At 42.2% G+C, this 65,618-nt stretch overlaps 1 protein-coding gene across 2 annotated transcripts; it reads left to right on the forward strand.

Moving 5' to 3' along the window:
* Positions 1–24,699: 24,699 nt before the first annotated feature.
* scoca (short coiled-coil protein a) lies at positions 24,700–59,981 on the forward strand. 2 transcript variants are annotated; one of them, XM_062026736.1, is made up of 6 exons: positions 24,840–24,858; positions 40,690–40,828; positions 52,953–53,024; positions 53,097–53,177; positions 53,276–53,419; positions 59,336–59,981. In XM_062026736.1, exons 3-5 carry the CDS (start codon positions 53,006–53,008, stop codon positions 53,416–53,418), a joined length of 243 nt encoding a protein of 80 aa, XP_061882720.1. In that variant the 5' UTR covers positions 24,840–24,858; positions 40,690–40,828; positions 52,953–53,005; the 3' UTR covers position 53,419; positions 59,336–59,981. The 2 variants fall into 2 exon arrangements, with proteins under 2 accessions (XP_061882719.1, XP_061882720.1); XM_062026735.1 differs by lacking the exon at positions 40,690–40,828 and having other exon boundaries at positions 24,700–24,858.
* Positions 59,982–65,618: the final 5,637 nt, after the last annotated feature.

Here is a 65,618-nt window from a genome sequence, read left to right on the forward strand (position 1 = left end):
TCAAACTAATCTATAAAACCACTATCGATGTGCAAAATCGTTATTTTCAAATTAAAATTATTCATTACTTCTTACCCACAGGGAAAATGTTAAAATTATGGAATATGACAGAGTCAGATGATTGCCGATTTTGTTGTCAGGAGCCTGAATCCACCCTACATTTGTTTTGGTATTGTCATATTGTGTCTTTGTTTTGGGTGGAAGTTGAAAAAATGTGTTTAAGGATTGGTTTGTTTATGAAGCTTAATGTGGTTTCTGTTATTTTAGGAGAGTTCATTGACAATCATGATTTAGTCAATTTAATTATAGTACTCTGTAAAATGTTTATTTTTAAGGCCAAAAACAGATATTCACTTAGTATTACTTTCTTTAAAACATTTATTCAGTATTTTCTAACTTTAGAATGTTACATGGTTGAAAACGATAATGATGCCAAAACACATTAAAAAAAAGATGAGAAGTCCTCAAAGGCTTATTTTGAAAGTATAAATATGTTTATAGATTATATGATATCTGTTGTTGTGTTCCCTAATTTGAGTGACCTGGACATAATCTGGACTGTACATAAATGCTTATTTTGAAAATGTAATTTTGTTTTTAAATTATATGCAATCTGTTGTGTTCCCTAATTTTTTTCTGTGTACATGAATGAAGGTGTGTGTTGCTGAGTCCGACTTGGACATTATCTGGACTGGGCCTGGTTTAAAAAACCCTTTAAACAAATCTAATTTCATTGACAACCTGGTCTGTTGAAGATAAGGCCCTTTTTTTTAAAAATAAAATAAAATAAGATAAATAAATAAAAAACATTTTCTTGGATAAAAAAGAAAGTAAAACAATATAAAAATAATTACATAAAAAATAGTAATTAATGAAAATGTTAGTGGACCAGCAGCCTATACAATCATGTGTGCTTCAGGGACTGTGTCCCTTGCAGATGTGTTGTCTATGTTGTGGGCACCAGAATATTGGTAGCAGAAAGAAATAACCCCTTTTGTGGGTGTGGATGAGTGTGCATGGGGGAGGTTGTTTGGGTTGATGCACTGATTGAAAGTGTATCTTGTGTTTTTTCTATGTAGATTTAATTTAAAAAAAAAAAAAATTAATATTTTTTATTTATTTTTATTTTTATTTTTATTTTTTTTTAGAACAGGCCCGCGGGCGACTCATCTGGTCCTTACGGGCGACCTGGTGCCCGCGGGCACCGCGTTGGTGACCCCTGCACTAAAGGGTCTCTCTACCTTACACTATGAAGTGAGGGGAAACTGAGTGAATAATGACAGGTTATATGATTATTCATTTAAACCCATATTCGGGCCACTTTATAATGAATATGTCATGTATTTGTAAAAAAAAAATAACTAAAAAATAAAAAAAATACAATTATTATTATTTTTATTTTTTTTAACACCAAATTATTTAGGGGGGGGGGGCTTAAGAACATTTAAGGGGGGCTTGAGCCCCCCTAAAATAGGCCTAACAACGCCAATGTGGCCCTCAATGAAAACCAGTTCGTCATCCCTGGTGTGGAGTAAAGCTGCTCCAACATAAAGTCTTTGTCGGCAGTACTCCTTATTGAGCGCTAGAGGTCGCCATATCTTTACTAGTCTCTTCTCGTCTTCTCTGCTAGAGAGATGTGTAAGTCGCAATTGGTGCACTTTTGTACCTATACTTAACCCTTTGAGTGCGTAATTTATTGAGTAGTGCGCAAAAATGCAATACATTGTAGGTACCCGGATAATACACTCAACACTCCCCAAAACGTACGTGTGATTGTGATTGATTGATTTTTATTAGAAAACAATATGTTTAAAAAGTGTTAAAATATTTCAAGTGCAAAAAGAGAAAATAGATTTAATGGCTCAGTTCCATTCACAATTAGCAGTTGATGAGAGTTGCATTCAAAATGTGTAACTGTTACAATTGTCCAAAACATATCTGTAACTATTTAATCAGGCATCTGTGCTAGAACGATTGCTCATAAATTGATTAATTACATTTACAAGACTGGAGAGGAGCTGTTGGTTCAGTTGCTTCATTCTGGATCACATGTGTCAAACTCAAGGCCCGGGGGCCAGATGTGACCCACCACTTAATTTTATTTGGCCCTCGGAAGCCTGGAAATAATATGTATCAATAAAGTACTGTAACCTTTCTTACTAAATGTATTATTTCTTTCTATTTTGGGAGAAAAAAAATGCAGTCCATGTAATCGCAAATTATGTTAACTTAAATATTGTCTAATTATGCAAAAATATATTATCAAACATTCAAACCATTTTTTAAATACAAATTGATACTATTAATAAGGATTTCAAAGCAAGTTATTTGTCAAATTGTGCAATGTAAAAGTAGCAATAGATTTCATGGTAAAATTGTGAAATTGACTGTGCTTTTTACAGCATGTTTCTCTCAATGAAAAAAACAGTACCTTTTTTACTGTAATAAACTCTGGTGCAGTTTTGGCATTTACCGAAAAATCTACAGTCGTTGATTTGCTGTAAAAAAACAAAAAACAAACTGGCAGCTCAGGTGCAAAAATTTTACTGTAAAATTGCAGGTATTTTTATTTATAGTAAAAAAACAAATGTAAATTTCACAGTAAAATGTTGGCAACTGAGCTGCCTTTTTTTTTTTTTTTACCATAAAAACATCAGTACTGTTATTCCATTTCCAGTAATATACACTACATTTTGAGGTGAAATTATTGCAACTTGCCATATTTTTTTTACATTTTAGTTAAAAAAAAAAAAAGTACTAATAAAATAATAATAAAACAGTGGTGTAATACTAGTATTCACTGTTAGAAGCGGCCCTCTGAGGCCGAACATAACTGCGATGTAACCCTCAGGGAAAACGACTTTGACACCCCTGTTATGGATGAAGCTGCCATCATTGCAACATCGTGTCCGCCCATCTTCCTAAAAATCTCTCCTTTCCTAGGGCTATAACATGATAAGTATGATCAATATTATCATGATAATATTGATATTTTTCAGTTCTCTTCTGTTTATGTTTTGGAGGGGGTTTTTTGACATTTTTTTTGCCGAAACAATCGAAAAGAGGAAGATTGTTTTTTTTTAATGTATCCTATTTTTAAATTGTTTGATATTGTTGTATTTATATTAAACATAATTGTTCGCAACCAAGTTACTTAATTAAAAGGTAATAATTGTATTTTTTAAATACACAGTATGGAGTTTATTTTGTGTATTTATTACCAAAGCTTATTTTGACACTGAATTTATGTAACTTATGTTCTTTATATCAAATTGTGTCAACAATTTCAGTGTCGCACGTTTGCCAAGTCAGGAACCCGCGGCTCTGGAGCCGCATGTGGCTCTTCTGCCTCTTTGTTGTGGCTCCCTAAGATTTTTTTTTTAACCCCAGAGGGAGAAAATGTTGCATTTGTAAAAAGAGTTCTATAATAGTATATACACAGTAGAGACCAAACGTTTGGACACACCTTCTCATTCAATGAGTTTTTTTTTATTTTCATGACTATTTACATTGTAGATTGTCACTAAAGGCACCAAAACTATGAAAGAACACGTGGAGTTATGTACTTAACAAAAAAAGGTGAAATAACTGAAAACATGTTGTATATTCTAGTTTTTTCAAAATAGCCACCCTTTGCTCTATATACTTTTTTGCACACTCTTGGCATTCTCTCGATGAGCTACCATATCAGGAAGTCACCTGAAATGGTTTTCACTTCACAGGTGTGCTTGAAGCTCATCGAGAGAATGCTGTCAACTATTGGTGGTGACGAACCCCAAGATGCAGAGATGGCAGGCTTGGTGCAGGAAAACATGATCTAATGTCCAAAAAAATTCAAGAAAAACCCAAACCAGGAACCAGGAACAGGCACACTGGAAACAGGGAACAGGAACCAGCAAACAGGAAACGAGGAACAAGAAGACAGCAAGCTGCAAACAGCTACAGGATACAGCAAACAGTCCACAGGTAGTAGCTTACAGCTACAGCGACAATACTCCAGCACTGACTGGAGGGCAAGGCAGGTATAAATAGCAGGTATAAATGGCCAGGTGCCAATCAGCCGCAGCTGAGTAGAAACAGCGCTCGGTGAGACAAACAGGAAACTGAACCAAAATAAGAGCGCTGACAGGAAATAAAACAGAGGAAAAACTAAAACATAACCAAACTGTCAGGGACAAACCTGACAGTAGCCCCCCTTCCGATAACGGGTACCAGACGTTCTAGAAAAAACAATGTCCAAAGTCATGGCAGGGTAAAGGGAGGACAAGGCGGTGGGCCGCTAGGCCAAGTGTCCCCGCAACCAGCAGGGAAGAGTCAGATGGCGACGGAGAGTTGAACGCCGCCGGAATTGGCGAGGCGGTCGCTCATGGAAAGGCCACATTCGTGGCTGACGAGAGGGCCGCATGCCGGCGCCTAATGGCCGCCCATGCGTCAGGCCAGCTGGAGGTCGCGAAGGCGACGATGCTGGAGACGCCGGCGAAGCCGTGTGACAGCCCGCCGGAGACGAGGAAGCTGGCGACGCAGTGGGACGGCCCGCCCGAGACGAGGAAGCTGGCGACGCAGTGGGACGGCCCGCCACAGACGAGGAAGACGGTGACGCAGTGGGACAGCCCGCCAGAGACGAGGAAGACGAGGTCGCCGGCATGGGCGGAGTCAGAAGACCAGGCGGCTCGTCTGCCGGCGTGGGCGGAGTCAGAAGACCGGCGGCTTGTCTGCCGGCCCACCGGAGAGGATGCCGCCGTCTGCCGGCCCACCGGAGAGGATGCCGCCGTCTGCCGGCCCACCGAAGAGGATGTCGCCGTCTGCCGGCCCACCGAAGAGGATGTCGCCGTCTGTTGCAGATCCACTGGGGTGAGAAGTAGCTGTGCCTCCTCAGCTGCACAGCTACTCATAGCCCCCCCCCCCTCAGGGGACGGATCCAAGACGTTCCCAGATAGGCCCACAGACGACAGGGATGGGTGGGAGAGGGCTTGAAATGAGGCCGAACTTTTCCTCAATTTAGCCATCAGCGCCAAAATCCTGTCAAGCCTCTCCGCCATCGAAATCTCTGCGGGGTTCGTATTTGGCTGGAGCATTCTGTCAAGTATTGGTGGTGACGAACCCCAAGATGCAGAGATGGCAGGCTTGGTGCAGGAAAACATGATTTAATGTCCAAAATTCAAGAAAAACACAAACCAGGAACCAGGAACAGGCAAACAGGAAACAGGGAACAGGAACCAGCAAACAGGAACACTTTGTCTTAAATAAAAGTCAATGGAACAATTGTTCTTATTTTAAAAGTAGAATTATGTATACTTTTGTCTTAAATTAAAGTCTCTAAACTTTTAGCTCTAATACTAATGAAACAATTTAAACATAATGTGTATGTGTTAGTCAATTCAATAATAATAATAATAATAATATATTTTACTTGTAAGGTGCCTTTCTCAGCACTCAAGGACACCGTACTAAAACAAAACAATAAAATCAATTGGATAAAAACAACAACAAAGATAGATACAATTTACAGTGAAATAAGCAGTCAGGAATATGTGTTTTGAGTCTTCATTTAAAGAGGGAAATTGAGTCTATATTGCAAAGGTCGGGTGGTAATGAGTTCCAAAGATGAGGGGCTGAGCGGCTGAAGGCTCGGGCACCCATGGTGGACAGTTTAAATAAGGGGGCAGTGAAATGGACGGATGAAGAGGATCTTAGGGAACGTGAAGGCGTGGCAACATGGAGCAGGTCAGAGAGATATGACGGGAAAAGGTTATGGATAGCTTTGAAAGTGAGGATAATTATTTTAAATTGGATACAGTGTTTGATGGGCCAGTGGATTTGTTGCAGAACAGGGCTTCTTACTAAAAGAGTGCGGGTACTAGACTGGCCTGCCTGTAGTCCAGACCTGTCTCTTATTGAAAATGTGTGACGAATATGAAGCGTAAAATCCGAACAACTTAAGCTGTACATCAAGCAAGAATGGGAAAGAATTCCACCTGAAAAGCTTCAAAAATTGGTCTCCTCAGTTCCCAAACGTTTACTGAGTGTTGTTAAAAGGAAAGACCACGTAACACTGTGGTAAAAATGCCCCTGTGCCAACTTTTTTGCAATGTGTTGCTGCCATTAAATTCTAAGTTAATAATAATAATAATAATAATAATAATATCAGTTTCTCAGTTCGAAACATTAAGTATCTTGTCTTTGCAGTCTATTCAATTGTATTTAAGTTAAAAATGATTTACAAATCATTGTATTCTGTTTTTATTTACGAATTACACAACATGCCAACTTCAGTAGTTTTTGGTTTTGTACATGCACAAATACAGTACATACATCCAACACGCACATTCACTGTATAAACATACATTTACACATCATCATCATCGGCAGTCACTTGTAGTCGAGTATGACTGTCCTCAGAATGGATGGATTCCCATTCGGGAGGACGCCTGCGTGTGACGTCTTTTAGCGTGGGGAGACTGATGCGCCTGCAGCCACCACACGGTCCTTGGCAGAGAGGGGCCTTGATCCAGTGGCATGGATCCATGACGACTGGAGACCACTCTCTGTTGCAGCCTTCATCCGCCTTCAGTGCCGTTGTGACATGCAGTGTCATCCTCCGCCACTTCCACCGTTGAGGTCTTTGAAATGCTATTTAACCCATAGCTGGGACCCTGACAGGTACTACCACCCCGGGTCAGAGTGGACATTTACACATACTGTACATACACAAGCACATAACCATACATACACTCATGCATACAATCAGGGTTCATCAAACATATAATAACGTTGTTCCCGCAGGGCAAACTGGGTAAAACACAGCACACTGATAAAGCTTCACCTATTTTTACTATAACAATCTACAAGGTAACATAGTTTGCTTCTCTTTCTTCCCATCCATGTATCTGTTTTCTTTTGTAATTCAAGTTTTCATTACATATATGTATTGTTGCATTTGAAACAATTGTATTGTTGATAATTGAGGTAATTATTATTATTCATTAGCAATAGTGTTATTTCTATTGGTATTTGTATTAAGTTAGGTCACTGAAGAACAACAAGACCCCTGGCCCGGATGGCATCCCTGCAGAGATCCTTAAAAAGGGAGGCTATCTCTGTACCAGAGCAATTTTCCACTACATTGCTGATATATGGAAGGGCGGAGCAGTCCCCCAACAATGGCGGGATGCAAATGTTGTAACCATATATAAAGGGAAGGGTGAGAAGTCTGTCTGTGGCAATAGTAGAGGAATATCTCCCCTGTCTGCTGCTGGCAAGGTTCTTGCCAAAGTGATGCTGTCAAGACTCATACAGAGCATAACAGAACACCTATTGCCTGAGTCTCAATGTGGCTTCAGGAAAAATCGCAGCACTGTGGACATGATTTTCACAACACGCCAGCTACAAGAGAAGTGTAGGGAGAAACATCAAGATCTATACATGGCGTTTGTGGACCTATCAAAGGCCTTTGATACAGTCAACAGAGACTTGCTCTGGGCGGTCTTTTTCAGGGTTGGTTGCCCGCAGAAGTTTGTAAACATCCTGCAAAATTTCCACGAGGGGATGATGGCTCAGGTAACAACAGGAGGACAGGAGTCTAGGCCTTTCAAGATATGCCCAGGTGTCAGGCAGGGCTGTGTACTTGCACCTGTACTATTCAACATCTTCCTCATGAGTGTCACCTGGCTACTGCACTAAGAAGTTTAGGGAAGCAGTGGTGTGCTGGTGGATTACAGGTTGGATGGAAGCTTATTTAACATCAGACGGCTGCAGGCGGATACCAAGGTCAAAACTGTGAACATTGTAGAATTACAGTATGCTGATGACTGTGCCTTTGTGGCACATACATCAGAGGCTCTGCAGGCTAACAGCTGCTGTGAAGGCCTATAGTAGACTGGGTCTCACTGTGAACACTGTGAACACGGAAATACTCTGCCAGTGGAACTCCCCTCCACCATCTCGACCACCATCACCTGTCTTCAACATCGATGACAAGCCCCTAGCAGTAGTCCCAGTCTTCAAATATCTTGGGAGCTCTCCGAAAACTGCAGCATGGACAATGATGTTCAAAACCGAATAAGGTCTGCCTCAGCCTCCTTTGGTAGACTGCATAAGAGGGTGTATGTGAACAAAGACTTCAGCATACATACCAAGGTGGCAGTCTACCAAGCCATCTGTGTCTCCACACTACTATACGGCTGTGAAGCTTGGACCCTGTATCACCGCCACATCCAACAGCTGGAGAACTTTCACATCAAGTGTCTCCAGCGGATCCTTGGGCTAACATGGCGTGATCGTGTACCACACACGGAAGTCCTGAGTAGAACTGGTTACAAGAGCATGGAGGCCACCTTTCTCCAGTACCAACAGCGATGGGCCGGCACACCATCAGAATGCCAGATGATCAGAGGTGGGTAGAGTAGCCAGAAATTGTACTCAAGTAAGAGTACTGTTACTTTAGAGATTTATTACTCAAGTAAAAGTAAGGAGTAGTCACCCAAATATTTACTTGAGTAAAAGTAAAATGTTGTGAAAAAACTATTTAAGTACTGAGTAACTGATGATTAACCTGTTCGTTTAATGATGACGGCAACTAATAATGCACAAAAACATAAAAATAGCAATGAGAAAATTCAGAGCCAGGAATATCTCTTAAGCAACTAAAACTATAATATATATTAAATAATAATACATTAACATTTTAAAAAATTAAGGCAAATTGAGCCACAATAACTTAACAGCACCATAGGCTCAGTAGGCAGAGATTACCAAGGAAAATAACATGTTAGCCTTTACGCAAACCATAAACTGATAAGTGTGGGCTGCACTTGGGAACACACTGTGCCATGAATTGATTTACGTGGCCCCCGACTTAAACAAGTTGAAAAACTTATTCGGGTGTTACCATTTAGTGGTCAATTGTACGGAATATGTACTGAACTGTGCTATCTACTAATAAAAGTTTCAATCAATCAATCAAAAAACTGTGCACTTCTGATTGGTGTTTCAATGCATGCGTGTGTGTGTGTGTGTGCGACTGTGCGTGTGTGTGTGTGTGTGTGTGTGTGTGTGTGTGTGTGTGTGTGTGTGTGTGTCTGTGTCTGTCTATGAGGCTGCAGTGCGTTAATAAATGTCCCCACACATTTGACAGTGATTCATAGCAGGGACGCTAACATCAGCCTACGGTGACAGCCAAAATATCTACTAACGTTACTTACCGCGATGTGCTTCCTCAAATTTGATGTTGAGTTCATGTAAGCTTAAAGGCCTACTGAAATGAATTTGTTTTATTGAAACTGGGATAGCAGATCCACTCTATGTGTCATACTTGATCATTTCGCGATATTGCCATATTTTTGCTGAAAGGATTTAGTAGAGAACAACGACGATAAAGATCGCAACTTTTGGTATCTGATAAAAAAAAGCCTTGCCCCTACCGGAAATAGCGTGACGTAGTCAATTGAACAGCTCCTCACATTTTCCTATTGTTTACAATGCAGCTAGAGCGATTCGGACCGAGAAAGCGACGATTACCCCATTAATTTGAGCGAGGATGAAAGATTTGTGGATGAGGAACGTTAGAGTGAATAACTAGAATGCAGTGCAAGACATATCTTTTTTCGCTCTGACCGTAACTTAGGTACAAGCTGGCTCATTGGATTCCACACTCTCTCCTTTTTCTATTGTGGATCACGGATTTGTATTTTAAACCACCTCGGATACTATATCCTCTTGAAAATGAGAGTCGAGAACGCGAAATGGACATTCACAGTGACTTTTATCTCCACGACAATACATCGACGAAACACTTTAGCTACGGAGCTAACGTGATAGCATCGTGCTTAACTGCATATAGAAACAAAATAAATAAATCCCTGACTGGAAGGATAGACAGAAGATCAACAATACTATTAAACCAGGGACATGTAAATACACGGTTAATGCTTTCCAGCCTGGCGAAGGTTAACAATGTTGTTGCTAACGACGCCATTGAAGCTAACTTAGCAACCGTACCTCACAGAGCTATGCTAAAAACATTAGCTATCCACCTACGCCAGCCAGCCCTCATCTGCTCATCAACACCCGTGCTCACCTGCGTTCTAGCGATCGACGGTGCGACGAAGGACTTACCCGATCACAGATGCGGTCGGCGAGACGGAGGAAGTTAAGGTGAGTTCGGCGGCTAACGCGTCTGCTATCCATCTCTGTCTTCCTGGTTGTGTTTCTGTAGTCCGCCGCTGATACACCGATCCCACCTACAACTTTCTTCTTTGCAGTCTCCATTGTGCATTAAACAAATTGCAAAAGATTCACCAACACAAATGTCCAGAATACTATGGAATTATGAGATGAAAACAGAGCTATTTTGTATTGGATTCAATGGGGTACCGATACTTCTGTTTCACTGGCTATGTCACGCGCATATGTCATCATCCAAAGGCGTTTTCAACCGGAAGTTTAGCGGGAAATTTAAAATTACACTTTATAAGTTAACCCGGCCGTATTGGCATGTGTTGCAATGTTAAGATTTCATCATTGATAGATAAGCTATCAGACTGCGTGGTCGGTAGTAGTGGGTTTCAGTAGGCCTTTAAGCTTGTTGTTGTTTGGCGCTGAAACTTTATGTGCAGTTAATCATGTGACCGCCTGGTTTTGTTTGATTGGTGAAACGGAGTCAAACGTCATCAGTGACTGCATTTGATTGGTGAAACGCAGGCATGCGATAGATCCTACTTTGAAGGTCTGTCTGACAAACCAAAATAAACAAAGCGTGCATTAACAGATCGATAAAAATCAGTAGCGAGTAGCGAGCTGAATGTAGATAAATGGAGCGGAGTAAAAGTAGCGTTTCTTCTCTATAAATATACTCAAGTAAAAGTAAAAGTATGTTGCATTAAAACTACTCTTAGAAGTACAATTTATCCCAAAAGTTACTCAAGTAGATGTAACGGAGTAAATGTAGCGCGTTACTACACACCTCTGCAGATGATAGACTTTCGCGACAACTGCTGTATGGTCAACTACATCATGGTCAAAGATCTGCAGGAGGCCAAAAGCGGAGATACAAGGACCAATTGAAGATAGCACTGTTATGCGTCGACAGGGGGGAAGGAGACGGCACAACAACAGGAGGTATAGCTCAACAGGTTTTATTTGAGCTTTTGATGTATACGTGGGGTGTGTATGCTACTATGTGTGTGTGTGTAATACTATGTGTGGAAATTTACACAATGTGAATTTACCAAGGGTTTGTTGAAGGTGCGTGTTGGTGGTGTCAGCATCCAAGTCCAGAGGGGGAAGATCCTAAAGGGGTTCGTGATCCGAGAAAGGTCCGTTTGGCAGGAGAGAGGCGTCAGTGGTCCAAATACGAGCGTGGGGTCAAAAATCAGGGAAGGCAATCAGAGTCTGGGGGAAACTTCACAGTGGAAGCGCAAAGGCAATGACGGAGGCTGTGGGAACAGGAGATGAAAAAGACAAGATCAGGGCCAGGCATGAGAAGGACAAAAATGAGCACAAGAGAAAGCACATGAGGGGAGCCAGAGACGTGAGAGCTTACTGAACACAGGGCGACGTTCTGGCGACGAGAAGTCAGCGGCGAGTCTCTTTATCCTGCTGCCTCTCATTAGTCCCAGGTGTGTCGATAGAAGATTGTCTCCGGCTGTGTCGGCGCGTGGGCGCGGTCTGCGCAACGAGCGCGGGGACGTGTCCTGCTTGGCTCGCAGCGGAGTCTCGAGGTGCTGCCGCAGCGGAGGAAGAGGCAGACAGCGCGTTTGCCGTAACAAGCACTCAAGAGGTGGGGAATACAGCAGACGCATCTGGAAAGCTCTGCCTCAGATCGCCCTCTCTGAAGGCAACTCTGCAATGCAGGCCTTCACCGTTTTGAAGAGGAGAGAAGCGCAGCGAGGGAAGGGAAACGCCAGAGGAGGAAGATGGGCCCTGCAGCCAAGACCACAACGAACACTAACTTAATATGTCCCCATTGCAATAGACCATGTGGCTCTCGTATTGGACTTTTCAGTCACCTCAAAACTCACCAATAGAAGAAGTAGAAGTCATCATCGGATACGATGGACTACCTTAAGCAAGTAATTGTATTGTTACATTTGTAGTGCAATAATGTTAATTGTCATTTCTGAGTTATTACTATTTAATGTAATAACCGGTTCTTTGCTATCATTTTTCGTATCATATAAGTGCACATCGTATTTGCTGATGTTGTTCTGTTGTTGTTGTTTTTGTTGTCTCTGTCTTATCCCCTTCCTGTACCCAATTTCCCCCTCTGTCTTCCTTTTTCTTTTCTTCTTCCATTTAATAAAGTCAAACACAAATCAGGCAACAGGAGAAGTATCCCAAACTTCTCTTTTGTCAAATAAATCTGTACAGCAGATATGGACATCTACATCAACAATATGATTTGCCTGAGTAGCTGAACAGGACAAGAAAGTGTAAGGTGCTGCCTGTTCTTCTTTCCGTATTATACAAGTCTACTATTTGTCAATTTACACAAAGTTTGGATTTTTGGGCATTGATGTATTTTCTCTCATCATGTCAAGCCATCTCTGTCGTGTTATTTGATTGAATCACGGAACATTAAACAATGTTTTGCTCCTTTGACAACAGCGAGTGTTGTAAAGGGTGTTGCGACTCGCTGCAGTAGTGAGCAAAACAGGAGGAAGACTCCAGGAAACAAGGACAAAAACTGGAAGTACCGGCAACAATATAAAAGTTTTAACAAGTTCATGCAAGCAGAGAAGATGTGCTGTGGGCAACCAGCACTGCAAGGAAAGAGGTGCAGCCTGGAGCAGTGCTCTTATGTCCATCCATCCATTTTCTACCGCTTATTCCCTTCGATTGTAGCTCATTATGTCTACGTCACTAATTATTCACTTTATACAAAATACTGGTATTTTATGTGTACCATTGTATCTGCTGATGTAGTTCTGTTGTAGTTAAAACGAAAGACAGATACAGAGGTACATCAAAATGCCAAATATCGGCGCAGATAATCGGTCAATCCCTAGTTCGTACCTGGAGTTTACACAATCTCCCTGTTTTCTCTGGATACTCTGGCTTCCCCATATTCCGAAAATACGCATGGTATGTTCATTGTCCATAGGTTTGAATGTGTATTCAAATGATCGTTTGTTGCCCTGTGTTTGGCTGGCGAGCAGTCTAGGGAGAACCCGCCCCTCGCCCAAAGTCAGCTGGGATCGGCTCCCCACGACCCTAATGAGGATAAGCGGTATTGAAAATGGATAAATGGAATTTTATTGAAAGAAAAATTGTGAGCAAAATGCGTGTGTTTAAAAATGTTGTTTTTAAAAATACAGCGTGTTAAAAACCTGCCACCCAATTGGCTTATTCTGAGAAGTATCGATCGCTTCAGTCTTAAATTACTCGTGGGTTGTGAGTTTTGAAAGAACAAATACTTCTGTTTTGAATATTTCTGCACTGAATTTTTTTGCACTGAATTTTTATTCACTGAATTTTTATAATCAGAGTTTTAAAACACTCTATTTTAGCAAATAACATTTTTTAACATACATATTTTGCTCACATATTTTATTCAATGAATATGTCAGCATAATTTGATGTACAAAACCCAAAACCAGTGAAGTTGGCACGTTGTGTAATTTGTAAATAAAAGCAGAATACAATACTTTGCAAATCCTTTTCATCCATCCATCCATTTTCTACCGCTTATCCCTTTCGGGGTCGCGGGGGGTGCTGGAACCTATCTCAGCTACAATCGGGCAGAAGGCGGGGTACACCCTGGACAAGTAGCCACCTCATCGCAACTTATATTTAATTGAATAGTCTGCCAAGACAAGATATTTAATGTTCAAAATGAGAATTTTTTTTGCAAATAATAATTAATTAGTTTTTTTTCCCCTTTGTTCGGAGGACACGACGTCCACAGTTTCCAAAAACAATTTGAAATGTGTACTCGCCAGACAACAGAACACTTTTACACTTTGCATCAGTCCATCTTATATGAGCTTGAGCCCAGCGAAGCCTGCTGAGTTTCTGGGTGTTGTTGATAAATGGCTTTCCCTTTGCATATTACAGTTTTAACTTGCACTTATAAATGTAGCGACAAACTGTAGTTACAGACAGTGGTTTTCTGAAGTGTTCCTGAGCCAATGTGGTGATATCCTTTACACACTGATGTCGCTTTTTGATGCAGTACCGCCTGAGTCATCAATGGTCTGTAATATCATCATTTACGTGCAGTGATTTCTCCAGATTCTCTGAATATTTTGATGATATTACGGACCGTAGATGGTGAAATCCCTAAATTACTTGCAATAGCTGGTTGAGAAATGTTGTTCTTAAACTGTTCGACAATTTGCTCACGCATTTGTTCCCAAAGTGATGACCCTCGCTCCATCCTTGTTTGTGAATGACTGAGCATTTCATGGAAGCTGCTTCTATACCCAATCATGGCCCACCTGTTCCCAATTAGCCTGTTCACCTATGGGATGTTACAAATAAGTGTTTGATGAGCATTCCTCCACTTTCTCAGTCTTTTTTGCCACTTGGGCCAGCTTTTTTGAAACATGTTGCAGGCATCAAATTCCAAATGAGCTAATGTTTGCAAAAAATAACAAAGTTTTCCAGTTTGAAAGTTAAGTATCTTGTCTTTGCAGACCATTCAATTGAATATACAGTCATGGTCAAAAGTTTACATACACTTGTGAAGGACATAATGTCATGGATGTCTTGAGTTTCCAATAATTTCTACAACTCTTATTTTTTTGTGATAGAGTGATTAGAGCACATACTTGTTTGTCACAAAAAACATTCATGAAGTTTGGTTCTTTTATAAATTTATTATGGGTCTACTGAAAATGGTGTTCCTGGGATTAAAGGCCTCACCTTTTCTCCTCCAGAAGGTCTTATCTTTGTCCATGTGATGTCAGATAAAAGAAAAAATTAGCTGTTTGGCCACAATACCCAGCAATATGTTTGGAGAAAAGGTGAGTGTAACGACCGGGTCGCATCGTGGTGCGGGTGTTGTTCTCCCAGGAATGCAGACGGGCTTCGGACACAGCTTGCAGGTAAGAATGATTTATTTAAGAAATAAATAATATTTGAACAAACAAAACCGTGCTCATAGCACTTAAGGTAGAAACAAAAACGACTAGCGTGGGAGCTAGCAAGCAAAATAATGTAGCATGAGAGCTAGCAGGAAACAAAGTGGTCGTAACTTGTTGCATGAAAGCAAATTAGGAAGCCAGGCAGAGTGCTGCCTGGGCGAAGACTAAATAGCCCTCTGATTAGTGCCCGGACAACAGGTGAGCGTCTCGAACACTAACCAGAGGCAGCTGAGCATAATCTGCCGTCATGGCAACAGAAACAAACACGTGACACTAAACTGTAAACAAACTGATCCGAGCAGCGGATCCTAACAGTACCCCCCCCTAAAAGGACAGATTCCAGATGTCCCTTGAAAACAAAAAAAACAACTGGAACCCAAAAAAAACAAGCAATAGTTCACGAGTAAAGGGCGGGCGGGGGGGTGACTTTGTGGTGGGTCGCCAGGCCACGTGTCCCCGAATCCACCGGGGACGAGTCAAGTGGCGGCGGCGAATGGAACGCCGAGGCGGGCGACCACGGAAAGGCCACATTCGTGGCCGCTGAGAAGGTGGGCGTGAGTGGCGCCAGAAGTTCAGCAGCCTCTGAGTCCTGCAACAAAGTCTTGAATGTCGCTGCTGTTTGCGCCACTGACGTCCCTTCACTGACCTCGAGGGCTGCATGCGGGGACCTGCTTTCCGCTTGCGCCGCCGGACCACTCGAGGTCGCTGAGATGTCGCTGTCGTGGCAGCAGGAGTCGCTGTCGTGGCAGCCGGAGTCGCTGTCGTGGCAGCCGGAGTCGCTGTCGTGGCAGCCGGAGTCGCTGTCGTGGCAGCCGGAGTCGCTGTCGTGGCAGCCGGAGTCGCTGTCGTGGCAGCCGGAGTCGCTGTCGTGGCAGCAGGAGTCGCTGTCGTGGCAGCAGGAGTCGCTGTCGTGGCAGCAGGAGTCGCTGTCGTGGCAGCAGGAGTCGCTGTCGTGGCAGCCGGAGTCGCTGTCGTGGCAGCCGGAGTCGCTGGTGCGAGAACCAGTCGTGGTGCAGGTGCTGGTGCGAGAACCAGCCGTGGTGCAGGTGTTGGTGCGAGAACCAGTCGTGGTGCAGGTGCTGGTGCGAGAACCAGTCGTGGTGCAGGTGCTGGTGCGAGAACCAGTCGTGGTGCAGGTGCTGGTGCGAGAACCAGTCGTGGTGCAGGTACTGGTGCGAGATCCAGTCGTGGTGCAGGTACTGGTGCGAGAACCAGTCGTGGTGCAGGTACTGGTGCGGGGACCAGCCGTGGAGCAGGTACTGGTGCGGGGACCAGCCGTGGAGCAGGTACTGGTGCGGGGACCAGCCGTGGAGCAGGTACTGGTGCGGGGACCAGTCGTGGTGCAGGTACTGGTGCGGGGACCAGTCGTGGTGCAGGTACTGGTGCGGGGACCAGTCGTGGTGCAGGTACTGGTGCGGGGACCAGTCGTGGTGCAGGTACTGGTGCGGGAACCAGCCGAGGTGCAGGTACTGGTGCGGGAACCAGCCGAGGTGCAGGTACTGGTGTGGGAACCAGCCGAGGTGCAGGTACTGGTGTGAGAACCAGTCGAGGTGCAGGTGGCCTAGCTGGCGGTTGCGGCTTAGCAGGCCGAAAAACCGGTGGTGGCGGCCGGGCAGGAGGTTGTGGCTTAGCCCGCCGAAGGACAGGTGGCGGTGGCCGAGCAGGAGGTTGCGGCTTAGCACGCCGTTGTGCCACCCCACTCGCACAGCTCCCAGTACTAGCCCCCCCCTCAAAAAGCGGATCCCAGACGCGTTCCTTGCGGATTGGAACCGTCTTCAAGGGTGGGTGGAGGGTGGTCAGGGGGAGGGTGGAATCCTCTCCTCTAAATTGTCCAAAATGTCTTTTCTTACTCCCCACTTGAGACTGGGTGGGAGCACAGGGGGAAAAAATATGTGCAGTGGGCGGAGCAATAGTCACTGGGGGTGGAGCTAGAAAGTCAGGTGACCGGGACTGACTAGATTTACATTTCACAAAAATGTCCTGATAATGTCTTATCTTAGAATTCAAGTCCTTAGGAGGTGGCTGATAAAAAGGAGCAGAAGAATTTAAAAAAAATTCTTCGTCTCTGACGTCATCCACAGTGGGCGGGATGACGTCATCTGTGTGGGTCTCCAGCTGACTGACAGCCCAATCGGTGAAATGTTTGGCAAAGTGGTCGATAGGGTTGCCAAACATGTGAGGAGGGGAATCTTGGGCTGAATGTTGCTTACTGTGTACCGGTGGAGGAGTCTGTGGGAGTGGCGCGTCTTGGCAGCGAAGTGAAGACCTCTTTGGTGGCTTCCGTCTTCGCTGACGCGTCCGGTGGTGCGGAGGTGTGGCGATGTCCTCGGGCCAAACGGAGTGGATTGGGACCAACTTTCCGTTAGGACCCCAGATCAGGTCCTGGCGCTCCGAGGGGGAATAGCGGAGAGTCTCTGCCTCCATTGCTCGCAACACCATCCACGCACCTTCGTCCATCTCCTCCGACGTGCTCGTTGCGGGAGAACTTCTTGCTGCTGGCTTCCTACTGTAACGACCGGGTCGCATCGTGGTGCGGGTGTTGTTCTCCCAGGAATGCAGACGGGCTTCGGACACAGCTTGCAGGTAAGAATGATTTATTTAAGAAATAAATAATATTTGAACAAACAAAACCGTGCTCATAGCACTTAAGGTAGAAACAAAAACGACTAGCGTGGGAGCTAGCAAGCAAAATAATGTAGCATGAGAGCTAGCAGGAAACAAAGTGGTCGTAACTTGTTGCATGAAAGCAAATTAGGAAGCCAGGCAGAGTGCTGCCTGGGCGAAGACTAAATAGCCCTCTGATTAGTGCCCGGACAACAGGTGAGCGTCTCGAACACTAACCAGAGGCAGCTGAGCATAATCTGCCGTCATGGCAACAGAAACAAACACGTGACACTAAACTGTAAACAAACTGATCCGAGCAGCGGATCCTAACAGTGAGGCCTTTAATCCCAGGAACACCACGCCTACCATGTCAGAAACCAACAAATGTAGCTGAACTGCACCAATTTTGTCAAGAGGAGTGGTCAAAAATTCAACCAGAAGCTTGCCAGAAGCTTGTGAATGGCTACCAAAAGCGCCTCATTGCAGTGAAACTTGCTAAGGGACATGTAACCGAATATTAACATTGCTGTAGGTATACTTTTGACCCAGCAGATTTGGTCACATTTTCAGTAGACCCATAATAAATTCATAAAAGAACCAAACTTCATGACTGTTTTTTGTGACAAACAAGTATGTGCTCCAGATACTCTATCACAAAAAAATTAAGAGTTGTAGAAATGATTGGAAACTCAAGACATCCATCTATCCATCCATCTTCTTCCGCTTATCCGAGGTCGGGTCGCGGGGGCAGCAGCCTAAGCAGGGAACCCCAGACTTCCCTCTCCCCAGCCACTTCGTCCAGCTCTTCCCGGAGGATCCCGAGGCGTTCCCAGGCCAGCCGGGAGACATAGTCTTCCCAACGTGTCCTGGGTCTTCCCCGTGGCCTCCTACCGGTCGGACGTGCCCTAAACACCTCCCTAGGGAGGCGTTCGGGTGGCATCCTGACCAGATGACCGAACCACCTCATCTGGCTCCTCTCGATGTGGAGGAGCAGCGGCTTTACTTTGAGCTCCCCCCAGATGACAGAGCTTCTCACCCTCTCTCTAAGGGAGAGCCCCGCCACCCCGCCAAACTCATTTCGGCCGCTTGTACCCGTGATCTTGTCCTTTCGGTCATAACCCAAAGCTCATGCCCATAGGTGAGGATGGGAACGTAGATCGACCGGTAAATTGAGAGCTTTGCCTTACGGCTCAGCTCCTTCTTCACCACAATGGATCGATACAGCGTCCGCATTACTGAAGACGCCGCACCGATCCGCCTGTCGATCTCACGATCCACTCTTCCCTCACTCATGAACAAGACTCCGAGGTAATTGAAGTGTCCACGCGATGCTGCAGAGTCTTGTCAACCAAGACAACCCCACAGCATCCAGAGCCTTAAGGAACTCCGGGCGGATCTCATCTACCCCCGGGGCTTTGCCACCGAGGAGCTTTTTAACTACCTCAGAAACCTCAGCCCCAGAAATAGGAGAGCCCACCACAGATTCCCCAGGCACTGCTTCCTCATAGGAAGACGTGTTGGTGGGATTGAGGAGGTCTTCGGAGTATTCCCTCCACCGATCCACAACATCCGCAGTCGAGGTCAGCAGAACACCATCCTCACCATACACGTGTTGATAGTGAACTGTTGTCCCTTCCTGAGGCGGCGGATGGTGGTCCAGAATCACTTCTAAGCTGTCCGGAAGTCGTTTTCCATGGCTTCCCCGAACTCCTCCCATGTCCGAGTTTTTGCCTCCGCGACCGCTGAAGCCGCACACCGCTTGGCCTGTCGGTACCTGTTCGCTGCCTCAGGAGTCCTATAAGCCAAAAGAACCCAAAAAGACTCCTTCTTCAGCTTGACGGCATCCCTCACCGCCGGTGTCCACCAACGGGTCCAAGGATTACCGCCACGACAGGCACCAACTACCTTGAGGCCACAGCTCCAATCAGCCGCCTCGACAATAGAAGTGCAGTCCACTCGGACTCAATGTCCAGCACCTCCCTCGTGACATGTTCAAAGTTCTTCCGGAGGTGGGAATTGAAACTCTCTCTGACAGGAAACTCTGCCAGACGTTCCCAGCAAACCCTCACAATGCGTTTGGGCCTGCCAGGTCTGTCCGGCATCCTCCCCCACCATCGCAGCCAACTCACCACTAGGTGGTGATCGGTAGAAAGCTCTGCCCCTCTCTTCACCCGAGTGTCCAAAACATGAGGCCGCAAATCCGATGACACAACTACAAAGTCGATCATGGAACTGCGGCCTAGGGTGTCCTGGTGCCAAGTGCGCATATGGACACCCTTATGTTTGAACATGGTGTTCGTAATGGACAATCCGTGACGGGCACAAAAGTCCAATAACAAAACACCACTCTGGTTCAGATCCGGGCGGCCATTCTTCCCAATCACGCCTCTCCAGGTTTCACTGTCGTTGCCAACATGAGCGTTGAAGTCCCCCAGTAGAACGAGGGAATCACCCGGGGGAGCACCCTCAAGTACTCCCTCGAGTGAATCCAAAAAGGGTGGGTACTCTGAGCTGCTGTTTGGCGCGTAAGCACAAACAACAGTCAGGACCCGTCCCCCCCACCCGAAGGCGGAGGGAAGCTACCCTCTCGTCCACTGGGTTGAACTCCAACATGCAGGCTCTGAGCCGGGGGGCAACAAAAATTGCCACCCCAGCCCGCCGCCTCTCACTGCTGGCAACGCCAGAGTGGAAGAGAGTCCAGCCCCTCTCGAGAGAACTGGTTCCAGAGCCCTTGCTGAGCGTCGAAGTGAGTCCGACTATATCTAGCCAGAACTTCTCCACCTCGCGCACTAGCTCAAGCTCCTTCCCCCCCAGCGAGGTGACGTTCCACGTCCCAAGAGCTGGCTTCTGTAGCCGAGGATCGGACCGCCAAGTGCCCTGCCTTCGGCTGCCGCCCAGCTCACATTGCACCCGACCTCTATGGCCCCTGCTATGGGTGGTGAGCCCATTGGAGGGGGGACCCTCTTTCGGCTGTGCCTGACCGGGCCCCATGGGGACAGGCCCAGCCACCAGGCGCTCGCCATCGTGCCCCAACTCCGGGCCTGGCTTCAGAGGGGGGCCCCGGTGACCCACGTCCGGGCAAGGGAAATCAGAGTCTCGGTTCTTGTATTTCCATAGAAGTCTTCGAGCTGCTCTTTGTCTGATCCCTCACCTAGGACCTGTTTGTCTTGGGAGACCCTACCAGGGGGCATGGAAGCCCCCGGACAACATAGCTCCTAGGATCATTGGGACACGCAAACTCCTCTACCACGATAAGGTGGCAGCTCAGAGAGGAGACAAACTCAAGACAGCCATGACATTGTGTTATTTACAAGTGTATGTAAACTTTTGACCACAACTAGGTTGAAAAGGATTTGCAAAACATTGTATTTTGTTTTTATTTGTGATTTACACAACATGCCAACTTCACTGGTTTTGGGGTTTCTAAAATAAATTAACAGAATTCAAATGAAAAAAATTGTTACATAAATTCAGTATATAAAAAAAAGCTTTGGTGTAAAGACACAAATTAACTCCGTACATTGACAAGTTCAGTTGTCACCATATGTTGCATTGGTATGTGAAGTAATGTTATACATATTACAACATGTGGCCAGGAGGAGACACTGATGATAAGGAGTGAACATGTTTTCCACCTAGACATGCTTGGTTTTCTACGGAGCCCCTAAAGGGACATGGGAATTTTTTTTTTTTTAGACATGTATCTCGTGGCCACGAGAAAGTATCTCGTGCGCACGAGAAAGTTTCTCGTGGCCACGAGAAACTTTTTATTAAAAAAAAAAAAAAAAAAAAAAAAAAAAAATTTTATTTTTTTTTTAATAAAAACTTTCTCGTGGCCACGAGAAAGCATTGGATGCGTGCTGATGGTTTGGTGTGTGTTAAAATGGCAGTTTAGGAGTTAATATGGCTGTATTTCCAATTAGGACTTTCCCCCATGTGTGTTGTGGCAAAATGTGAATGCTTGATTAGTAGGTGTGAGACAAACACTTTATCTTCCTGGTTATTGTAACGCTACGTGTTTGACATTATTTAAGACTTTATCATGCCCGGGAAAGGACAGTTTTCCTCTTCTGTGGCTGTGGGGGGTGGGCGTGGCTTGCGGACCTGCAGTGAAGCGGAGTGTGTCAGTTAGTCCCATGTTGATGTGATCAAACTTCTTTCTTGCTTGGAAGATACACACACAATTGTAACTGTTATTTCTTCCTGCAAATAATAAATATGTACAACGTGTTTGGATGTATTCATTTATGTAAAATTGTCATTAAATGTAATATTGCCTGACAAAAAGTGATACGACGTACGTAATATTTTGATATTTACACATCGCATATTTACATATATCAACATCAACTACCTACTGTACTGTTTACTTGTTGAAATACCCTTTTTAGAGCAAATATCTACCCATATAATTTATATGTGTATATATATTATATAAATATATATATGTATATAATATATATATATATATATATATATATATATATATATATATATATATATATATATATATATATATATATATATATATATATATATATATATACATATATATATATATATATATATATATATATATATATATATATATATATATATATATATATATATATATATATATATATATATATATATATATATATATGTATATATATATACACAGTATATACACGCACACACACACATATACTTGTATACTGTATAGGAAGAAACACACATACATATATACAGTATACATATATACACACAAACACTAAATTTGACAAACAAAATAACTACTATTTTTAAGAACAAGTTACAGTAATATATATATATATATACACTACCGTTCAAAAGTTTGGGGTCACCCAAACAATTTTGTAGAATAGCCTTCATTTCTAAGAACAAGAATAGACTGTCGAGTTTCAGATGAAAGTTCTCTTTTTCTGGCCATTTTGAGCGTTTAATTGACCCCACAAATGTGATGCTCCAGAAACTCAATCTGTTCAAAGGAAGGTCAGTTTTGTAGCTTCTGTAACGAGCTAAAGTGTTTTCAGATGTGTGAACATGATTGCACAAGGGTTTTCTAATCATCAATTAGCCTTCTGAGCCAATGAGCAAACACATTGTACCATTAGAACACTGGAGTGATAGTTGCTGGAAATGGGCCTCTATACACCTATGTAGATATTGCACCAAAAACCAGACATTTGCAGCTAGAATAGTCATTTACCACATTAGCAATGTATAGAGTGTATTTCTTTAAAGTTAAGACTAGTTGAAAGTTATCTTCATTGAAAAGTACAGTGCTTTTCCTTCAAAAATAAGGACATTTCAATGTGACCCCAAACTTTTAAACGGTAGAGTATATATATACATGCTTATACATAATATGTATATATATATATATATATATATATATATATATATATATATATATATATATATATATATATATATATATATATATATATGCTTTTCCTTCAAAAATAAGGACATTTCAATGTGACCCCAAACTTTTAAACGGTAGAGTATATATATACATGCTTATACATAATATGTATATATATATATATGTATATATATATATATATATATATATATATATATATATATATATATATATATATATATATATATATATATATATATATATATATATATATATATATATACATGTATATATATATATATATATATATATATATATATATATATATATATATATATATATATATATATATATATATATATACATATATATATATATATATATATATATATATATATATATATATATATATATATATATATATATATATATATATATATATATATACACATACATACATACACATATATATATATTATATATACACATATAAATTATGTGGGTAGATATGTGTTCTAAAAAGGGTTTTTCAACAAGTAAACAGTACAGTAGGTAGTTGATGTTGATATATGTAATGCACATAAGGGTATTCTAGTCAGATGCGCGTGTGTAAATATGCGATGTGTAAATATCAAAATATTACGTACGTCGTATCACTTTTTGTCAGGCAATATTACATTTAATGACAATTTTACATAAATGAATACATCCAAACACGTTGTACATATTTATTATTTGCAGGAAGAAATAACAGTTACAATTGTGTGTGTATCTTCCAAGCAAGAAAGAAGTTTGATCACATCAACATGGGACTAACTGACACACTCCGCTTCACTGCAGGTCCGCAAGCCACGCCCACCCCCCACAGCCACAGAAGAGGAAAACTGTCCTTTCCCGGGCATGATAAAGTCTTAAATAATGTCAAACACGTAGCGTTACAATAACCAGGAAGATAAAGTGTTTGTCTCACACCTACTAATCAAGCATTCACATTTTGCCACAACACACATGGGGGAAAGTCCTAATTGGAAATACAGCCATATTAACTCCTAAACTGCCATTTTAACACACACCAAACCATCAGCACGCATCCAATGCTTTCTCGTGGCCACGAGAAACTTTTTATTTAAAAAAAAAAAAAAATAATAATAATAATATTTTTTTTTTTTTTTTTTTTTTTAAATAAAAAGTTTCTCGTGGCCACGAGAAAGTATCTCGTGGCCACGAGATACATGTCTAAAAAAAAAAATTCCCATGTCCCTTTAGGGGCTCTGTGGTTTTCTTATAAAAACACATTTAAACAAAATGGGTTTCAATTCACAATTAAAATGTGTAGATTATTGCAATATTCATTATCAGTAAGTGTCCATGAAAGACAGATTTGGAACAAATGTGTGTACTCAGACAAAAGTATACAGTGTGTACACACACAGTTTACTTAATGACTGTGCTGACAGTCTACTACCTTTAATTGTCACATTTATGTCAAGTCGCAGAATTACTGTGCTAAAACTGTGACCTGCATTTTTTGCTGACATGGTGACCTACTTCCATGACAAGTGTGTAACAGGAGTCACCATTCAGGTAAGACAGGTGTGACATGAGTCTGTGGGGGTAGGGCCAGCGTTCGAAGACAGTCCAGTGAAACAAAGACACACTGAGATGATGTTCGATTTTCTGAGGCACAAATAAGTAAGGATGCCAAACTGAGGAAGGAAAAGGAAAGTAAGACCATGGAGGGTGACATCTCAGGCCAGGAAGAGGAGACGTTTACTGACATCTCGCTGGCAGAAGACAGAGGTAAGTTGTAAGATTTCGCTATGTTTCATCTCTTAACTATGCACTCAAACCATAGCGATTGGAATGAAACTCAACGTAATGTGTAAAAGTAGCGTTTCTTCTTTACAAAAGTACTCAAGTACAAAGTCTGTTGCATTAAAGTTTCTCTGACAAGTACAATTTATCCAAAATGTAAAAGTAACAGAGTAAATGTAGAGCATTACTACCCACCTCTGCTGTTTGCAGGCACAAAACAAGTTAATAATTATTTCAGGAAGTATTTGAACACAAAGAGGTTTTTGTATTCTGCTAACGTTTGGTGTCTACTTGCAAGCTCAGCATAAAGATAACAGTTTAGTTTCATATTAGAGCTTTTACTCTGAAGTAGTGATGCTTGATATTATCGGCGGCCAATAATTAATGACTGATTGTGGCAATAATGGTGTATCATCGATAATTCGGATAATACAAAAAGAACAGATAAAATGAGCCGATAATAAAAAAGGCTTTTAATTTTCGTGTTTGTCGCTTGTTTCTCTGTTGTTGCTTTGTTGCTGCCTGGCTCCTCGACCCCTCCCATACGGTATCACATATTTGTGATGTCATGATACTGTGTGCACGGTCTGTGGCATACAAAGAAAACCGTCGTGGTTAGCATTGGTGGTTTGACATGACAATTCCAGACGCCTCCAAAAGTTAACAGTAAACAAGACGACTAAAATGTTCATACCGCTTAAACAGATGATATATAATAAATATAAAACACTTCCACTTTTTAAGGCTTGATTGTATTGAAACATTTTGTCATAAGTTACAAATTATCTCTATATTAGAGGTACCGTATTTTTCGGACAATAAGGCACACTTAAAATCCTTTCATTTTTCTCAAAACTCGACAGTGCGCCTTATAACCCGGTGTGCCTAATGTACGGAATCATTTTGGTTGTGCTTACCGACCTCGAAGCTATTTTATTTGGTACATGATGAAATGATAAGTGTGACCAGTAGATGGCAGTCACACATAAGAGATACGTGTAGACTGCAAAATGATGGCAGTCACACATAAAAGATACGTTTAGACTGCAATATGACTCAAGTAAACAACACCAACATTTTATATGTTCCATTGGAAAATATAAAACATTACACACGGCGCTCAAAAATCTGTCAAAATGTTTTAATACGACTTTGGTAAGCTATGAAGTCGCACCACTTGCTGGATTGTACTGTGCTTCAGCATACAAGTATTATTATGGTGTGTATTAAATAACTATATGTTTAAACTGATGTTGTTGTTGTTGTGCTGGGACTCTTCACCCGTGAGCGTACTCCGGTTAGGGAATAAGGACACCGTTTTACTTTTTAACTTCTTCTTTATATATTGCTTTGTAGCAGCAGCAGCTAAGCACACTCTCACATACACACTGTTCAACACATTGCCCGAAGGACCCCGGAAAAGTAAACATAGCTGCCCGGTAAACCGCCTGACTCAAAACAGACGTAACTTAAAGGTGCATGACTACAATAATAGCTTGTTTACGTCAACAATATTTTAGTCAATTATATTCAACAATTATCATATTAAATAGGGAACTTTCTCTTAATCTTCTGACGAAGGGAATTCATAACAGCCGCCCCCTAAATAGCATGGCAATTTTGAAACAAATATAAATTCCCACAACAGTCCTTTAAACAGGATTATCCTCAGGAAGAGCTGACAGCTGGACCAGCCGAGCAACTGGTCTCACGTAAATCTTCTCGCCAACTTTAACTTCAGCAGTCCGTATACATCCATCATCACTTGCATTCAGCTTCACCACCCTCCCCATTGGCCAGTGAGCACGTGGAAGCTGAGGATCAACAATCATCACAACTGTGTCCAGGGGAAGATGATCTGTGTGTTGGCGCCATCTCTGGCGGGTTTGAAGAGAGGGCAAGTAGTTTCTGATGAACTGTGTCCAGAAGTGGTCGGCCATCATCTGGCAATGACGCCAGCGCCTCCTGGTGAGGGTGTCAGGAGCATAGGCAACTTGTGGAAGAGAGGCATCCTGCCGCCCCATCAACAACATGCTGGGCGTCACTGGGTCTGGATCGGCCACATCCGAGGATACGTATCCTAAAGGCTTGGCATTGAGGATGCCTTCCACTTCGATGAGGAGTGTGAGCAGAACCTCTTCTTGGAGCACTTGTGCACCGATGACCACTTGCAGGGATTTCTTGACTGATTGAATCTCACGCTCCCAGACACCACCAAAGTGGGGAGATGCTGGTGGGTTAAGACGGAACTTAATCTGTTTTTCTGCCAGCCGCTCCTGCAACTGTGATTCCATTGCTGCAAAGGCCTCCTGCAGCTCATTATCTGCCCCTCGGAAGTTAGTCCCCTGGTCAGAGAGGACCTCAAAGGGAGTGCCTCTCCGTGCGATGAAATGTCTCAGTGCGAGGAGGAAAGCATCTGTGTCGAGGCTGGTGAGTAGATCCAGATGTATACATCTCGTCGTGAGACATTTGAAAATGATCCCCCAGCGCTTTTCACTTCACCTCCCAGCCTTGACCATGTACGGGCCAAAGCAGTCCACGCCTGTTGAGAAGAATGGAGGCTTGAGCAGCCGCAGACGGGCTGAGGGCAGGTCTGCCATCCTCGGCACCACTGGCTTCCCTCTCCACTTCATGCAACCAGTGCAAGCTCTCTGATACTTTTTGATAGCCTGCCTTCCTCGCAGAACCCAGTAGTAGCGCCTCATCTCTGCAAACACCCTATCAGGTCCAGGGTGGTGTAGCTGAGCATCCATCTCTTTAATGAGGAGTGTGGTGACTGCATGACGGGGATCCAACAGTATTGGGTGAATGTCAGTGGGGCTAGAGCTCTCTAAACGGCGCAGGCGTCCTCCAACCCGTATAAGACCCAATGTCGGGTCTAATTCTGGGGCGAGCGTACTCAGCCTGCTGCTGGGTGGCACGGGCTTGCTGGCTCAGAGGCATTTGATTTCTTCAGAGAAGCAGTCTGTTTGGCTGGTTTTGAGCAGGTGGACTTCAGCATCTCTTGTTAGAGTGTCCGCCCTGAGATCGGTAGGTTGGAGTTCAAATCCCAGCCGAGTCATACCAAAGACTATAAAAATGGGACCCGTTTCCCTCCCTGCTTGGCATTCAGCATCAAGGGTTGGAGTTGGGGGTTAAATCACCAAAATGATTCCCGGGCGCGGCGCCGCTGCTGCCCACTGCTTCCCAAGGGGATGGGTCAAATGCAGAGGACAAATTTCACCACATCTAGTGTGTGTGTGACAATCATTGGTACTTTAATCTTAATCTTTAATCTTAGGTCACACAGAGGTGATGCAGGGTCAGCTGCCACCCCATGAAGAGACTGTTGCGTGGCCTTGACCAACTCTCTCCAGCTGCTGAACCGGGTGAGATCTGGTATCTTGGGTGGTGAGCTGGTCTGTGTGAGAGCACAAAAAACACTGTGTTTTAACTCACCACAGTCCTCTGGCTCTGTGATGCTAGGACAGGATGGCCATTCATCCGGTGGATGGCGAAGGAATGCTGGTCCCTGGATCCAACGATTTGGCGCAGCCAGCTCAGCTAACATCTTGCCACGGGTGAGATCGTCGGCCGGATTGTTAGCTGTATCCGCATACCTCCAGGTGTGTGAGGCAGTCAGCTCCTGGATCTCAGAAACCCTTGTTCCCAAGAATACCTTAAACCTGCACGACTGAGATGTCAGCCAGGTGAGAACTGTTGTGGAGTCAGTCCATAAGAAGGTCTGGGCAATACACAAGGTGAGCTCTTTGTGAAGGAGGGAGGACAGCTGGGCTCCTGTCAGCGCTGCACAGAGCTCCAACCGTGGCATTGACTGCTGGCGTTTTGGGGCCACTCTAGACCTTGCCATCACAAATGAGACATAGACAGAGTCATTAGTTCTTGTGGTGAGATATGCCACTGACCCGTAGGCTTGCTCAGAGGAGTTACAGAAGACGTGGAGAGTGTACTCTGTGGTGTCAGTAGCAAGCTCCAATGGTGCATAGGTTCGAGGGATGGAGATGTTGGCCAGCTCGGGGAGTTCTCTCTCCCAGCTGGACCAGGCCTGGAGGATGTCAGGGGGGAGATTCGGGTCGTCCCAGCTCCTCTTCTTTGCCCACAGTCTCTGGACAAGAATATTGGCCCGTGTAGTGTATGGGATAATGATCCCGATCGGATCATACTGGCGGGCAAGTACCTTATAGATGTACCGCATAGTAGGGGTCTCACTCTCTGGGGGCTTTGGCTTGAAACCGAGCCGATCAGATGGACAATACCACCGCAGACCAAGGGCCGGCTCCTGTGGATCGTTGCATTTCTCGGCCAGCCACAGCTCTGTGCTTTCAGATCGGGCACTGGAAGGCAAGTGGGAGACAACACATGAGAAGTTACTTGCCCACTGTCGAATCTCAAATCCTCCTGAGGCCAGACATTGTCACATATTGTCCACCAGGAGCTTGGCTGACTCAGTCGTTGACAGGCTCTGCAGACAGTTGTCCACGTAGAAAGACTGTTCGATGGACTGCAGGATGTCTTCATTTCCTGTAGCACATTCCTTGACATGTTTTTGCAGGGCAAATGTTGCACAACACGGGCTGCTTGTGTTACCAAATGGCAAGACCTGCCATTGGTATACGTCAGGCTGTTTCTCCCTTTGCAGGTTTCTCCAAACAAACCTCAGCAACGGCTGGTCCTCCGGTAGCAGCCGAACTTGGTGGAACATGGCTCGGATATCTCCACTGATGGCGACAGCGTGCTGGCGGAACCGCAGGAGGACCCCGATGAGAGATGGGCCGAGGGTTGGACCTGGGAGAAGCTGCTCATTGAGAGAGAGACCACCATGATTAAAGGAGCAGTCAAAGACAAGGCGATGTTTGCCATTATGATGGACGAGGTGATGAGGTATGAACCATGACTCTCTGGAGCTGTTTCCCTCTCCCTCCTGGAGCTTTGTGACACACCCACCATCTATAAGCTTCTGGATCTCTGCTTCATATATTTTAGCTTTGACAGTGTCTTTAAGCAGTCGTCTCTCTGTACTGCGTAGCTTTGGCATCACTGCTTCAACATCTGCTTTTAGTGGTGGTGCACCTTTTATCCGGAGCAGGGGTGTAATGTAGCGAAGTGTGTCACCAACCTTCACTCTCTTAGTGCGTGCTTCCAAGACGCTCACCGCTTCCTGGTCCAGGCGAGACCGCACTGCTAGCCGCTCGCTACGGAATGGGAGCACATCAAGCTGCCAGAGGCGTTCGACTTGTTGGTAGATGTCATCTGGTGTAGGCTTGAAGGCGGTGTAGTAGCATGATGCAGCGGGGGACTGGGAACCATCTGGGCCTTGGAGCGTCCAGCCGAGTGCTGTATGGATAGCTACGGGTCCTCCCTTTGGGCCAAACCTCACAGGTTCCGTAACAGTGATCAGGTGGTGTAATCTGCACCAAGGAGCAGCAGTGGTTGCACCTTATTGAAGCTCTGCAGTTTTAATCCTCTCAGGTGATGGTAGCGTCTCTGGAGCGCTGCTATTGGATAGGATTGCTCTGTCAGGGTGAGTCGACCTGCTGTGTAGGCCCTCTCAACCAAATGCTGCTGTGATGGTGATGCTGGAGAAGCTACATGAAAGTCAACTGATGCTCCAGTGAGGTGAACCACATCCTGACGAACAGTCCGCAGGGTGAGGGACTCTGCTCTGCCCCTGAGCTTCAGGTCTCGAACTGCAGCTGGGAGTATTATGGTGCGTTCAGCTCCATCATCGAGGATTGCATAGGTCTGCAGTGATCTGGTCCCATGACTGATGATGATTGGCACCACCTTGAGGTATACTTTCCCTCCCTGCATCGAGTTAGCCGCTGAGGTGCAGTCTTTGGGTGTGGTGAGGAAGATTTGGGGGCCCGGCCTGGTGATGTCATGCAGCACTCTCAGGTGGATCTCCTGACACTCACTGCAAGGTTTCTTTAATGTGCAGCTCTCTTCATCGTGGTTAGTACGGCCACAGTTACGACAGCGCTTTCCGCCTGCTATCCACTTCTCAATTTCCTGTGTTGAGCATTGAATAATGTCTGGACACTGCGACAAGTAGTGCTCTGTACTCTTGCAGAAGAGACACATCCTTTTAAACTTTTGTTGCTTAGCTGCTGGCCGAGTCGTTTCGGCTGATTTGGGCTGGTCTGCGCCGTGATACACAGAAACAGGCAGAGTCCGAGGCCGGGGAGAAGGAACAGGTCTGTCTCGATTGGCAGGCGGTGCTCCTTCAGTTCGACGGCGCTGTGCCATTTTTGCGGACAGTCTCTGAGCTTCTGCCTTCACCTTGAGCCACTCTGCGAGGTCTCTGAGGTTGTATGGATTTAGGCTGCTGGTGCTGAGGCGCCCCTGAACCTGCAGATGCTCCACAAAATTGTCTCTCATGTGTCTAGGGAGTTTGATAAGTAGCTGGTCAACATGGCCAGTAGACATCACTTCCATCCCATTAGGCCCTTCCAATGAGGTTAGCATTCCCACCAGCAAGTCAACGTTGAGGGCGAAGCTCTGGAAGGCTTCGGGGTCTCCTGATTTGACATCAGGAGAGTTCAGGATGGCTGCAATCTCAGTTTGTGCCAACTGATGTGGCTGCCCGTACTGTCTCTGCAAAGCCTGCATGGCGGCGGTGTAGGGCTGTACATAATGTCTGTGTGACTGAGCTATTAGCTTAGCTTCATCCAGGACCAAGTGTTCCATAAGCACACGGTATTTGTAATGTTCAGAAAGTTCAGTGTGTGGATTGAGCAGGTGATCTAACGCCATTTTTAAATCAGCAAACTCTCTCTCACTGTCATGCACCAACTTAGGCAGTTCAGGTATTGGAACAGGCTGTCTGGGGGGCTGGGTAGTGTAAGGTACCTGCAGTGGCGTATACTGAGACTGGGGGCTGTACTGAACCTGTTGAGTTGATGGGGGCTGTTGCAGAGTGAAACCAGCAGGGGGAGACACCAGTTGATATGCTGGCTGAGTTGATGGTGGATACACAGGCTGGTAGAGTTGCAGCTGTTGGTTCTGCGTTGGCAGTGGTGACTGGTGTAATGGCTGTGTAGCGATGTTGATGGAGGCTGATAGACAGTCCCCAGGGGAGTGGCAGCGCTGTAGGACGATGGATTGATAACTGGCTGAGTGCCAGCCGCAACAGGTAGCTGTGGTGCAGAATATGGCGCTGTTGCTATCTGTGGGGGTTGATAGGCTGGTTGTGCAAACAGTGGAGCGTGTTGCTACACGGGCTGTGCAGACGGGAGTGGGGTGTATTGCCACACTGGCTGTGCGGACGGGAGTGGGGTGTATTGCTGCACTGGTGCTGGATTTACTGGTGTTGTCTGCATGGGCAGGTATTGCAGTTGTGCAGCTGGTGGCACTCTGTCCTGTACATTGTTAATCATCACTGTGGTAGGCTGGTTAGACAGGTAGCCTGATGTAACTGATGTCTGTGGGCTGGCATAACTCACTGCTTGTGAAGCTTGAGGTGTAGGCTGCAGCATCGAAACATTCAGCGTAGTGAAGGGAGGCGGTGCCCATGCCGATGTCACAGTTGAAGGCAGAGACTGCGTCAGTGTGTAGTTCTCCTGTCTACCACCTGGTGTAGGAGTCTTTGCTGCTTGAAGCTCCAGTGTGGTAGAGATGGTATGGCAGTGTAGACAGGTGTGGCTCATGCTGACGCAGCCTAGATGATCCAAGATGGAGGCTGGATGGCTGTGACAGAGGGGTGCTGTGAACTACTGGACAGTTTAGCCAGGGTGATTGATATGTTGGGACGCTCATATTGAGATTAGCTGGTGGCCGTAGGACAGGAGAACCCTGCCTGCTTTGATAGCTCCGCCTCGCGGGCGCCGCCGATGGTTGGCTCATATGGCGTGTTAGCTGGCTGGGCAAGTCTCTAGCATGTATCGCCATGTTCCACTCGCTCACCTTGTCGGCCGCTCCCGCCGAAAATGGACGATCGGGGATAGCGTGCGCTCCGTGCGGCTGGTCCTCCATGCACACAGACTCAGTCTGTAGGCTAAGTGACTGCAGCCGCTGGGCGCCGACGCTCTCTCCTCGGTCCTCCGCGCGGGCACCGTGAGGAATGAGGGACTGTGGGAGGCTAACCTGGTAGCTTTCTAGACGAGTTGGAAGCTGTCGCTGTCTTGCTCCGAGTGCGCCGCCGTCTGTCGCTGTTGTTAGCGCTGCGTCCATTTCTCCGTCGCGAGTGAAGATAATCCGGCTCGAAGGACCAATATTAAAGAACTATATGTTTAAACTGATGTTGTTGTTGTTGTGCTGGGACTCTTCACCCGTGAGCGTACTCCGGTTAGGGAATAAGGACACCGTTTTACTTTTCAACTTCTTCTTTATATATTGCTTTGTAGCAGCAGCAGCTAAGCACACTCTCACATACACACTGTTCAACACATTGCCCGAAGGACCCCGGAAAAGTAAACATAGCTGCCCGGTAAACTGCCTGACTCAAAACAGACGTAACTTAAAGGTGCATGACTACAATAATAGCTTGTTTACGTCAACAATAATATAGTCAATTATATTCAACAATTATCATATTAAATAGGGAACTTTCTCTTAATCTTCTGACAAAGGGAATTCATAACAGTGTGTGTATAAGGTAAGACATATTATCTGGCGTTTTGTTTCGCAATATTATGCAAAATAGACTTTTCTTACCTTCTGGTACCTGCTGATCTGTATTTGACAATGACAGGCCCTTTCACACGAGAAAGAAGCACCTCTTACTGACTTGTGATTGGTCAGACCGTGGCAAGCTCAAGCACATGGCTACTTTCAACATGATTTTTGTATTTATAAGCGGGGTGTGCGTGGCCTTGGCGTGGTCTGGGCAGGCCCAGACCTATTAATTTCAAGTTGAATAGCGATGTAAAAAAAATAAATGTGCTTGGCTTTGAGCATGTGCACACTTTAATACATCTGAATTTTACTTGTGTACGTAGTTTTCTGGATTCCAACGTACGTTTATTTTTTAGTAGGAAAGCCACGCAACTCTTATTACATGAGGTTCTGGTGCGTAAAAGGTGTGTTATGAAGCAGAATGCAATCTAGTGTATTAATTTAGAATGTCAAGTTACATTCACACACACTCAGTCCCGTTATAATTTGATTATGCGTGAGGGTGAAAATGAAGTGCCACATTTATTTGTGGAGGTCTAAATTTAAATACAAATAATAATTGCACGTACACAAAGGCGGCTGCACCATTGCAAGTTTGGTTTGGGAGAATGTACCAATGATCGCATTAAAATACGAAATAAATACAAAGTCAATATTGCGAATACAGTCGCTTTTTACTTAAAATGATTAAATATCCTTGATTTTGCCTTTAATTTGCTTATTGTGATTATAATCAGAATAAACCACAAGACAAAGAGTTTAGGCAAAAAAAACACACTTATTTGTAACTAGATTAGGCAATTCCTGAAGGAATGCTCCAATGCTGAACTTGAACTGAAATGCTGACAGAATGTAGCATGAATGTAATAACAGTTTGAATGTTGAAATTGTTTGAATGTTGAAGAGTTTGAATTGCTAGGAAAAACTGAATTTAGTTTGGAACTTGGGAAAGTGTTAGTTGGATGAGTGGAATGTGTGGATGTTGGAATGGTTTGAATAGGTAGAAAAATGTGTGAATTGTAAAAGTTTAAACAATAGACAAGAGATGGTGCAAAAAAAATGGCCACCGTGAGCAACTCTACATAAATCCCTGTATTTAATGTTATAAATGGCATAAACATGCCAGTGATACAAGATTTAAGTCGTTTTCACTATATATATCCACCTCTACGCAATTGGTGATATATATAGTACTCACGAGGGTGATATGGCTGAAGATAAGGTGCCCATTGTTCCCCTGCAACCATGCCACAACACGGATCAAGGGAATCTAAACGCGTCCGTGATCAATTGTCCTCTAGTGATTTGGACGGAAATGCAACGTTTACTCCGGACGATCGAAAAATGTTGCAAGCTATGGTTGAAAAACTTGGAAAACTGGACATTTTGGATGAACCCATTTTTACAAGTGATGCCCTCCAATTGTCCTTATGTAGAGAGTCTGCTGGGAAACATGGCGGGGTTCATAAAGGAAACAATTCACTCATGGTGGTGTTTTCAATTTTATGTGCCAAAAAAAAGAGATGACATTTTGCAGGAGATAATATGGATAAACTCTAATATTGTAATAGATGGAAAGCCTTTCTTTTGGAAAAATATGTTTGAAAGAGGAATCATTTTTGTCAATGACATTATCAATGAGAATGGTAAGATTACGGAGTATGATGAATTTAAAACTATGTATGGTGATGCCTGTTCAAGCTTTTCATTTAATCAACTAACTGGAGTAATTGGGAAATGATGGAAACAAATAATTAATTATGGAACTACTAAATTATTAGTTTGTAAACCTCTAATAAGAAATTCTAGTTGGCAAAAAGGAACTAAAATACATAGAAAAATATATAATTTTTATTTAATAAAGAAATCTCTGAAGGCTGCCCCATATAACACATATGGAAAATTGAAGGAGTTTTTTGATTGCCCGTTGCCGTGGGATGCAATATTCAAATTAATCTACAAAACTACTATCGATGTGCAAAATCGTTATTTTAAAATTAAAATCATTTATAACTTCTTACCCACTGGAAAAATGTTAAAACTATGGAATGTGACAGAGTCAGATGATTGCCGATTTTGTTGTCAGGAGTCTGAATCCACCCTGCATTTGTTTTGGTATTGTCATTTTGTGTCTTCATTTTGGGTGGAAGTTGAAAAAATGTGTTTTAGGATTGGTTTGTTTATGAAGCTTGATGTGGTTTCTGTTATTTTAAGAGAGTTCATTGACAGTCATGATTTAGTCAATTTAATTATAGTACTCTGTAAAATGTTTATTTTTAAGGCCAAAAACAGATATTCACTTAGTATTACTTTCTTTAAAACATTTATTCAGTATTTTTTAACTTTAGAAAGTTATATGGTTGAAACCGATAATGACGCCAAAAAAACATTAAAAAAAGATGGGAAGTCCTCAAATGCTTATTTTGAAAATGTAATTTTGTTTATAGATTATATGCAATCTGTTGTTGTGTTCCCTAATTTGAGTGTACATAAATGAAGATGTGTGTTGCTGAACCCTTTGAACAATTTAATTTCATTGACAACCTGGTCTGGTGAAGATAAGGTCCCTTTTTTAAAAATAAAATAAAATAAGATAAATAAATCAAAAACATTTTCTTGAATAAAAAAGAAAGTGAAACAATATAAAAATAATTACATAAAAAAATAGTAATTAATGAAAATGTTAGTGGACCAGCAGCACACACAATCATGTGTGCTTCACGGACTGTATCCCTTGCAGACTGTATTGTTCTATATTGTAGGAACCAGAATATTAATAACACAAAGAAACAACTTTTTTGTGTGAGTGAGTGTAAATGGTTGAGGGAGGTTTTTTGGGGGGGTTGGTGCACTAATTGTAAGTGTATCTTGTGTTTTTTTATGTTGATTTAATTAAAAAAATTAAAATTAAAATAAAACTTTTTTTTTCTAAAAATAGACAATTCATTTTGAATGGGGAAAATGTCCCTGAAAACAAGGAATTATTGGAAATCCAATGTTTCTAAATTGTTGAAGTAGAGCACACAATTTTTAAACACGCTGAACATTTTGGAGTTGGAACGGTTTGAATCGGATGAAAAATGTGGGAATTTGAAAAATGTCCCATTTATTTCAATGGGAATTTCGGTAAAAGCGGGAATATTTGGGAAAATGTTAAAAGACTTGAATGTTGTGAATGACTTCAAATGGTTGGTGTTGGAATTTTTCAAATCGGTCGAGAAATGTTGAAGTACTAACATTTTCAAATGAAAAATGGTATTAAGGAATTCCAGGAAATTCGGGAAAACCGGGAATTTTTCAAGTTCACAAAACAACTTTGTTTTATGTCCTGATTAAGAGGAATGGTTTGACGGTGGAACGGTTGAAACTGGTTGAAAAATGTGGAAGGAGTAGTTGCCAGAAAAAAGGGTCAAAAAAGGGTTTGAAAAAAAGGGAATTCTGGGAATTCCTGGAATGTTTTAGAACTTGGAGTAATTATAGTTTGAATTACCACGATGAGTGGAATATGTTGAAGGTGGAATGGTTTGAATCGGTTGAAAAATGTGGAAGTTTGAAAAATGGCCAATTCATTTTGAATGGGAAAAATGTCCAGGAAAACATGAAATTCTGGGAAATCTGGGAATTTTTGAAATTTGTCAAGGGAAACCCCGCGATTCTCGAATAGGCTGAACAGTTTGAAGTTGGAACGGTTTGAATCGGATGAAAAATGTGGAAAGTAGAACACGGCAAAATCTGGAGAAGAAGAAGAAGAATTTGGAGCATTCACTCAAATATGTGTGAATGCTTAGAAGCATTCACAGAATAATGAACATAAACAATAAACTGATCATATCAATCTCATCAGGCTGACCTGATACTGATACGACGCCTGGTGTTGACACTATCAATATTTGGATCAAGTCACTAACCACATTACAGATGGATGGATGGATAGATTGATGGATGGATGGATGGATAGAGCATTTAAGTCCCATCTTAAAACTCATTTGTATACTCTAGCCTTTAAATAGACCGCCTTTTTAGACCAGTTGATCTGCCGTTTCTTTTCTTTTCTCCTCTGCCCCCCTCTACCTTGTGGAGGGGGGGCACAGGTCTGGTAGCCATGGATGAAGTGCTGGCTGTCCAGAGTCGGGACCCGGGGTGGACCGCTGCCTGTGCGTCGGTTGGGGACATCTTTGCGCTGCTGACCCGTCTCCGCTGGGGATGGTCTCCTGCTGGCCCCACTATGGACTGGACTCTCACTATTATGTTAGATCCATTATGGACTGGACTCTCACACTATTGTAGGATTGTAGTCAGCTGGAGGCGTGTCTTAACGAAATTAAACAATGGATGTCCGCTAACTTTTTGCAACTCAACGCTAAGAAAACGGAAATGTTGATTATCGGTCCTGCTCAACACAGACACCTATTTAATAATACCACCTTAACATTTGACAACCAAACAATTACACAAGCCGACTCGGTAAAGAATCTGGGTATTATCTTCGACCCAACTCTCTCGTTTGAGTCACACATTAAGAGTGTTACTAAAACGGCCTTCTTTCATCTCCGTAATATCGCTAAAATTCGTTCCATTTTGTCCACTCGCGACGCTGAGATCATTATTCATGCGCGCGTTACGTCTCGTCTCGATTACTGTAACATATTATTTTCGGGTCTCCCTATGTCTAGAATTAAAAGATTACAGTTGGTACAAAATGCGGCTGCTAGACCTTTGACAAGAACAAGAAAGTTTGATCATATTACGCCTATACTGGCTCACCTGCACTGGCTTCCTGTGCACTTAAAATGCGACTTTACGGTTTTACTACTTACGTATAAAATACTATACGGTCTAGCTCCATCCTATCTTGCTGACTGTATTGTACCATATGTCCAGGCAAGAAATCTGCGTTCAAAGAACTCCGGCTTATTAGTGATTCCCAGAGCCCAAAAAAAGTCTGCGGGCTATAGAGCGTTTTCTGTTCGGGCTCCAGTTCTATGGAATGCCCTCTCGGTAAAAGTTAGAGATGCTACCTCAGTAGAAGCATTTAAGTCCCATCTTAAAACTCATTTGTATACTCTAGCTTTTAAATAGACCCCCTTTTTTTAGACCAGTTGATCTGCCGTTTTTTTTCTCCTTTGCCCCCTCGCCGGGTTATTCTGGTTCCGGTGACCATGGATGAGGTGCTGGCTGTCCAGAGTTGGGACATGGGGTGGACCGCTCGCCTGTGCATCGGTTGGGGACGTCTCTGCGCTACTGACCTGTCTCTGCTCGGGATGGTCTCCTGCTGGCCCCACTATGGACTGGACTCTCACTGTTATGTGGATCCACTAGGGACTGTACTTAGAGGGGGGGTTACCCACATATGCGGTCCTCTCCAAGGTTTCTCATAGTCATTCACATCGACGTCCAGACACGTGCACACATAGGGCTCTATGGGTGCTCGAGCCCCTGCCCTTTTTTGCCTCGTCTTAAAAAGTGCCCTCTGCCTGTGTTTTTTTTTTTTTTTTTCCCTTTAAACAACATTAATAAATTCCTGTCAGAGCTGTAAAAAAAAAACAGCTGTACAAAAACTCCACGTTTTCTTGTAATACCGGGTTGTTTGAGCCTGCCGTTCCGCCGAGAGAGAGTGCGAGTGTGAGTAAGTGAGAAGAGAGAGAGCCAACTGCGCCCCTGAGACGTGACAGTGGACCAAGTTGAACCTGTGAGTTATGGTCTAGTCGCCGTCCACTTTTTCAGCATCTAAAATGGGTAATATTTCAGAAAAACGCTGTATTATTCTATTATTCAATGTGTCAGCTTCTGTTTTTGCCGGACGTCGGAGCACGGCGCATCAATTGAGCACGGCACATCAAGTCCGCACAGAGCAGAGCGGATCGTGCGGGACAGGAAGTAATGAACAAAATACAAAATAAAACACCTGGTTAATTTTCAAAATAAAATGCACTGTGTTTACGGCGGATCACATTTTTCTCACAGTAGAGTTTTAGATATAAAGTTTATTGTGACTTTGCTATTACTGTGTGGGTTAACAAAATAATAATAATGATAATAATAACAATAATAAGAAGAATACAAATGATAATGATAATAATAATAATAATAATAATAATTATTATTATTATTATTATTATTATTAATAATAATAATAATAATTTCAGCATTCTGGGGGTATAAGATGTAGGTTATCTGTTAGGAATATTACCATCTGTATTTAAACTTGATTCATGTTGATTATGCCTGCAGCACAATGCCAAAAAAAGAAAGGATACAGCCCTACTGGCCCTTGGTCAATATTTTTGGCCATGTACTGCGTTTCAGTTGTTTAGTCTGAGCATTAAGTGAGAAAGACCATAAGTTACAACTTGATGGTGTTTTCATCAAGTTAAGGGAAGAAGGACAGATTTTCACATTGAAGTTTTTTTCCATTTGGGTATTTATTTTTGTATTTTTTTTCAAAGTTCATGTTGCACTGTTCAATATTAAAGTGCTTATTTTTAACAATAAATAGCCTAATAATAAACCAGTGTTTTGTTGCTTTTCATGTCTTCCAAGCCTATGATAATGTGAATTAACTCATTATGACAATAATTTGTTGACACAAAAGAAATGGAAATCACTTTTACCTACAAAGGACACACAGCTAAGTAGTTAGCTTCCTATTATCAAATTTAATTTTACATTAATTTCCATATTGTGTAAAGGACAAAAAAAAAAAATCCTGCCCTTTTCTGACTTTGAGCCCCTGCCCCTCTATAATAATGTGCACGTCCCTGTCGACGTCCCTTGTGTGGGCTCTGTGCCAAGGACGTCGTTGTGGCTTGTGCAGCCCTTTGAGACTTTTGTGATTTAGGGCTATATAAATAAACATTGATTGATTGATTGATTGATTGATTATGTTAGATCCACTATGGACTGGACTTTTACAATATTATGCTAGACCCACTTGACATCCATTGCATCCGGTCTCCCCTAGAAGGGGGTGGGGGGGTCACCCACATCTGCGGTCCTCTCCAAGGTTTCTCATAGTCATTCACATTGACATCCCACTGGGTTGTGAGTTTTTCCTTGCCCTTTTGTGGGCTCTGAACCGAGGATGTCGTCGTGGCTTGTGCAGCCCTTTGAGACACTTGTGATTTAGGGCTATATAAATAAACATTGATTGATTGATAGATAGATCAAAACTATGCGTTGATGGGTTTTGTGCGTTGATTTTAGCGCCCCCTTTGGATGAACGTGGTGACTGCCACGCTGAGGTCAATTACAGGAATCCACTTCACATTCTTCCGTCGTCATCATCGCTGTGTGCGCTCATAACAACACTCCGTGTGTCGGAGAGTACGCAGTCTTGAATTGGGTGAGTGTCAACGTTATACGGTCACTTTATGTCCGCCACCATTGTTGTTGCCACATCCCGTTGGCCCCTGAAGCTTCTAACTGCGTAAGCTAGCTCGTCGTGTTAGCAGCATCCCCGCTGTCCCAAAGCATTTGATATGGAGAATTGTTGTCAGTAAATTCACAAGACAGTCCGTGTTGACGATGGAGACTGCTGGACTTGTTTTAGTCAGCCGCTTTTGGTTTAGACACTTGCGTTCGTTTACTTGAATAATAGGGATGGGTTAGCGTCGTGTTGTTGTATTTCGCCCCAAGCTAGATAGCTAGCAATGCTAACGGACAGGCGTCCACTATCGGACACACCCCACGCATCGCTCGTTTTTATGTTTATCGATTACTATTGTCTACTATTAGAACATCTACTGACCGTGTTTACTATCACACACACACAAACACACTGGGGAGGGTCCGAGTAGAAGTGGGTGCGCTGCAAAAAGTCAATGTTCAGAAACAGGGGAAAAAAAATACAAAAATTAGGGGTATTTTACTTGAACTAAGGAAAATTATCTGCCAATAGAACAAGAAAAGTTGGCTTGTCAAGACTTTCCAAAACAAGTAAAATTAGCTAACCTCAGTGAACCCCAAAATACCTTAAAATAAGTATATTCACACTAATAACAAGTGCACTTTTCTTGGTAGAAAAAAAATAAGAGATCTTTTTTCTCAATATGTTGAAAAATATTCTTAAATTAAGTAAATGCTAGTGCCATTATCTTGACATAATGATATGCGCTCTGCATTACATTTCTTGAAACCAGCAAACTTGCACTAAAAACTAGTTTATTTTTCTTAATGGACAGGCAACAAGGCAACCGCTTGTTACTCTCGGGGTCTCCTAGCCGCTCAGGCAAATCATATTGTCTAAAAATGCATTTTCCCATTCATAACTTGACATCATCGCGCCAAGTGCGTGCTCTTTCAGTCAATTAGTGCGTGAGGAATATATATATATATATATATATATATATATATATATATATATATATATATATATATATTATATATTAGGGTTGCACATCTCTCTCTGATAAACGATTCGATATGCATCTAGATACACAGGTTACGATTTGATTCAAAAACGATATCCTTTTATTACAGACCGACCGATTCGATTCGATTCCGAACGATACGATTCGATTTGACGGTTAATATTCAAGACTCCAAATCCCCAAGCATTGTGGCTTTACGGCACTGGCAAAAAAACAGAACAACAAAATCACATGTCAATGTAATTATCTTTAGACATGGACCAAAAAAATTCTGGCTGAATTGTAGGATGGGAACTCCAGAGGTAAAAGTAGCAGAGAATAGTAACAACAAAGTGCAATATTTCAGCCTGAGCATAGTTTTGAACACTAGAGGTAGGTAACAAAGATTCAATATTTCAACCTGAGCATATAGTGTTTTGAACACTAGAGGTAGGTAACAAAGATTCAATATTTCAACCTGAGCATGTAGTGTTTTGAACACTAGAGGTAGGTAACAATGAACACTAGAGGTAGGTAACAAAGGTGCAACATTACAATGTAAACAATATACACACCTATAACACATCTCAAAATGTGGCAACAATTAGCACAGTGACAAGTGCTTTGTGTAAAAGAATAGAGAAAATAAATACATATGTAAAAAGAAAAAAACTACTGTGTGAGAGGTACCGTTTCCCAGGTCAAAAAGCAGTAGTTCACTTACAATATGCCTGTGCATTTTCATCATCTCTGTCCTCTGTTTTTTTGGAGGGCAGATTTTTTTTTAAGGAAAATCAACTGATCCACATGCTCATGTTTGAGCAGACTACGTTTTGTGGAAACAATGTCTCCCGCAGTACTGAACACACGTTCAGATTCCGTGTGTTTCACTTGATGTACTTTTTAATCCATCCACAAGTAAAGAAAACTTGGATTATTTCACTTTATGTACTTTTTTATGCCGAAAGAGGCGATTTAAAAGAGGCGATTTCAGCCACTTCGGTCATTACAGCCGAGTTTAGATGTACTTTTCGAGACGAGTGACGTCAGCGCGCTCCCGCGTCAGGGGGTGCATTTTACGGCAGGAGTGCGTTTCCCGGCACAACAGGTTGCAGAGGTATCTTTTAGCGAGAGATGACAGCAGTGGCAAGTCCTGCTGCTCTTTCCACCACTGTAGTGGGTTTTTTTAAAATCTTTCTCGGTCCATTATCACATTCGGTCAGACTGACGCTTTCGTTCTCCTCCACATTCATTTTCCGTGTTGTCTCTTGTTTATCACTCGTACTTCACTGTGCAACCTACTAATAAAAGTCTCAATCAATCAATCAATGCTAATACCAGCTAGGCGGCTACCGCGTTTGGCGAGTAGCTTCAGCTCTCGCGTTGTTTTAGAGACGCTGACGCATATTGTAATCTGGACGACCCATGCAAAGTCTCGCGATAACCGATCCATGACTCTATAACCGATTCAGCTAGGAATTCATGGATTATTCGCATTGATTGAGGAGTCTGCTACCGATGCAATCTAATCGCTCACTTGTTGAACCGAATACTCGGTCGCATCGGTTTATTGTTCACAACCCTAATATATATATATATATATACACACACACAGAGCCCGGCCCCCAGCCAAAAACAATTTTATTGTAATTTTGAAGAATTTACCTGAATGTGCATGAACTATTTCTGTTCAAAATAGTTTGAAATGTCACATGTGAAATGTTTTAATATTAACCGTCCGTTTACTGCACTGTGCCAACTGTACTACTATATGAGTACATATTTTCTCTTGTTTCATTGAAAATAAAACAGCAAAGTCCATTTGGCTGTCATCTGTTTTAATTATGAGACACAATTGTGTCAAAGTCATGATTTTTTTATTTCATGCTTGAAATAAGAAATTATTACTTTAAAAAAGCAGTTGTATACTTGTGAGTGTTGATGACACAGCTTTGCAACAGTTGATATTCTAGTTTCAAGCATGTTTTACTCAAATAGGTCATCAAATGTCAGCTGCAAGCTGTAATATCTTACTGAGATAATTTAGGACCAAAACACGTAAAACAAGTAAAACACTCTAACATAAAATCTGCTTAGTGAGAAGAATTATCTTATCAGACAGAAAATAAGCAAATATTACCCTTATTTGAGATATTTAATCTTACTTAGAGTTCAGTTTTTGCAGTGTGCATTAGTATGTGATCGATACTAGCGTGAGGAAAAGGATATTTTCAGTTCCTCTTTATTTTTACAAACATGTTAGTTTTTGTTGTGTTGTATTTGCTTGATTTTGGATCAACTTTTGTGTTAGCGTAGCGCAGGAGGCCTAAATATTCATCAAAACAAGGCACGGGTTTTATTGAACTACTATACTTCATTGTTTTGGCCACTGTTACATTGAACACAGTTTGAACAATAACACTGGCCATGTCCACACGAACACGGAGAGTTTCAAAAACACATACTTTGGGTTAGAACGATCTCCATCCACACGTGTAGTCTCAAAACTGTCTATGTCTACACACAAACACATACACTTGCTGTCATGCGCATTTTGTCCGATCAGAAGCCCGAAAAAAGCAGCAATAGCTAACTTGGTGGCATTACACCTCCTATTATGTTTATTTTGATATACTTTAGACTAGGGTTGTACGGTATACCGGTAGATAGATAGATAGTACTTTATTGATTCCTTCAGGAGAGTTCCCTCAGGAAAATACTAGTATCAATCAATGTTTATTTATATAGCCCTAAATCACAAGTGTCTCAAAGGGCTGTACAAGCCACAACGACATCCTCGGTACAGAGCCCACATACGGGCAAGGAAAAACTCACCCCAGTGGGACGTCGGTGAATGACTATGAGAAACCTTGGAGAGGACCGCATATGTGGGTAACCCCCCCCCTCTAGGGGAGACCGAAAGCAACGGATGTCGAGTGGGTCTGACATAACATTGTGAAAGTCCAGTCCACAGTGGATCCAACACATCAGCGGGAGTCCAGTCCACAGCGGGGCCAACAGGAAACCATCCCGAGCGGAGACTGGTCAGCAGCGCAGAGATGTCCCCAACCGATGCACAGGCTAGTGGTCCACCCGGGGTCCCGGCTCTGGACAGCCAGCACTTCATCCATGGCCACCGGACCTATGCAACTCCCCCTCGCAAGGGACAGGGGAGAAGAGGAGAGAAGAAAAGAAACGGCAGATCAACTGGTCTAAAAAAGGGGGGGTCTATTTAAAGGCTAGATTATACAAATGAGTTTTAAGATGGGACTTAAATGCTTCTACTGACTTAAATGCTTCTACTGAGGTAGCATCTCTAACTGTTACCGGGAGGGCATTCCAGAGTACTGGAGCCCGAATAGAAAACGCTCTATAGCCCGCAGACTTTTTTTTGGCTCTGGGAATCACTAATAAGCCGGAGTTCTTTGAACGCAGATTTCTTGTCGGGACATATGGTACAATACAATCGGCGAGATAGGCTGGAGCTAAACCGTGTAATATTTTATACGTAAGTAGTAAAACCTTAAAGTCGCATCTTAAGTGCACAGGAAGCCAGTGCAAGTGAGCCAGTATAGGCGTAATATGATCAAACTTTCTTGTTTTTGTCAAAAGCCTTGCAGCCGCATTTTGTACCAACTGTAATCTTTTAATGCTAGACATAGGGAGGCCCGAAAATAATACGTTACAGTAATCGAGACGAGACGTAACGAACGCATGAATAATGATCTCAGCGTCGCTAGTGGACAAGATGGAACGAATTTTAGCGATATTACGGAGATGAAAGAAGGCCGTTTTAGTAACACTCTTAATGTGTGACTCAAACGAGAGAGTTGGGTCGAAGATAATACCCAGATTCTTTACCGAGTCTCCTTGTTTAATTGTTTGGTTGTCAAATGTTAAGGTGGTATTATTAAATAGATGTTGGTGTCTAGCAGGACCGATAATCAGCATTTCCGTTTTCTTAGCGTTGAGTTGCAAAAAGTTAGCGGACATCCATTGTTTAATTTCATTAAGACACGCCTCCAGCTGACTACAGTCCGGCGTGTTGGTCAGCTTTAGGGGCATGTAGAGTTGAGTGTCATCAGCATAACAGTGAAAGCTAACACCGTACTTGCGTATGATGTCACCCAGCGGCAGCATGTAAATACTAAAGAGTGCAGGGCCAAGAACCGAACCCTGGGGAACTCCGCACGTTACCTTGACATAGTCCGAGGTCACATTGTTATGGGAGACGCACTGCATCCTGTCAGTAAGATAAGAGTTAAACCAAGACAAGGCTAAGTCTGACATACCAATACGTGTTTTGATACGCTCTAATAAAATATTATGATCGACGGTATCGAAAGCGGCGCTAAGATCAAGAAGCAGCAACATAGATGACGCATCAGAATCCATCGTTAGCAATAGATCATTAGTCATTTTTGCGAGGGCTGTCTCCGTAGAGTGATTTGCCCTGAAACCGGATTGAAAAGGTTCACAGAGATTGTTAGTCACTAAGTGTTCATTTAGCTGCTGTGCAACAGTTTTTTCGAGAATTTTGGAAATAAACGGAAGGTGGGAGACCGGTCGGTAGTTTACCATGAGGTCAGGATCGAGGTTAGGTCTTTTGAGCAGAGGATGAATAACCGCTTTTTTGAATGCTAGGGGAACAGTGCCGGAGGAAAGTGATAAGTTTATAATATTTAACACTGATGGACCTAATAATACAAACAGTTCCTTGATAAGTTTCCCAGGAAGTGGGTCAAGTAAACATGTTGTTTGTTTTATCCCACTTACACGCTGTAATAATTCCTCTAATGTTATTTCATGAAAAATAGAGAGACTATTTTGGAGGGCAGTGTCCGTCGTATATACAGTCGTATTTGTGTTAATAGAGCCCAGTTGTAGCTGGGATGCGTTGTCTTTAATCTCCTTTCTAATGAGTTCAATTTTCTTATTAAAGAAATTCATAAAATCATCTGCCGAGTGGGTGGAGCTACTGGGAGGAGTCCCTTGTTGGGTTAGCGATGCTACTGTACTAAACAGAAATTTAGGATCGTTTTTGTTGAGGCGGATGAGATTTGAGTAGTATTTAGCTTTAGCTAAGGTAAGCATGCGTTTATAAGTTATTAAACTATCACTCCATGCTTGATGGAAAACCTCAAGTTTAGTCGCGCGCCATTTGCGTTCCAGTTTTCTACATGATAATTTATGAGCTCTAATTTCTTCTGTAAACCATGGGGTGCGCCTTTTAGGGGCCCTTTTTTGCTTTAGCGGTGCTATACTATCAATAATTTTGCACAAGGCATCGTCAAAGTTGTTAGTGAGTTTATCAATAGAGCCGACATAATTTGGGAATGGTGCTATTACCGAAGGCAGTAGGTCAGCAAGAGTCATCGTTGTGGCAGCATTAATGTTGCGGCCGCTATAGCAGTTATTATTATTAATAATAGTATAGTATCGCGGTACTAATGAATCAAAAACGGTGCAATACTCTGTTTTGAAAAGTACCGGTTCCCGGGCATGACGGCACGTCATGTCATTGCTGGTTTTACGAGCAGAGGAGCATGTTCGACACCGCACAATCACAGAGTACTTACAAGCAGACACGGTGTGTAGACAGAAAAGGGAGAACAGATGCATTTTGGCCTAAAAACTGACGATAAAGGTGAAGCTATAACACTGAAACGCCCTCATGGCGAGCTAGTAAACATCCATCCGCAGTCGGCAGTGTTTTTAGCTACTTCTAAATCACTACTCCTCGCCTCTATGGTGACAAATGAAGTATGTTTCTTATAAGTATCATCCCTGCAGGACGAGGAATAGCTAAACATGCTTCATTACACACCATAGGAGGATACAATAGCTCACCGGCATCACCGCTAACAAAAGCTAGCGCACCTGAATGTAAACAAATGCCATGGGTGGATCTGACATCCACTACAATAATCTAGTCAACACTACTATAATTACATCAATATTTTTTATCTTCACAAAATCCTTTTTTCCTTTTTTTTAAATTCATATTATGTTTAAAAACTCAGGAAAGACATCCCTGGACACAAGAGGACTTTGGAATATGACCAATGTATGATCCTGTAACTACTTGGTATCGGATCGATACCTAAATTTGTGGTATCATCCAAAACTAATGTAAAGTATCAAACAACAGAAGAATAAGTGATTATTACATTTGAACAGAAAATAACCAGATATTAACTGTAAATGAACAAGTGGATTAATAATTCATTTTTACAGCTTGTCCCTCATAATTTTGACAAAATAATAGAATGAGAAATGACACAATATGTTACTGCATACGTCAGCAGACAAATTAGGAGCCTTTGTTTGCTACCTTACTAATAAAAGACAAGTTGTCTAGCATGTTCACTATTTTATTTAAGGACAAAATTGTTCTTCGATTGCAATAAGAAACATATGTTTAATGTACCGAAGGTTTTTTGTTAAAATAAAGCCAATAATGCCATTTTTTGTGGTCACCTTTATTTAGAAAGGTATCGAAAAGTATCAAAATACATTTTGGTACCGGTATCGGGACAACCCTACTTTAGAATTATAACGTGTTCAGCAACTTGGTGATGTATTACATGTGCAGTGAAGTGTACATTATTTCTAATATCAGCATGCACTAACGAGCCAAGGAAACCCTTTTGCTGGTTTAAGTGCCTATATAAAGCGCACGGACGTTCGTGTGCTGCTGCAAAAGTCTCGTAGAATTATAAAGTATTTAATCATCGATATAGCTCATGTGCAATGAAGTGTCTTTAACATCAGTATGACAGTACCACATTACAAGGAGGACGCTACATCACGTTTTTCTTAGTTGCTTGGTCGCGCCTATCTCCATCTACACAAATGGAAGCAAGACACGTAAATTAACTTCATCATTTGTCGTTAAACAAGGACTAAAAACATAGATAATGTTGCACCTTTCAGGTATTCACTAGAAAAGCTTTGTTAAAATATATTCAAATTTTTTCAAATGTCTTAATTTTTTAACACAAAATAGGATGAAAAAAATGAATAACAAATTTAAGAATTAATAAGAAAAAAATGTGACTACATGTGTGGGATGTGGAATATATTTTAATTCCACTTGGTGTCACTGTTGTGTTTAGCCAACACATGGAAAACATCTAGATGCACGTACAACGTAATTTCCGCAATGTGCGTCATTTTCGCTTCTTTTTCTTGTTTAGAACGGCGGTCGAACAAATGAAATTAAATAGTATGTAGTGTTCAATGCAAATACCATGCAAATAGTGCCGTGATGCAAATATAAAATAATGACCCACAAATAATGGTGTGACCGTATAACTGGTACCACGGACTGGTATTGCAAATGGACAGGTGTTGCTATGTCAGTGGTCCCCAACCACCGTACCGATTGGCCGCACAAGAAATTAAAAAAAAAAATTAAAAATTTTTTTATTTATTTTTTAAATTAAATCAACATAAAAAACACAATATATACATTATCTATCAATATAGATCAATACAGTCTGCAGGGATACAGTCCGTAAGCACACATGATTGTATTTCTTTCTGGAAAAAAAATAAGAAAAATTAAAAAATGAAAATACACCCCCCTCCCCCCGGTCCGTGGGACAAATTTCCAAGCGTTGACCGGTCCGCAGCTACAAAAAGGTTGGGGACGTGACTGCAGACAACATTGGGTTACATTGAGTTCCTTACTTTTCTTTTACCCCGCCGCATACGCATCACTCTGATTTATTTTGTCAGAGAGAGACATACATATGTGTTACACCTGCTGTGACATAGGTTGTTTTGAGTTTTTCCTGTTGTCCTTAGTGTAGTGACTGCTTATGTAGTTGTATTTCTGCCCAAGCTGGAGGCGGAGCTGCGGGACACCCACAGCTGATTCTAATCAACTCTTCCTAATTATTCCCTTCAGTTGTATGTTTTATTGCTGGTTATTGTTTGATGCTGCATGCTATGCTTCACGTCCCCAGCTTGGTAAAGACCAAGACGGGCCTTCCAATGCCATCCTGGTAGCCCGCCTGTTTGCCTGCTCATCGTGTTTTTTAGTGTTAATAATAAAAAACTCGTCGCACTCACTGCTCTTGTCCTCTGCGATTTTTTGGATCCACCACCGTAACCCACAACAAATACGCATAATGTCCTGGTGGGTAGCAACTTAAAAAACTTTTTTGGAAGTGTTGTGAACGCAGCACACAAATGTCTGCGTGTGCCCAATAGAAACAAGGCAGTCAGCTAGGTCATGGAAGGTAACTCTCCATGGCAATGCTGCTATAGCTTTCACTCATTGAGAAATGTTTCTCTGCTTGAATCAAGCCGGGTCAATGTCCTGCCCCCGAGAGCCATATTTCCCACTGTGATTGGTAGGTTCGTTCAGCTCTGCACACAATGCTGTAAAGTGCCATTCATGTAAAACTTGCGGGCCGCTCTAATATTAAACTTTCATATTAAGGTGTTGGGGGGGTCGCAAAATATCGTCTCGTAGGCCGCAATTGGGCCGCAAGTTTGAGACCCCTGCACTTGATGGAGCCCTTACCACCAGTGGCAGATATAAGAGAGTATAGCCAACTAAACAACAGGCACCATCTTTGCTACCAAGAACGTGTGCGACTGTATGCAATTGCTGTCGTTTTGACGTCGGGTTTCCTGTTGAAATAAATCAAAATAATACGTCTATACTAGGGCTGGGCGATATGGCCTTATTTTAATATCGCAATATTTTAAGGCCTTATCGCGATACACTATATATATCTCGATATTTTGCCTTAGCCTTGAATGAACACTTGATGCATATAATCACAGCAGTATGATGATTCTATGTGTCTACATTAAAACTTTCTTCTTCATACTGCATTAATATATGCTCATTTTAAACTTTCATGCAGAGAAGGAAATCACAACTAAAAAAATCAGTATTTTTTTCATACGGTGTTGATCTGGAAATGTTTGCCTCGGCATTTTGATGGTGTGGGTGTGTGGCACCGAACGGAGATGTTGACATGCGGAGTAAGCACTCTTCATTCTCTAGCAGGTGACTTTTCAAATGATGATTGATTGATTGATGGAGACTTTTATTAGTAGGTTGCACAGTGAAGTACATATTCCGTACAATTGACCACTAAATGGTAACACCCGAATAAGTTTTTCAACTTGTTTAAGTCGGGGTCCACTTAAATTGATTCATGATACGGATATACAGGTATACTATCATATATACTATCATCATAATACAGTCATCACACAAGATAATCACATTGAATTATTTACATTATTTACAATCAGGGGTGTGGAGGGGGTGGGGGGTAGGATATGGACAGCAAGTAGTGGACATATAGAGAGAGAGAGAGAAAGAGAGCGAGAGAGAGAGAGAGAGAGATCAGAAGGCATAAGAAAAAGTATCTGCATTTGATTGTTTACATTTGATTATTAGCAATCCGGGGAGGGTGTTAGTTTAGGGTTGTAGCTGCCTGGAGGTGAACTTTTAGTGCGGTTTTGAAGGAGGATAGAGATGCCCTTTCTTTTATACCTGTTGGGAGCGCATTCCACATTGTGGCATAGAAAGAGAATGAGTTAAGACCTTTGTGAGTTCGGAATCTGGGTTTAACGTGGTTAGTGGAGCTCCCCCTGGTGTTGTGGTTATGGCGGTCATTTACGTTAAGGAAGTAGTTTGACATGTACTTTGGTATCAGGGAGGTGTAGCGGATTTTATAGACTAGGCTCAGTGCAAGTTGTTTAACTCTGTCCTCCACCTTGAGCCAGCCCACTTTAGAGAAGTGGGTAGGAGTGAGGTGGGATCTGGGGTGGAGGTCTAGAAGTAACCTGACTAGCTTGTTCTGAGATGTTTGGAGTTTAGATTTGAGGGTTTTGGAGGTGCTAGGGTACCAGGAGGTGCATGCGTAATCGAAAAAGGGTTGAACGAGAGTTCCCGCCAGAATCCTCAAGGTGCTTTTGTTGACCAGAGAGGAGATTCTGTAGAGAAATCTCGTTCGTTGGTTAACCTTTCTGATTACCTTGGTTGCCATTTTATCACAGGAAAGGTTAGCCTCTAGAATGGAACCTAGGTAGGTGACCTCATCTTTCCTGATGCTACATATTAACAGTAATGCTACTTTTAATAGCAACGCTTTCGCCCCACACTTGACAAATTACGATTGTCTGTTAGACATATTCCCATTTGAAGCCAAACCACCGCCAGACGATGGACCCCCTGCTGTTTTTTGAGGGAATTAATTATTCCTTCATTTGTTACCAGATTCAACCTTCTTTCTCTCATATTACCGCTCACACGGCTATGTTAGCATCACAGCTAACGTTAGCCATGCTGCTACCTCTTTGCTGCGCGCGGGCGTATACGTATGTGACGTGTGTAGAAGCTGCGCTTGATGTCTGTGAGAAGGAGAGACAGGAAAGAGCGAGGAGAGCCTGTAGTGTAATGCCAGCAGTTAAAAGCAACTGCGTGAGAACGTATACTCCAATATCACGATATAGTCATTTTCTATATTGCACAGAGACAAACCCGCGATATATCGCATATATCGATATATCGCCCAGCCCTAGTCTATACATAGTTCTAAACATTCTCCAGTTCATTAACTTACAATAAAACATGCTTTTATTTCGTGAAAGTGTAATTTTGCGGCCGTATTTGACGCATTCACGCAGTTTTTCTTGACCAGCAGGCACTCTAACACAGTGGTCCCCAGCCACTGGTCCGTGGATCGATTGGTACCGGGCCGCACAACAAATAAAAAAAACCCCAAAAAAACCCCAACAATGTTTTTATTTCTTTTTTAATTAAATCAACATAATTATTACTATTTCTGGTTCCTACATTATATATCAATATAGATCAATACAGTCTGCAGGGATACAGTTCGTAAGTACACATGATTGTATTTTTTTATGACACAAAAACAAAACAAAAAACATATATTCCATATATTTAGCAATTATTCAGACTCCTCGAGATTCTATTTTTCTAAAAAGCAGCTCGTGACAAATCTACTTTTTCAGTTCTTGGACAGTTTGAGACAAGTACATACGCTCTTCTCATTAAAGAATGTGAAAATCTAATGTTGGAGGAAGGCATGTCTAACTGTGTGTGTCCTTCCTCTACAGTGGACAGCAGACCTGCAGCCCTGTATACTAAGCCGGAGAACGAGCTTTTTATCATGAACTGTGATATAGATGGTATGTCAGTTCAGGATGATGTCATGATGATGTAGTGTGGTGGTGTAGTGATTGTACGTCTGTCTCTTGTAGGGGACATGGAAAACCAGGTGGAGATGGAGGAGAAGACGAGGCTTATAAATCAGGTGTTAGAGCTTCAGCATACACTTGAAGGTAATTAATGATACCTTATTCTGTATGAACTACAGTACACTTTCATGTACTGTTATTGTGAATGCAGCCAATTAAATCCCACCCGCTGTTTGCTTCAGATCTTTCAGCGCGCGTGGATGCAGTGAAAGAGGAGAACTTGAAGTTGAAGTCGGAGAACCAGGTCCTTGGGCAGTACATTGAGAACCTCATGTCTGCGTCCAGCGTCTTTCAGACCACCGACACCAAGAGCAAACGGAAATGAGGTGTAGACTTCTGTTCTGCGTCTCTGAAACATTTCAATCTCTACTTCTTGGTCTGGGTACTTGTTTACTTACTTAGCTAGTTAGTATGTTGGCAATATAACTTTCAGGAAAGGTCAGAAATGGGATAAGAAACAAGTGATTATATTTAGTGCCTGATCCGCATCCTTTCTACTACGTTACCGTACATTACAAGATTCAAAGACAGTGAATGACTGTCAAGAGGGTTCAGTCTGTTTCTGCTATAAATGGCTAAAGAAAAATGGTTGGCACATTTGTCAAAAATGTTATGAAAAAACATGATTACATTTTGGGGCTGATCCAGATCACCGTTGGGATTCAGGACTTTTTTTTTTTTTACTATTGGGAGGTAGTGCCTGGCTGAGGTCTTCGCTCTCTGAGTGCTTTTGTAGTTCTTATATTTGTTATTTTGGATGTCCTGCAGACGATTATGAAATGCTTCAAATAGACGTGTGTTTATGCCTGTCAAAGCCGCACGTATTTGCACATTTTGAGCATGCGCCGACTAAAGTGCGTGATTACAGCACATATAAAAAAAACAAAAAACATCAGAAATAAACAAGAAACGGCTCGCTTCCTTTATCCTCAACAATGTCAACTGCTATTATTGGAAATGAAACAAACCTAACAATGACAACAATTTTATTGCAAACGGCATAATGTAACGACAAAAATCTGAAACGTACTTGCAGGAGACAGAATTAGGGGTTTGAGGGGAAGTGGGTGTGTGTGTAGTAAGGTATTTAAGGACAGCACATGTAAAGGAGAAAAGATTGGGTGCCACTCTTTTTGTTACTGCATGCTTTCCTTAACTACATATTACATCTTGTATACCACTTCAGTTTATCTTATACCGTATCATATTAAATACATGTCAAATTCACTCAGGAGCCAAGCGCGTCATTCAAGAGACAAACTCATTCTTATCCCTCCAGCGACCACCGGGAATGTGGCCGTTACATAAAGTAAACAAAAAATCAGACAAACGGGTACGGATCACCATGCAAGGACAAATTGGAGCAAAGAGCCACAGCTAAGTCAGAAAATACGCCACGTCACTTTTCACCTGGCAGCAGGCAGGACCTCCTGTTGTTTTTTTTTTTTTTCATGAATATTTGTAGTCCACTGTGGCTTCATGCAGGAGGGAGACGTGATTAAGCACGTAACACAACTTGTTCTTGCTGTCATTAGCGTAACGAGGGGCAGCTGACTTTGGGCAGCTGCAACGCTTGCTGGACTGGTTGTGGACTTTTTTTGACACTGCATTTAAATTCAGAGTATGATGTCTGAATACTCCAAGGTGAAATGTTTGGTGGAGAAAAACGCACAGAATTCTTTTCTCCCGGACTTTACGATCATCTGCTCATAGAAGAGCAGGGAAGTTGGCAGTGTTTGCATGACTACAAACATAATTACATGAAAAACATGCTTTGGAGGCAGGAAAGGTGAGGTTGAGCAGGAAAAAAGAACAAATCACAATAGCAAAGACCAAAATGTAGTTCAGTAACATGGCAACAAAAGGACAAAACTGCAGGCTCAAGTGCTGTTAAAGGGGATGGTGATCAGGAAGCTACTTGTGCCAGTTTAGGTGAAAGAGGAGGAGCATCTGCAAGCGCTGGAGGTGATTCACAGCAGGAAAGGTGGACTTTGTACAAATAGGACTGTAATAGGTTCTACAGAAAATGGACCACTGATAGGTAACATTGAATGTGAAGCCAAAGCAGTAAACATTGATCAACAGCAAAAGGACCACACTCAATCAACTACGTAATTGCCACCAGGACTTTGCAGAGGAGCATATCAAAACATCTGCCAAGTTGTTAAAATGACACTACCACACACACACATCTACCAATAAAAGATATGACTATCACCACCTCAAATAGAAACAGTGAAACAGCGACTTCACCACTTGACAAAGAGCCACCCTGCAAACCTGCTGTTTACCACTAAACAGACAGCACACATCATAAGCAACACAAGGGACATCATTTGGTACAAAGCCATCACCATTCTGCCTTGCGTTTTACAAGCTCCAGTGCAGGTTCACCCACATGGAGAAGGTTGGAGTGCTGGATGGAGTGGGGGAAGATGCCCAGTACATCAAGGTTTGGAGCCGTTACAAAACTTTGAGGAAGCCAAAAAGAGCTTTAAGAGTTTTCAGGAAGAGGAAGAGCAGTTAAAGGTAGTTAAGGACAGCACGTGGTCAAAAGTTTACATACACTTGTAAAGAACATAATGTCATGGCTGTCTTGAGTTTTTAAAACTCTTATTTTTTTGTGATAGTGATTGGAACCAATACTTTGTTTGTCACAAAAAACATTCATGAAGTTTGGTTCTTTCATGAATTTATTATGGGTTTACTGAAAATGTGACCGAATCTGCTGGGTCAAAAGTATACATACAGCAATGTTAATATTTGGTTACATGTCCCTTGGCAAGTTTCACTGCAATAAGGCGCTTTTGGTAGCCATTCACAAGCTTCTGGTTGAATTTTTGACCACTCCTCTTGACAAAATTGGTGCAGTTCAGCTAAATTTGTTGGTTTTCTGACATGAACTTGCTTCTTCAGCATTGTCCACATGTTCTCAATGGGGTTTGAGTCAGGACTTTGGGAAGGCCATTCTAAAACCTTAATTCTAGCCTGATTTAACCATTCCTTTACTACTTTTGACGTGTGTGTCATAGTCCTGTTGGAACATCCAACTGCGCCCAAGACCCAACCTCCGGGCTGATGATTTTAGGTTGTCCTGAAGAATTTGGAGGTAATCCTCTTTTTTCATTGTCTCACTTCATTTATAAACTTTAGACAAGCCTTAAAATGTCGCTTCTGGAGCAAGGGCTTCCTTCTTGCATGGTAGCCTCTTAGTCCATGGCGACGTAAAACACGCTTCACTGTGGACACTGACACCTGTGTTCCAGCAGCTTCCAAATCATTGCAGACCTGCTTTTTGTTGGTTCTCAGTTGACTCTTGATCATCCTGACCAATTTTCTCTCAGCAGCAGGTGATAGCTTGCGTTTTCTTCCTCATTGTGGCAGTAACAAAACTGTGCCATGCACTTTATACTTACAAACAACACAGCACAGTTGCTCTTGGGACCTTAAGCTGCTTTGAAATGGCTCCAAGTGACTTTCCTGACTTGTTCAAGTCAATGATTAGTTTTTTCAGATCTGTGCGGAGTTCCTTTGACTTTCTGATTGTCGTGTTTGTAACCGAGTCTAATGACTGCATCACACGAGCCCTATTTAAATGGGCTCAGAGAAGTCAACAGGTGTCATCAATCATAACCACTCACATGAAGTTAAAGGCCTACTGAAACCCACTACTACCGACCACGCAGTCTGATAGTTTATATATCAATGATGAAATCTTAACATTGCAACACATGCCAATACGGCCGGGTTAACTTATAAAGTGACATTTAAAATTTCCCGGGAAATATCCGGCTGAAACGTCGCGGTATGATGACGTATGCGCGTGACGTAGTCAGTTTAACGGAAGTTATGGTACCCCGTACAATCCTATACAAAAAGCTCTGTTTTCATTTCATAATTCCACAGTATTCTGGACATCTTTTGCAATTTGTTTAATGAACAATGAAGGCTGCAAAGAAGACAGTTGTAGGTGGGATCGGTGTATTAGCAGCGGACTACAGCAACACAACCAGGAGGACTTTGTTGGAGAGCAGACGCGCTAGCCGGCGACCTCACCTTGACTTCCTACGTCTCCGGGCCGCCAAACGCATCGGGTGAAGTCCTTCGTCCTTCCGCCGATCGCTGGAACGCAGGTGAGCACGGGAGTTGATGAGCAGATGAGGGCTGGCTGGCGTAGGTGGAGAGCTAATGTTTTTAGCATAGCTCTGTGCGGTCCGGTTGCTAAGTTGCTAAGTTAGCTTCAATGGCGTCGTTAGCACAGCATTGTCCACGGTTTAATAGTATTGTTGATTTTCTATCTATCCTTCCAGTCAGGGGTTTATTTTTTTTGTTTCTATATGCAGTTAAAGTACGATGCTATCACGTTAGCTCGTAGCTAAAGCGTTTCGCCGATGTATTGTCGTGGAGATAAAAGGCACTGAATGTCCATTTCGCGTTCTCGACTCTCATTTTCAAGAGGATATAGTATCCGAGGTGGTTTAAAATACAAATCCGTGATCCACAATAGAAAAATGAGAGAGTGTGGAATCCAACGAGCCAGCTTGTACCTAAGTTACGGTCAGAGCGAAAAAAAATATGTATTTCACTGCATTCTAGTCCGTCACTCTAACGTTCCTCGTCCACGAATCTTTCATCCTCGCTCAAATTAATGGGGTAATGGTCCGAATCGCTCTAGCTGCGTTGAAAACAATAGGAAAATATGAGGGAGTGAACAACTGACAACGTCACGCTACTTCCGGTAGGGGCAAGGTTTTTTTTTATCAGAGACCAAAAGTTGCGAACTTTATCGACGTTGTTCTATACTAAATCCTTTCAGCAAAAATATGGCAATATCGCAAAATGATCAAGTATGACACATAGAATGGATCTGCTATTCCCGTTTAAATAAAAAAAAATTCATTTCAGTAGGCCTTTAAGAGGCCATGCCATGAAGCTGATTTGATTGTAACTTTTCTACATAACCAAAATTGATAATGTATGTTGCTGTATGTATACTTTTGACCCAGCAGATTTGGTCCCATTTTCAGTAGACCCATAATAAATTCATAAAAGAACCAAACTTCATGAATGTCTGTCGGAGCCTTCATTCATTGGAATGTTACAATATGATGAAGCAGATAGATTACACTTTTAAGCCGCAAATTTTTGGTCTGAACATTCTGTGGTTTTGAAGGCACAGAAATTATATAAAAGGATATTTGTTCGCCAAGTAGGGACTTTGAATTAATCTTATACAGTTCTCACATATTTAGTCTTCCATATTTATATCTGCTGTGCGCATTAATCCAAAAAACAGAAATGACAATACTGCAGGTTGGTAAAATATAAATTATTAAAAGTGATTCAGTGTGCACAGTACAGTTGGCTTAGTACTGACTCATCATTTTTACCATATGACATGACAAAGCTCAAATATTCTGAGTAAAAAGAGTTAAATTTATACTTTTATTACAGCTATGTAGCAAACTTTGTGTGCAAACTTTTTGAAAGAGAGAAGTGGATAATATTGTCTTCGTTATTTCCAGACAATACTGCACTGTCAAAATACTATGTACACCGTCTAATAAGCATACCGTATTTTTCGGACTATAAGTCGCAGTTTTTTTCATAGTTTGGCCAGCTTATACTCAGGAGCGACTTACAGTATGTGTGAAATTATTAACACATTACCGTAAAATATCAAATAATATTATTTATCTCATTCACGTAAGAGACTAGACGTATAAGATTTCATCGGATTTAGCGATTAAGAGTGACAGATTGTTTGGTAAACGTATAGCATGTTCTATATGTTAAAGTTATTTGAATGACTTACCATAATGTTACGTTAACATACCAGGAATGTTCTCAGTTGGTTATTTATGCGTAATATAACGTACACTTATTCAGCCTGTTGTTCACTATTCTTTATTATTTTAAATTGCCTTTCAAATGTCTATTCTTGGTGTTGGGTTTTATCAAATAAATTTCCCCAAAAAAGGGGAAGTGCGACTTATATGTTTTTTTCCTTCTTTATTATGCATTTTCGGCTGGTGCGACTTATACTCCGGAGCGACTTATACTCCGAAAAATACGGTACTTGATCCATGTAGTGTAAATGCAGCATGTCTTTCATAACAGACAAGAGCGACCTTTGACAAACTAAATAAATAAAGTAAACTAAGTATTTACTGTGTTTTCCTTGTCAAAGTGGTTTGTGATTTCATAACCTATATTTCCATATTCTTGTTTTTCTATTCTAGGACATCCTGTCTCCTCCTCCAACCACCTGACATGTCGGTGAGCTGCTGGAGCAAACCGGAATCTATCACGAAAACTATTGGCGCTTTTTAAAAATTATTTATTGTCCTGTTTGGAAGTCATGTCCGCACATTGCATGATCTTGTTTTGTTCTACTGCCCAGCTGTTCCTGTAAAATGGTTATTATTGTTATGGCATTGCCACTTTTGTTAATTCATAATAGTCTTCAAATAAAACTGTATTAATAAGTTGTCCGTTTTTAACCGTGCTGGATACAAAATAAATGAGTGAAGTGCTGAATAGATTTTAAGAGGCAGGAAGTAGGGGTGAGATGCTTTCTACTGTGAGGCTGCCAGAATAAAAGCATTGATTATTATGGATACAATCAAGGCTGCCTGCAAACAAGAGGGAAGGTGCTTAGAAAAAAAGGTGTCCATTAAAAACAAGCAAGAACACTGCAAAATTGTACTTTTTGTCAAAATATTTTTTTACTTTGTGTGTTAACAATGATAAGAATGGGTGTAAAGGGATCGATAGCTGGGATTCATTAAGTTATTTTGATATGTTTAAGTTGTAGTAAATGTTTTGAGTACAGTAGATATCCTGCACTGTTCATTTCATTTTGTTTTTAATAAAAGCTCAAGATCAGTACTCACTCTCAAGTTCTTGTCAGCAGTCTAGGGTGGGCCAAATGGGACAAAAATATTTAAATAATTACTGAAATGTCACATATACATCAAAAAGTATAATTTTACATTAAATTAATGACACATTTCGAATGTGTCATTAATTTAATGTAAAATTATACTTTTTATTTGTATTATTTCACAATTTAATATTCATGTTATTTAATTATCTCAACTTAATTCACAATTGTATTCATTTCATGAAGATGAGAGACAAGCGGTAGAAAATGGATGGTGTGTCAGCACATCAAACTCAATGGGCGGATCTTAACACTGGGTACAAAGGAGCCGAATTTCCTCCTTATAGAGCCGTTTCTGCGACACATGCCACCACACGTCCAGACGTCGCTCGGTGATACAGCTATCACAGAGTCCCTGTGCACCCTGCAGACATCCCTTGGCGGATCAAACACCTCACTTTCTCCATGTGCAAGGTGGCCAAGCTGTGGTCCGCCCGTCAACGGCAACTTATTGTTCATTTCGAAGTACGCCACAGACACCCGACAGGTCCAACGTGGCTGCGGACTACCTCTCCAGACCGATCGTCAGCATGGGGTGTGGAACAGGCCTCTGACCGCCGGATTCAGATGCTCAGAGGTGCGGACGCTGGACTGATGGGGGTCAGGCTGCGATGCGATCTCTTAACTGGCCAGTCTAGGCCACTCCAGTTGGCTGGAGTCGGCCATTTTTTAGGTTCTGCGAGGCTTGTGGCTCAGGAGTTCGTCTGGAGGAGGCTGAAAAAGTGCACCCTTCACACACGGAAGCTGTCCATCTTGCATCAACATCGTCCACTGACGTGGCCCGGGCGTTCATCAGCAAGTGGGTCGAGCGCTTCGAACATCTGACCAGGGTGCGCAGTTTACCTCAGATATCTGGAATGAGGTCGCCGGGGGTCAAGCTGCACCGCATGCCACTCCGAGGCTAACGGTTTGTGTGAGTGATTTCACCGCTCCATGATGGTCTGCCCTGCGTGCCAGTTTGACTGACGGCAACTGGGTGGATAAACTCCCCTGGGTCATGCCAGGCCTCAGAACCGCCTCCCAAGAAGACCTGCAACACTCGTCTCCCGAGCTTGTTTACGGCCAGGTACTGCCAGTTCCTGTGGATTTCATTCCGGATGCCAATACACCCTGGTCTGTGACCAGACAGCAGTCTTCCCTGCTGGAGGCTACTATACCAGGGCATTCACCTGAGGCCACAATAGCATTCACACCTGTCCCCACGTCACAGCACGGCATCCATGTTTCCTGGCTGCGCTCGGTGGATTTCGTCTACATTCGTGGACTATTGCACCGTCCCTACGACGGGATGTTCAAAGTCCTACAGCACTGGGATAAGAGCCTGGTTGTGGACGTTGGGGGTCCATTGATAGGATTAAGCGTGCCTACTTGGATGTTATTTAAGTGTAACATTATTCTTGCTGATGGGACAATATACTGCAGGGAAGTGGCATACGGTGAGGCGTGCAGTACTTTGGCTCGCCATAGGGGCGTGAATGTAAGCTGACAGATGCAAACTCGTGTATAAAGAGCATGCCAACTCAATTTCAGATTTCAGTCCATCTCCTAAATGATTGGTCAAAAGGCACTCACGTGACTACAAGGGCTATATATATATACTATGCTACGGCTGGAACTATGCATACACTCCACTTCATTCGACATATTTTTTAGTTTACCGCATGTCCCCCTCAGGGTCGCGGGGGTGGCTGCAGCCTACCCCAGCTGCATTCGGGCGGAAGGCGGGTTACAGCCTGGACACTATCTATATATACATATATAGTGTTCCCTCGTTCCCACCTTTTGCAGTTATTACAGCTTCAATTCTTATGGGAAGGCTGTCCACAAGTTTGCGTGGTGTGTTTATAGGAATTTTCGACCGTTCTTCCAAAAGCGCATTGGTGAGGTCACACACTGATGTTTTTCGATAAGGCCTGGCTCTCAGTCTCCGTTGTAATTCATCCCAAAGGTGTTCTATCGGGTTTAGGTCAGGACTCTGTGCAGGCCAGTCAAGTTCATCCACACAAGACTCTGTCATCCATGTCTTTATGGACCTTGCTTTGTGCACTGGTGCAGTCATGTTGGAAGAGGAAGGGGCCTGCTCCAAAATGTTTCCACAAGATTGGGAGCATGGAATTGTCCACATTGTTTTAGTATAATGGAGCATTCAAAGTTCCTTTCACTGGAACTAAGGGGCCCAACTCCTGAAAAACAACCCCACACCATAATTCCCCCTCCACCAAATTTCACACCCGGCACAATGCAGTCCGAAATGAACCGTTCTCTTGGCAACCACCAAACCCAGATTCGTCCATCAGATTGCCAGATGGAAAAGCGTGATTCATCACTCCAGAGAACGCGTCTCCACTGTTTGAGTCCAGTGGTGATGTGCTTTACACTACTGCATCCAAAGACTATAAAAATGGGAGCCATTAACTCCCTGCTTGGCACTCAGCATCAAGGGTTGGAATTGGGGGTTAATGCACCAAAAATTATTCCCGGGCGCGGCACTGCTGCTGCCCACTGCTCCCCTCACCTCCCAGGGGGTGCACAAGGGGATAGGTCAAATGCAGAGGACAAATTTCACCACACCTAGTGTGTGTGTGACAATCATTGGTACTTTAACTTATGGCTTAGATGCAGCTGTCGGCCATGGAAACCCATTCCATGAAGCTCTCTGCGTACTGTACGTGGGCTAATTGGAAGGTCACATGAAGTTTGGAGCTCTGTAGCAACTGTCTGTGCAGAAAGTCGGCGACCTCTTTGCACTATGCGTCAGTTTACATCGCCTACCACTTGGTGGCTGCGTTGCTGTTGTTCCCAAACTCTTCCTTGTTTTTATAATAAAGTTGACTTTGGAATATTTAGGAGCGAGGAAATTTCACGACTGGATTTGTTTCACAGGTGGCATCCTATGACAGTTCCACGCTGGAAATGACTGAGCACCTGAGAGCGGCCCATTCTTTCACAAATGTTTGTAGAAGCAGTCTCCATGCCTAAGTGCTTGATTTTATACACCAGTGGGCGGGCCAAGTGATTAGGACACCTGATTGTAAACATTTTGATGGGTGGCCAAATACTTTTGGCAATATAGTACAGTACTGTAAACAAAATGAAAAAGAAAAAACATCCTGTAAATGAAAAAAGTGTGTAAACCAAAAAAAATATATGAACAAAAACGGGGGGAAAAATCGACACAGATTTCACGTAGAGCGGATATTTTTTGGAACGTAACCACAGCGTTAAATGAGGGAACACCGTATACACAATTATATATAATGAGTATAGGCCAAACGTTTAGACACGCCTTCTCATTTCAATGAGTTTTCTTTATTTTCATGACTGTTTACATTGTAGATTGTCACTGAAGGCATCAAAGCTATGACACCTATGAATTGAAAACCATTTCAGGTGACCTCTTGAAGCTCATCGAGAAAATGCCAAGAGTGTGCAAAACAGTAATCAGAGCAAAGTGTGGCTATTTTGAAGAAACTAGAATAGAAAACGGGCAGCACGGTGGAAGAGGGGTTAGTGCGTCTGCCTCACAATACGAAGGTCCTGAGTAGTCGTGAGTTCAATCCCGGCCTCGGGATCTTTCTGTGTGGAGTTTGCATGTTCTCCCCGTGACTGCGTGGGTTCCCTCCGGGTACTCCGGCTTCCTCCCACCTCCAAAGACATGCACCTGGGGATAGGTTGATTGGTAACACTAAATTGGCCCTAGTGTGTGAATGTTGTCTGTCTATCTGTGTTGGCCCTGCGATGAGGTGGCGACTTGTCCAGGGTGTACCCCGCCTTCCGCCTGATTGTAGCTGAGGTAGGCTCCAGCGCCCCCTGCGACCCCGAAGGGAATGAGCGGTAGAAAATGGATGGATGGATGGGTAGAATAGAAAACATGTTTTCAGTTATTTCACCTTTTTTTGTTAAGTACATACTGTAACTCCACATGTCTATTCATAGTTTTGATGCCTTCAGTGACAATCTACAATGGAAATAGTCATGAAAATAAAGAAAACGCATTGAATGAAAAGGTGCCAAACATTTGGCCTGGACTGTATGTATGCATATATATGCATAGACTTAATATGCATTTCATACACATACAGTACATACAAATGTGTGTATATATTATATATATTATACATATATACATACACACACACACACACATACGCATACATATGTATACAGTATATAGTCGAGGTTTCTGTGGTTTATCCGTTATACAGTGCTCAATACCGGGGTAAAGCGGAATATACGTTAGGTCAGAAAAAACACAGGCTATATCATCCCTACAAGCCTGTTTCGCAGGTTTCCCTATATTGTCCATTATATACATATATATATATATACATATATATATATATGTATATATATACATACATACAGTATATACATACATACTTATACACACATATAAATACATATACACACATATTATGTATATATATATATATATATATATATACACACACACATATATATTTATATATATATATATATATATATACGTATATATATATATATATATATATATACGTATATATATATATATATATACACACATATATATATATATATACATACATATATATATATATATACACACATATATATATATATACATACATATATATATATATATATATATATACATATACATATGTATATACATATATATATATATATATATATATATATATATATATGTATACACATATATATATATATATATATATATATATATATATATATATATATATATATATATATATATATATATATATATATATATATATATATATATATATATATATATATATATATATATATATATATATATGTGTGTGTATATGTATATATATATATATACACACATATATGTGTATATGTAGGCCAGCAGTAAGCCGAGTCCGCAATCCATGTTGAGGCACCACTGAGTGACGTGCCTCAACTGGCTGCTGATCACAGCAAGTCTCTTCTCAGTATTTGAACGGCAAATGTGAAAATTCAGCGATTTTGAATAAAAATAATCTAAAACTGGTGAAGTTAAATGGAAAATAACTTTATAGTATAATCACTGGATACATATAACAATTTAAATTTTTTTTTTTCTTTTTACATTTTTTTTCTTTCCATGATTGCACGTGAGGCCCCGCCTCACCTGCCTCCAGTGACTGCACGTCACTGATATATACATATATACACACACATATATATATATATATATATATATACATACATATATACACATACATATATACACATACATACATACATATATATATACATACATATATACACATATACAAACCCCGCTTCCATACGAGTTGGGAAATTGTGTTAGATGTAAATATAAACGGAATACAATGATTTGCAAATCCTTTTCAACCCATATTCAATTGAATGCACTACAAAGACAAGATATTTGATGTTTAAACTCATAAACTTTTTTTTTTTTTGCAAATAATAATTAACTTAGAATTTCATGGCTGCAACACGTGCCAAAGTAGTTGGGAAAGGGCATGTTCACCACTGTGTTAGATGGCCTTTCCTTTTAACAACACTCAGTAAACGTTTGGGAACTGAGAAGACACATTTTT

Source organism: Entelurus aequoreus, linkage group LG18 (assembly GCF_033978785.1).
Source record: "Entelurus aequoreus isolate RoL-2023_Sb linkage group LG18, RoL_Eaeq_v1.1, whole genome shotgun sequence".
In the NCBI taxonomy this organism is placed as follows: domain Eukaryota; kingdom Metazoa; phylum Chordata; class Actinopteri; order Syngnathiformes; family Syngnathidae; genus Entelurus; species Entelurus aequoreus.

Bases quoted from the DNA above. Each gene is read 5' to 3' on its own strand.
- scoca (XM_062026735.1), top strand. From the start codon at position 24,792: ATGGAGGGTGACATCTCAGGCCAGGAAGAGGAGACGTTTACTGACATC. The intron at 53,025-53,096 runs GTATGTCAGTTC...TGTCTCTTGTAG, and splicing joins CATGAACTGTGATATAGATG to GGGACATGGAAAACCAGGTG. The intron at 53,178-53,275 runs GTAATTAATGAT...TGTTTGCTTCAG, and splicing joins GCTTCAGCATACACTTGAAG to ATCTTTCAGCGCGCGTGGAT.